At 38.3% G+C, this 72,089-nt stretch overlaps 1 pseudogene; it reads left to right on the forward strand.

Annotated features, from left to right (window-relative positions):
- The first annotated feature begins 20,132 nt into the window (after positions 1 to 20,132).
- On the forward strand, positions 20,133 to 51,204 carry LOC149145364 (putative methyltransferase At1g29790; annotated as a pseudogene).
- Positions 51,205 to 72,089: the final 20,885 nt, after the last annotated feature.

Below are 72,089 nucleotides of genomic sequence, written 5' to 3' on the forward strand. Positions count from 1 at the left end.
TAGAGGTAATCACTCAAGACCCATCCGATCAAATTGATCTTCAGGTGGAGGAAATTCCTCCTCTAGACATTTTCTACAGCCCAAAGCATAGAGCCGTTGTAAGGCGCTCGAGGAAAAGGCGAAGGCTTGATCAACCTTCTATTTTGCCTGAGCAAACAATCACGGGCAATGTGGTCTGGAAGGGAGAATTGGATCCCTCTGAAGATCTGACAAAGCTATTGCAATTTGCGGGAGCTTATTCAGCGGCAACTATTGACAAAGCATCCGAAGTAAGTCTTCTTTTGAAGACTAAAGAGCATGAGATATACGCATTACAAGCAGAAGTGATAGAGGCAAGGAATAAGGCAGCACAGGCAGAGGAACAATTGCTGGCCCAACAACAAGAGAATCATTTGTTAACCCAGCAAATTGAACAACTGAGGATAGACCAAAGTGACATTCAGAAAGCAAAAGAATTGTCAGAGGCATTATCCCAGTTGAAGGCATCGAATGAGCTGATGATACAAGCTAAAGACGAGCAAATAATTCAGCTATCAGCTCAACTTGAAGGTATTAAGAACGCCAAGAGTATCAATGATTTCAGAGCAGAGGCAACTCGAATAAACAGCGCACTGATATCTCAAATCAGGATCTTATGCCAACAACTTGTTGAAGCTGAGTCACTGTGTGAAACATCTACAGCAGTGTGTCAACAAATCGAGAAAGCCAGAAGTAAGTTGGATCAGGCTGAAGACGATATAACAGAATATATTGAATGGCAAGACTCTCCAGAAGGGCAAGCCGCAAATTTCTCCCGAATCTGTGTAACATACAAGGACATACTCTTCATGGAATGGAACACACAGATGATGAAAGCAGAAAGAGCAGCCTCCAGATGCAAAATGATTGCCAGTAACATGATCAATCTAGTTAATGATACATTGTATCTGGCAAACATGATTTCACAATGCACACCTGGAAACATAACAACGGCAAATATGCTGGAGCTCAGGAATTACCCTGATCTGGAGAAACAAGGGCGGTTAATTACTGGAGTAAATACCTTGACCGCTGATTCATACTGGCTTTTTCTGATTAAACCACATTCTCAAAGGTCGGCTCTTAATTGTCTAACAGATGCTCTCCGATACCTGATTGCCGATATTCGAGATGCCACATATGATGCACAGCTGACTTCATGCCTCAATACTCCACCAGAAGTAGAGCCAATGCTGGCGATATGTCAGCAAAGGAGTAAAGGCAAAGAGACCTCTGACTGAAACATCGCCGCCGACTGCCGAATCACCAAAATACAAAATGATATTTGCTAATGCCGATTTAGTTGTTTTTCAGATTTAGATATTTAGATATTTTAGATTAGCATAGTATTTATAGATCCTTTCATTGTTTTGGAAAGGGTCGTAAAATTTTGTAAAAGACTTAAAGGCTGAAGTTTGCACTATTGTGCTTCAGTCTATATTCTTTTTTGAAACTCGACCACTGGTTCTTAATTTTACTTGGAAGGCTGTTTTAAGTAAATTGTGCACTATTGTCGTTTGCTTGGAATGCTTTCTGGTCTGAAGGAGGAACCGCGACATAGCGATTAATATATTGGATTGATCAAACAGCTTGCATGGTACTATTATCTGTATCTGTTCTCTTTTCTATTATATGAATTGCTGTGTTATTACTTTTGCTATTGTTGATTACATGTATGCAATATAACAGCAAGTCTGCATTTCATATCACTATTGAATGTTTTGTGATTTGTTATCTCTTTTAATCATGCGCGTAACAATGATATAAATGACTGAGTACAGTAATTCGCTATTATCGCTCTGCATAACTACTTATGCAGAGCAATCTTAAATGATTTAAACATTTATGCTTATTGTTAGTGTCATCTATATGCCTGCCAGTAAGCCTAAATTATCAAACGCTGTATTCAAATGAATCGATAAGTCCCGGGATTAGCTTATAGTTATTATATTTCTTTTGTAGTTTAGTTATTTATTTATTATCACCTTACATCGTAAATCATTCATCCATCCCGTTTACTTATAATCTTTGGGAAACTGGTCCCATTATCCCCAGTCGGAGCCACTATTCCAAACGGAAAAGGAGCTGCACTAAGTTCCGGACCGGGTGGTTTCCCCGATGTTGTTGCAATGAATTTCGGGGCATCAACAGGCCCCCAAGTGGCCCTTTTCTGGGTGACACGTGTCACCACTCATAGGTTGAAACATGACAGGAGTGATATCGTGGTGACATCATCTTGATAGGATGAGCCCGAAATATTTAAAATGGTGTGCAAGAGGTATTACTAGGTGACGGGTGATGGGACATGTTAATAGACATCATAGAGTAGCAACCAATTAGAGAAGTGTGGGAGGACCCCACAGGACAACATCACCCACATGACAAGAGACCAAAAGATTCAATTTTGTGCATTTAGCACCAGCACCAGGCATAAGACACCAAGCCATGAATGTAGAGCAAAAACCAATTATAAAGGGAGTTGAGTGGTTCCCATGGACACGTCAATCCAAAGGTATGACCTTGACAAGTGAATTATGGTGCACACAAACAAAGTGTCGGAACAACAGGAGCTACAGGCTAAGCGCTCGCACAGGGTCCCATGCAACAGTTGGAGGAACATGGGCGTGTTATATAATTAGACATAGAGGATCTTGGAGTGGCTAAGTGCCAACTCCTAGTTTCTTCATGTAGAAGTGGGACCAACGATGTGAAGTTGTTAACATAGGGAATCGATCGTTGTAGGTCTTGACATGGTTAAGTGACTAGTGGCCTAGCTGATGGTCATGGATATTGGTTCTATGGAAGAAAAATAGGTAAGGGAGCCAAAATAAAGGGAACAAAAGAAAAAAGGTGGAATTGTAAGTTTTAACAACAGGTTTGGCAACTTAGCCAAATTAACTACATATAAAAATAACAGATGCACTGCTAAAGCCTGTTAAAGGTTCAGAATGCAGAAGTATACAAAAAAACTCAGCTTAACTAAAAAAGAATGGTTATTGAGGTGGGATAACCTCGAGAACATGTATAGAAGATTGAGATGAATTGGAAAAAGTAAAAAATAACGAAGCATGCATCAATCAAAGAAAATAAAGAGAAGCCAAATATCAAGCCAAATTCTTTATAAGCAGGCTTGATCAAGCAGAATGCACACAATTTGTTTGAGACAAAGCTTCTATTGCAGCAAGGTATTGGTATGGTGAAAGTGATTTTTGAGTGGTGATTGAGATTTAATAGTTTCTGAAAGCAGATGAGGTAGTCATTGATCCTAGTGTGAAAATGGATGAAAGATGGAACAATGAGTATTTAAAGCAAATTGTAGCTTGCTAATTAGGGGTTGGTGCTCCTTCCAGTAGGTGCTGGAGAATAGTTTGGGTCTTAGCTCCATTTAGTTGTAGCTAAAAAATCAGGGATTTGTAGCTTCCTTCTGGTTGTAGCCAGAGAAATTGTAATAACAAGTTGTAGCTTTCCCTATGAATGAATTGAAGAGCAGTTCTGAAAGTTACTTGTTCTTGTGTGTTCCATTGTGATTGTTGATCTTTGTTATGGTTATTTAAGTTATTGCTGAAAGTGATTTTTACTGTCTTATTGTTCTTACACAAAATGAAAAGATTTTTTAAATTGGTAAAATTTCTATGATATTGATTCACCCTTCCTCTCAGTATTGTCCTGGTTTCCAACAAGGCCTATATGTTTGAGCCTAAATCCCTAGGACATGTTTTAAATTTTGTAGGGAAAGTTGAAACTAAAATAATGAACACTATAAGAGTGGTAACTAATAACTATAAAGAACATAATTCTTTCTCTCTTAACCTCACTCAACCAACAAGGTTTACACTTCAACCAATGGAGGAAAGAAGAGAAAAATGATTATGTTTCAATTGTGGAAACAAATATAATAAGGGGAATAAATTCAACGAGAATAAATTATCATACATAGACCATGAAGAGGAAGAATATCAAGAATTTGAACCCTAACAAGATCTATATCTAGAAGAGGCTACTCTAATAATATGTTGTCATGCATTGGTTGGCATCAATATTCCACAAAACCTCAAGATAGAAAGATATATTAGAAAGGAAAAGGTAAAAATGTTGATTGATTCTAGTAATACCCATAACCAGGGAAAATTTTAGGGGCTAATATTCGCAGATCGGCTAATTTTCCATGCTTTTTTCCAAAAAAAGAAATCGTCAATTCCCATTTTTTCCTAAAAATGATTTGCCCAAATTTTATAAGAAAAAAATATTTTACCTTAAAAATTACCAAAAATTTATAGAGACTATATAAAATCTTTAGAAGTTTGAATATTTTACTAAAATATCACCAAACATTTTATAGTTTGCATATTATGGATTAGTAAGATTCGCCAAGATTTTAATCTTTAAAATAATTTCCATCCTTAAAATTTTCCCTAGCCATAACTTCATTAATTGCAAATTAACAAAACTTCTCAATTTATTTGTATGTACGTCACCATAATTTCAAGTAATGATCGTGTTCCTTTTGGAGCATAGACATTCTGTTAGGTTCCTATACCAATAGGTGTCATTTTTCATGATTGACTGGGAAGTGCCAAATATGTTCATCATTTCCATGCTGCAAAGGTTCCATATTTCAAAAGAGACAGAGAAAATTAAAAAATGTAAAGAGGGTATGCCCTAAAAGAATTATCAAAGGGCAAAAAGAGTAAATTGGTCAGAAAAAATAATAGAAATGAACCCCAAAGAAAGACCAGGAAAGTGGCCAGTCAAAATGCCACTGCTACCTTATTTGCAAGTCCATAATGTGCAAGTATTGTTGTTTTCACACTTGATGGGTGGCCCAACACTGAAAACTGGACCATGCCATGTTTAAATTGTTGTTGTAGAATAGAGAAAAAGTGCCTGTCCAAACAGCTTAAGCTTGGCAGATGAGTAGCTAGGTAGAGAAATGAAGGAGCCCAACTGCTTAATCTGGGCCCTTGGAAGAGATAAGGGTACATTTAGATAGGAGGGCAGTCAAAATAAAAGAAGATAACCAGGGTCTCCAAGTCTAAGTGCACCCATTCAAAAGGATGAAAAAATGTTAGGTGTATTAGGCTGGGTAGGTAGTTTGAGGTTGCAGAAGCAAGGTTTTGATCACCTCATATATTGTCAATCAGAGCTCCTCTCATCAATGACAGAAGTGGCAAAGCAGTTGTTTTGATGGAAGAACTTTGGAAGAATGTCTACTTCCCCTTCTATTCCCCCATAAATCACTCACTAACATCCCCTTGAGGACCTTGGGATCTTCCCAACCAGTCCTGTTATCACTCAATTTTTGTAAAATACTAAGTCAAGCTTTGACTTTCTTCAATGAAGCGAAGCCACATTCCTGGTGTAAAAATCCTTTCTCCACATTCCATTCACTTCTTATGTCTAAGTTTCATTTTGTAAACTTAGCTTCATGCCCCTACACTTTCACTTCACAAGGTCATATTAATTCCTACCTCTATTATCTAGCTCCCTAGATCATTTCCTTATCCCCTATTATACAAAAAATTATATAAAAACCTAAAAATAATACATATTCCCATCCCCTGGCACTATAGCCCTATAACATCAGTTTGGGGAAATGCTAAGTTCATTTGGGGCTTGGCATTATCCTTTCCCTGTTCAAACCTGGGATTGATTTAGCATTTGGTTAAATTAATAACCACTGACGCCCACTTACAAACCCATAAAACCCATATTACCCAAAGTCTAAACAATCGCAACATTGTATAAATATTTGAATATTCGGGCGGGTTCCGTATGTTAACAGCCCACCAGCTCACAGTTCCGTCCACCATCGGATCGGGCCCTCCCCATCCGACGACTCTCACCGATTTCGGAGCCGCCCCGATGTCCAACAGTTAGCTTCCGATAGCCTAGCGGTTTCTCCGCCGTACAAAAGATGCGTGCCTCCATGCAATTGTATCGGAGCCCCTCTGACACTTACCGCTCTCGTACAGAAGGCGGTCCGATAAAACTGCAAACCGCCTTTTGTCGTGTGCCACGTCATCTCACTGGCATCATTGCCACATCACCCTGCCGTAATGCCATGTCATCCGCCACCTGTCCTCCGCTGATGTCACTGCCACATCACCCTGCTGTACCCAGGACCCACTGATGACATCATGCTGATGTCATCACAGAAAAGGTGCAAAGGGCGAGAATCGCATCAAAGAATGCCTGAATCAAGAAATATAGGCACTTTTCGATGCACGATTAGCGCCTAGCGCTAATCGCGCATCGCAAAAAAAATTACTCAAAAAGGAGAGCTTCCTATTTGCTTGACTACCTGCAAAACCCAAAAATTCGCAAGAGACAACGCTGGAAACAGAGAACTAAAGAAAAGACAGTAGGCAGAGGGAGTCAAGATATGACTACAACAATTTTATAAAAAGGCCAAGTATGCATACCGAAAGCAAGATAACAAAGCTGTGACTCAACAAAGCACCAGGGCAGCAAGCCCAAAAAACGCAAATTGAAAGCACAGCCTCAGCCAACTCAGTTGATCCCAAAAGTCTAAATTCTCTGATAGAACAGATAGCTAATACCCTAAATATCTACTACATCATTTACTCTTTCATCTACTATTCCTCAAGAGTTGGTAAAGAAGTTATGAGTTATTAACTCATCAGCTAGATATTTTGTAATTCATTTTTTGTATATATACCTCCCCACAGAACATATTTGGGGTTGGTCATTGGTGATTTTCTTTCTAAGACACTGCACTGTAAATTTTCAGACTCTCTAATACAAATGGCTGGGAAAGTTCATGGTCTCTGCACTGTTTGGATGTGAAAGTGATGATCTGTGTTATGCTAAAGAATTCCTGTGTCGTTTAACAGAACAATAAGTTTTCCTAAACCATGTTTTGTCTTTTCATTGTTTACAAAATTCATGTATATGTTTCATAATCTTAGAAACAGAGAAGAAGAATAGCTCAGGACTTGTTTAAATACACCCTCTGCTCAATCCCTGTTTCTAATTATGTTTTCTTCGGAATTGGTCATAAATATGAATTCTTAATTGCTCATGTTTGCACTAATTCTCTCATTACGAATGCTGTTTAGGAACTCTTAATTTCTCCTAGATAATATTCTCACACTTTCCCTCTATCAACATAGTGAAAGATCCTTGACTGCCTTTCATTCCCTGATTTCATGCCATCATATCTCAAATTTCAAGGATTGTTCCATAGATGCCTGTCTGGCTCTGTAGCATCACATTTTCCCATGAAACACCTACAGCAGTACACCACCATTGACTCCATTGCCCAATAGTTTAGACTATTCTGAGACTGCATCCCAGTTCTGCCTGAAATCATCATCCAACCAAATTTAGAACAAAACCCTGCACTTCATATCTAGCCTAACATAACAAAAGACAAAGTTAAATCATAAAGCGAGAGCCCTCTCTGGTTGCAGGATGGCTAGGACCTGCAGCTAAAAGATTGGTTAGTGGTTACCTCGGCCGTATTCCCTTTGAGGAGCTTAGGGAACAACCTGAGTGATAACACATTCCAAAATCCATTCTATTACAAGGCTATTGTTCAATGCATGAAACCAACAAATGATTAGCAAGAAAAACATAAACAAATTAAAAAATCAACTAAATCCAAATAATATCATTAGTTACAATGTAAAAAATAAAGAAAATGAATAAAATGAACAATGGAGGTTGGGAAGCAAGAATTCTCTTTATTGCTTGATGAAAATAGTTACAAAATCATCCCAGAGACACTAAAGGGAGTTGATAGGGAAATGGACCCTATGACTCTCCTAAAGGAAGGTCCTTTTCCCTCTCCTTGCAAGAATGATCTCTCCTCAAAGAAGTCCTATGAGAGGTATCTAATGGTGAGCTCTATTACCAAAAAACAATGCAAGTTTTTTATACAATTTGGAACCCTAAATTTGCTTGGGATTCTCTCTTGTTTTGGTCCCAAATGCAATTATATTTATAGGCCAAATCCAATTCCTTCCCTTGCCTTGGCTCATTAATGAGATTTTATCTTTTAGTGAGCTAGTGGGAGACAAGGGTAGTCCTTTGGAGGCTCCTTAATTCCACTTCAATGGTGTAGTGGCTTGCGATTGACCTACCTGACCTTTTCCTTTCACTTGGTGGATGCTGATTTAATTTGATTTGGCCTACAAACTTCGAAGATGTCACTTTGCATGGATATCAAAGAAACAACCACAATGATCTATGAAAAACTGTTGAGATGTCTTTCTACAATTTTATTTTTTAAATTGAAACATTAGGAACCTTTTTTTTATTCATTTTTGATGTTTCCCAACAATCACTAGTGCATTTACACATTCCATTCTTCAATGTTGGGTGCCCTGGCTAGTGTACTTGGGTGCATAATTTTTTAGTGATAACAATTTCTCCTAGATGTGTGAGGTTAGACGTAAGTGTATAGCTGAAATACATCATGATTTTCTACATGACAATGAGTCCTATTGACTTCTTGGGAGAAAGATCCTCATTTGAAGAGAGAGTAGGGTGTCTTGAAGGAGAGACAATAGAATCCACTATTGATAAAAAAATATTTACAATATATATATGAGGTGGGCATGTCCCATGTTTGTGATCATGATGTTGGCTTGATGGGGCTTGACTTGGGTTCAACGTTAATTGTGCCAACCAACAAAACCCTGCACTGATGGCCCTTTTGGCAACAACCTACGTAGAGCAAGTTGTAGTCTCACCCAAAGCAGTATTGGGGGATGCTAGAACCATGTTTCTACATCAAAAGGCCTATGTGATGGTTTCCTAAAGTTCTTATGGTTTAGATCTACCTTCGCGCATATCTAATCCTTTCGACAGATAACTACTGTAAATCTGTCTAAATGACTTCCAGATCTTCATGAAGGTACTTAGTTGGATTTATTATGCATAAATATTACAGATATACTAGTTTTGCGCAGTAAATAAGAATTAATTCATATTAAACAGATTATAGAGTGAAGAAACGTAAACTTTGCAGAAGTAAATAAAAGGACACAGATGCTTCAATTTTGGCTCCAAATAGTATTAATTAGATAGAAACATTCAGATACAAAATTCTTATCCCTGTACACTCAGCTGCAGGGGCCCACACACTCAACCTGCAGACTTACCAAGGTCTCCACCCGCTCAGCTGCCGAAGCCTTCCCCTTTTGCCTAAGTACAGGAAACATAACTTTCCTACCTTAGCACCTTGCCCTTACTATCATTCTTCAAGTTTTTCATACTCCTAAGACTTGCTATGACTCAACTTTATATAGCCTTTGCTTTAAAATACCATGGTCTGTGAACAATGGGTGGGTCTCAAAACAACTCTATCACCTACCCAACTAAGGGACTAAATCCCATTTGAATTCTACTAGCTTTGCACTCCACTTTCCACATTTCATAGAGACTTTACATTCGCTACAAAAGATAATACAAAATTGACTCAAAACTTAACAAAATTGACCCCAGGGACCCCATCCTAATAGGTCCCCAACACAAATTAGGTGACTCACCCTCGAGTCACTTAGCTGGAGCCTCTAACTTATTGGAGAGGTCACTGAAATCCATCGTTTGTTGGAAATAATACTGAGAGGGGGGTGAATCAGTATTATCTAGCAATTTACCAAATCTTCCTTATTTGATCTTTTGAATTATTCTTGCATATCAGTACCATAAAACAATGAGCATGAATAAAGAAAATAGACAGTCACACCAAAGAACACAAGATGTAAGGTGGAAACCCAATGTGGGAGAAAACCACCTGCTGCAATATGTCTCTATCTTCTTTCAAGAAATTCTTTTTACAATGATTTTGTATTGGTGCAGTCCTTTACCAGCACGCAGGCTGCAACCTGCAGAGAGCTACAACTCTCTCTCGTTTTCCAGTCACTCCTGGAAGGGAGCTACAACCCCCTACTTCTTTTCATGAAGAATCAAATGATCAACAAGTATACAACAGATACAGTCTACTACAGATATCAGATCAATAATTACAGAAACAACCCAGAACACTTTATGAACAGAAATATACAGTCAACAGATCATCTTAAGACAGGGACGCATATTTTCTTTCTGTGGCCTGCGACTGGACGCAGTCTACCTTCTACTGTTCTGCGTGCAGACGCACTGTTCCTCTATGCTTTGCTGCGACCGACGCACCCAGCATAACTATCGCGCCGCGTCTTTCGCTTCAGAGACGCACCCAATAACACAGTCGCGCCGCGTCCTTTGCCTCAGAGACGCACCTGAGCCTTTACTGTACTGCGTCCCGGCGCACTTGCCCTTCACTGAACTTGCGTCCCTTCAGATATAAGAAATATGAGGACTTCAGAACCAACCCAAACTCTCAGATCCACAGATCTGATCATGCGCCATAAAGATCATAGTCCATTAGAAGATTCGCCCTTATAGATCTGGACTAGATCTCACCAAGAGATATTCAACCAAGATGATGCTTAATCCAAATGAATTCCTCTGCTTTATATAGGCAAGCTTCTCCCCAAAACATGGAACAATATCACGAGCCGACACCATAGAAACACAAAACCGTCGGCTAGATACCACACAAGAAACCCCCACGTGCTTTTCTCTGCCTTGAAATGTGTGCACTGGGCGGACGCACCTCCTGAACGGCTGGCCTGCGTCCCTGGACGCGGGTTCTGCATGGTATGCCTGCGGGGACGCACTTGCTGAACATATTTCCTGCGTCCTTCTTGATTTATCACCTGAATGGGTTTGCCATCAAGGACAACACCTGAATCATAATGCCAACAACCTCCCCCTTTGGACTTGATGGCAACCATATAAACTTCAGCTTCATTCTCCCCCTTTGACATCAAGGGCAAAGGGTATGCTCCCCCTATGCTCATGCTTCTCCAGATCTGTAACCAGAAATCCATCATGAAGGAGATAGAGACATATTGCAGCTATTTCCAAGATCTCCTTCTCCATAATGCCAACAATGCATTATGTGCTCCCCCTGAGCCTATACCACCAATAGGAAGATGATCAACAATAGGATGATGCATCAACAACCCCCAGCTTTTGCCTGAGGTATTCAAAAGTGTCCCTGGGCAACGGTTTGGTGAAAATATCAGCAACTTGTTCCTTCGAAGGAACATACTCCAACTTGACCTTCTGTTCAAGTACTTGTTCCCGGAGAAAATGGTACTTGATTGGTATGTGCTTGGTTTTTGAATGCATAACCGGATTCTTTGAGATGCTGATTGCACTTGTGTTGTCACATAAGATAGGGATTGGAGGTGTACAAGTGATTTGATAATCCTGCAAAGTCTGCATCATCCAAAGGAGTTGGGTGCAACAAGATGCAGCAGCAACATATTCTGCTTCAGCTGTAGACAAGGCAATTGAACTCTGTTTCTTGCTGAACCAAGATACCAGTCTGGGACCCATAAAGAACGCACCACCACTTGTGCTTTTCCTGTCATCCACGCTTCCGGCCCAATCTGCATCTGTATAAGCATGAAGAGTGAGATCTGTATCTCTAGGATACCATAAGCCATAATTTTGAGTCCCTTGAAGATATTTGAAAATTCTCTTCACTGCTTGAAGATGAGTCTCCTTTGGATTTGCCTGAAATCTTCCAACTATTCCAACTGCATGCATGATGTCTGGTCGGGTACCTGTTAAATATAGTAAACTTCCAATCATAGATCTGTAGGTTGGTTGATGTACTGCTGCAGACTCATCATTTGCACTGAGACTACATCCTGTGACCATGGGCGTACATACTGGTTTTGCATCTTCCATGCCACATTTCTTCAAAATCTGCTTGAGATACTTGGTTTGAGATAAAAGGATTCCTCCTTCCTTTTGTTGGATTTGCAAACCAAGAAAGTATGTCAGTTCTCCTAGCAAGGACATTTCAAAATCTTTCTGCATGACTGAGGCAAAGCTTTGACTCATAGCTTCTTCATTGCTGCCAAAAATAATGTCATCTACATACACAACAAGTATTAGCAATTTGTCATTTTCAATTTTTATATATAGATTGCTATCTGCTGAACCTTTTGAAAAACCTTGTTGATGAAGATATTTGTCCAACCGGTAGTACCAAGCCCTTGGGGCTTGTTTGAGACCATAGAGAGCCTTTTTCAATCGGCATACAAGATTTGGATCATTTCCAAGAATGAACCCATCTGGCTGTTCAATGTACACTTCTTCTTCCAAGTCTCCATTCAGAAAGGCTGATTTTACGTCCATTTGAAATACTTTGAAATTCTGAGAACTTGAGAGAGCAAGGAACATTCGGATGGCCTCAAGTCTTGCAACAGGAGCAAAAGTTTCTTCAAAGTCTATTCCTTCTTGCTGTGCATACCCTTTACAAACAAGTCTGGCTTTGTTTCTAATTACTTCTCCATTTTCATTCAATTTATTTTTGAAGACCCATTTTGTTCCGATAACATTCTTATCCTTTGGTCTAGGAACCAGCTCCCAAGTGTTGTTCTTTTCGATTTGCTCAAGTTCTTCATCCATTGCTTTCACCCAACATTCATCTTTGCATGCCTCTTTCACATTTTGTGGTTCAGTAGAGGAGAGTAATGCCAAATAACTTGAAGCTTCTGCAATTGTTCTTCTAGTTTGTATACCTGCTTCTTTCTGTCCCATGATCTGAGATTCTGGATGGTTCTTTTGAACATATCTGGATGGAGTCTTTTCTTCTATTCTTGTTCGTTCTTCTGCTTCTTCGTGAGGTTCTTCTTGAGATTGTTCTTGCGGTTCTTCTTCTTCATCATTCTGTCTTTGAGGGTAGCTTTCATCTTCTTCGATGTCTTCACGATGTATTTGCCTAGGAATGTATCCCTTCTCATCAACCACTACATCAATGCTGTCAACAATTCTGCCAAGTCTTTTATTGTAGCATTTGTATGCTTTGCTATGTGGAGAGTAGCCAAGAAGAATACCTTTATCTGCTCTAGGATCAAGTTTGCCAAGCTGCTCCTCAGTATTCTTGATATAGCATTTGCTCCCAAAGATTTTGAAGTGCTTTACCGAAGGCGTTTTACCACTCCAGAGCTCATGAGGAGTTTGAGTGCTGTTCACTCGGACATTTGTTTTGTTGAGAATAATAACCGCAGCATGTGCAGCTTCACCCCAGAAGGTTGCGGGAGTTCCTGATTCATCGAGCATAGCACGAGCCATTTGTTGGATTGTTCTGTTCATTCTTTCAACTACTCCATTTTGCTGAGGAGTTCTAGCTGTAGAGAATTCTCTCCTTATCCCATGTTCATCACAGAAATCGAAAAATTCATTTGAAGTAAATTCCCCACCTCTGTCAGATCTGAGGCACTTAATTTTGTGACCTGATTCATTTTCAACCAAAGCTTTGAAGGATTTGAATTTTTCGAATGCTTCATCTTTGTGCTTCATAAGTCCTAACCAAACAAACCTGGAGAAATCGTCAATAAATAATATCAAGTATTCCTCTCCTCTAGGTGTTCTTTTTCTGAATGGTCCACATACATCTGTATGTACTAGCTCAAGAGGCATGCTGGCTGATCCTTCTTTCTCTGGAAAGTTAGTTCTGGTTTGTTTTCCAAACTGACATGATCTGCATATGGTGTTGTCAGGAATTTTGATATCTGGAAGATCGCGAACTGCCTGATATTTGCAAGCTTTCCTTATTTGTGAGAAGCTTAGATGTCCCAACCTTCGATGCCATAACCAGTGCTCTTCATCCTTGCTTAGATAACATTGTTGTTGTCCTTCATCAAATATGTATAGATTATTTGGAGTTCTTTTTCCTTTGAGAACTGTTTTACCTGTATCAAGATCACGAACAAGACATCCATTTGATCTGAATATAACCTCGGTTCTTTGATCACACATCTGGCTGACACTTAGTAGATTATGCTTCAGTCCATCAACAAACAAAACATTTCCAGCCTTAACATCTTCTTTTAAAGGAGCAATACCTTTTCCTTTTATAGTTGCAGGAGTATCATTTCCAAAAGAGACTTTCTTTCCCTTTTCTAAATTAGAATAAGACTCAAGTTTTTCTTTATCACCTGTCATATGCTTCGAACATCCACTGTCAATGTACCATAGATTTTCTTGTCCTTCTGCATAAAATGCTATCCCACATCTTTCTGTTTGAGGTTCCTTTATTCTCCATGTTTTGGTGCCTGAGGCTTGTTCCTTTTTCTGTTCTTGTACCTTTCTTTCCGGAAACCTGCTTCTGCATTCAAAGTCTTCATGTCCAAAATTATTGCAAATAGAACATTCAACTTCATTTTCAAGAGCTGAAAAGTTGTTATAGGTCCTTTTTGCAATCCCTGTCATACTTCTTTGTTTTTGAGCTTCCCTAGTCATGATTGTTTTATACGCAACACATTGAGCTGCTTTGTGACCAAAGTTATGGCAAGAAAAGCATTGTCCATTGAAGAAGCTTCTGCGATTATTGGATCTACCAGCCAACTGATTGTAATTTCTATTTTCATCTATTCTTGAACCAAATTGAGAAGATTTTACCTGTGGCTGGTTGTGGCTTTTGTTCACCCTTAAGCTGGATTGCCCCTGATAGTTTCTGTTTGACATTTGTCCCTGCTTTACCTGATGATCTTCCTTGTGCTCTTGCTCATTTCTTCTTGCTGCATCAAGATAACTTTTTGAAGTGGATGCTTGAGAAGTTTCTCCATTATAGCCCAAACCTGTCTTATTTAGTGGAGACCGCTGCACACTGATAATCTCATCCAAAGTTTCAGATCCTTTGACAAACTTGAGATTAATAGTTTTTGTTTTCTCAATTTCTTTTCTAAGACCAACAATTTCACCTTCTAATTTTTCAAGATGTTTTTCCTTTTCATCAATTTGGAATTGTAGAGTATCAATAATCATGTTCTTTTCTTCTATACATCTCTTGAGTCTAGTAATTTCATCATAAAGGTTATCCACATCTACAGCATCCTCATAATCATCATCTTCAAATGCCATTAACAGTCTATATTTATTACCTTGTTCATCTTCATCACTGTTTGATAAGCCATCACTATCTTCATGGGTGTAGTAGCTTTTCTTATTTGCACTTTGTTTCTTGTTCCATCTAACTGGTTCCTTTCCTTTATCCTTATAAGAGCATTTTGCAGCATAATGACCTACTCTTCCACAAGCAAAGCATTTGAAAGGTAGCTTACCTCTGAACCTTCCAGAACCTCTTTGAAGATTTCTGACAAAATTTGATTCTTCTTCTTCTTCTTCTGGATCATGGCTTGCTTCATAGTAATCTTCTTTGCCTGATGCTTTAAAAGCAGCCTCCCTTCTGTCTGATGGTCCTCCCTTTCTCATTTCATAAGCAGTTAGAATTCCATGTAGCTGAGACATAGTAAGAACACGGAGATTTTCTTTTTCTTCTATTGCAGATACTTTGGATTCAAACTTGGGGGATAATGATCTTAGAATCTTTTGAACTACTATAGACTCCTTTACTTCTTCACCCAAATTTTTCATACAATTTACAATCTCATCTACCCGAAGAAAATAATTAGCCACACTTTCATCATTATACATCTTGAGAGTCTCATATTGAATCCTGAGAGTTTGAAGTTTAGCTTGTTTTACCTGTTCATCTCCTTCATAGCTTGTGATCATTTTGTCCCATATTTCTTTTGCTGATTTGAAGTGCATTACCTTCATGAATTCTGTTTGGGATATACTTCCTAATAGAGTACTGACTGCTTTTGCATTTGTTTCATACTTCTTTTTCTCAGCTGGATCTGTAGGAGTAGCTGAAGGAAAAGCATAGCCTGTTTCTACAATGTCCCAAACTTCAGTACCAAGAGATTGAAGATATGCAGTAACTCTTACCTTCCAATAATTGAAGTTTGTCCCATCAAAAACTGGTGGCCTGATTGATGCTTCTCTCTTGTAGTTGCTCATGATGAACGATCTACCTTCAAGCGATCAAGCTTTTCTGAAGGACCTGCTCTGATACCAATTGTTGGAAATAATACTGAGAGGGGGGTGAATCAGTATTATCTAGCAATTTACCAAATCTTCCTTATTTGATCTTTTGAATTATTCTTGCATATCAGTACCATAAAACAATGAGCATGAATAAAGAAAATAGACAGTCACACCAAAGAACAAAAGATGTAAGGTGGAAACCCAATGTGGGAGAAAACCACCTGCTGCAATATGTCTCTATCTTCTTTCAAGAAATTCTTTTTACAATGATTTTGTACTGGTGCAGTCCTTTACCAGCACGCAGGCTGCAACCTGCAGAGAGCTACAACTCTCTCTCGTTTTCCAGTCACTCCTGGAAGGGAGCTACAACCCCCTACTTCTTTTCATGAAGAATCAAATGATTAACAAGTATACAACAGATACAGTCTACTACAGATATCAGATCAATAATTACAGAAACAACCCAGAAAACTTTATGAACAGAAATATACAGTCAACAGATCATCTTAAGACAGGGACACATATTTTCTTTCTGTGGCCTGCGACTGGACGCAGTCTACCTTCTGCTGTTCTGCGTGCAGACGCACTGTTCCTCTATGCTTTGCTGCGACCGACGCACCCAGCATAACTATCGCGCCGCGTCTTTCGCTTCAGAGACGCACCCAATAACACAGTCGCGCCGCGTCCTTTGCCTCAAAGACGCACCTGAGCCTTTACTGTACTGCGTCCCGGCGCACTTGCCCTTCACTGAACTTGCGTCCCTTCAGATATAAGAAATATGAGGACTTCAGAACCAACCCAAACTCTCAGATCCACAGATCTGATCATGCGCCATAAAGATCATAGTCCATTAGAAGATTCGCCCTTATAGATCTGGACTAGATCTCACCAAGAGATATTCAACCAAGATGATGCTTAATCCAAATGAATTCCTCTGCTTTATATAGGCAAGCTTCTCCCCAAAACATGGAACAATATCACGAGCCGACACCATAGAAACACAAAACCGTCGGCTAGATACCACACAAGAAACCCCCACGTGCTTTTCTCTGCCTTGAAATGTGTGCACTGGGCGGACGCACCTCCTGAACGGCTGGCCTGCGTCCCTGGACGCGGGTTCTGCATGGTATGCCTGCGGGGACGCACTTGCTGAACATATTTCCTGCGTCCTTCTTGATTTATCACCTGAATGGGTTTGCCATCAAGGACAACACCTGAATCATAATGCCAACATCGTTAACATAGCTATGTCAACAAAACCTTGCACTGTGACCTGCTACACTTCCTCTACTAGCTTTTATGCAATCGCTCCCTCCATCGCGAGGCGCACCGTCCTTTGAGTCTACTAGAGTGTCTTCAATTTTTCCTGGACTAACAGAGTAAGCTAACTTGCTTCCTCTGCCCATGTCTATATTCTGGCCTTTAATACAACCTCTTTCTTTTGCAACTCCTCAATCTGCATTTGAAGTTGTTTTCCTTCTATTAGGCGAGCAAAGCACTGGATTGACACCAAAATGCACATAGTTGCCATGATTTCATCAAACTGTCACTGCAACTCCCTGATATCTATACCAAGTTTCTATAGGGTTGGGTCCTCCTGTAGGTTCGCCCATAGTTCCATTACTTGCTCGAATATTAGTGTGTAGCCTGTGATGATTGCATCCAAAGTGGATATACTTTCTTTGATAGTTGCTTTGCGTTGTTCCTGGACTTCTAGAGGAATTGTTGGATGCAATTTCAACTCGAGCTCTGAGATCTTCATTTGGAAGTAAAATGTTACTCTGCCGACCTCATCCTTCAATTCTTTGACTACGACAGTGAACTTCCAAATCTTTGTTGTTGTTGCTGCATCTTCTAGAATGTGAAGTTCTAGCAGCATCTGACATGCCTATGTAATTTCTGCCTCTGGGCTCTGGCTTCGTGTGACCAATGCTTTGTTTTCCTTCAGTGCCTGAGCCTTTTCTATAAAAATATGTTCATTATTCATCTTGACTTCGTTGACAACTAATAGTGCACACTACTCCCTGATCCTGAGCTCATCTAATACCCCGTCATGAGCACATGGAGGGTATGAATAGGTAGTGTGACTAATTTGACACCCACATAATTTATATGTTCGAGCTGGGCATTTGCTTCATCTGCTTCTACGCACAGTGAACCATTTGGTAAAGGAATAACTTTGAGGTCCATAGTTCTGTCTGTGTCTAGAACCAACTTGCTCGCTTACTATAGGCTCACTTGAATCCAGCTTTCCTATCCCATGCTTGCTTGAATTTGACTTGTTTGAATCTACAACTCATGTAGATCCTTCTGCATGCTCCCCAACATTGGCATGTATTGCTACTCGAACTGTGTCCACAACTATGTCATTGTGTCACGGATCTTGTCTCTGATCTCATCAAAGTCTCCCTTAGTGAGGATCATTAGATCCACATGTGCATGCTTGTTCGATTTCTGCTTTTTCCTGAGTGTGGAAGTCGTCTCCTTGGTCCACTTTTGCGATTTAAAGGGAGTGCTCTACTCCTTACCACCACCTTCTTCCTCCTCGGACCCTTCCTTGTTTGCAATATGTTGAGAGGCAGACTCCTCAACTTCCAGTTTGGCCTCCTTCACAGCGCACTCCTTGACAGTGTCTGCCTTAACAAAAACTTCCTTCTTTTCTTGTGCTGCTTCTTCATGGGTTGCGGCCTGCTCAACATCTTTCTTTTTCGGCACTGATTTCTCTCAAGCAACAACCTGCATAACTTCCCTTTTCTTCTACACTTCTGTGGCCTATGCAGAGGAACTTTCCCTGACCGTGCTGGTTCAAGCGCTAAGATCTGATGGCTACTACTACTCACTTGGCCATTTTCCCATGACTTCTTGTACATTTACGTTAATGACTAGGTATGGAAACTTGTACCATAATTTCTTAGGATATACGTTGTGAAAGTACGCTTTAAAGTTCACGTAGGCCTCCAATTTCCCAAATAATGTTGGTGACAACCTTGGCCTCTAGTTGATCATGGTGCGAAGGTCCATCTCGACCAGCACCTAGAACACTTTTGTCTCCATGACCCTTTCCGGGTCCTTCGTTGCCCATAGCGAAGTGAACTTCGTGGCCTCTGGTATATCATTGTCCTATGGAGGGAATTGGCTATCCTTTGGGAGCCTCCATTCGATGAGGGCACGCAATAACGGCAACCATGCATAATGGAATGCCTTGCCTTCATCCTGTGTTTTGCGACAATTCAACAGAAACTATTTGTAGAGGTAATCCGCCTAGTTATACTACACCCCCTTCGTGCATTGTGTAGCCAAGGAAATAAATGGTGCTAAAACCTCATCCATGTGACACTTTCTCATAATCTTACAAGCCAAAATCTAGTGATGAACTGAACCTCCATATCATTGATGGAACGAATAGAGTATCCACGTGACTTCTTCACTAAGCCATACTCACAGTTCATTTTGTCCGTGATTTGTTTCTCTTGGCTCTTACCTCCAAACTCCTTGGTGGGATCCACCCCTTGGTATGGAAACCTTGTGATATTGCGGATCAGCATATGTGTGATGGGGGTGGGCTCTCCCGGCCAGAGACAACCATCATGCACCAGCGTAAGAAATTGGCATACACACATTGTGTTGATAGTGGTTCAACTAAAGTGTGGTACCCACAACTTATTTAGCAACCCAACTTTTTCAACCCCTACAACCTACTTCATAGTCTCCAGTCACGTGACTCCGGTCAATATTTGTTTGTCTCCAAGTGCAGGAATTTCCCGTGATTAGCTAGATCCCAATCCTCCATTTTAAGGGTGGGAATCCACCCTAACTACACACCTTCAAATGTTACTTTCTTCCGTAATAACAATGTAGAGACCATAAATTTTCTAGAATCTAAATCCTTCAGGACCTTTGCTTTTCCCTTTTGCGAGGGGATATATTCTGGGAGCCTAGTGATAGGCTCGCCTTCACCAACATCCAACTCTTCAACCCCGTCGCAAAGCTCCTCTGCGTCCATGTCCAAGGGTTCATATGGCTGGTTTTATTTTCCATCTTCCCTTTCTACTGAACCTCCATAGGGTTCTTCCTCGGTGACTGCCTCACTGATACAACCCATGGTTTCTTTTGTTTCTCCTTAGCAGTGGATGGTTTAGGCCTAGGCAACCTCGAGGTCGTAGGTACAGACATTGCAGCTTCTATTGTTGATGCAATTCAAGGGTTGCAGTGTCAGAGACAATGACTTCAGAGACAGCGGCTTCAGAGACACCAACTTCAGAGATAGCGATTCTGCGAGATCAATCATTTTCTCAATGAAGAGCTTGCGACTCTACCCAGGCAAGTTTGTGAAATCGCCTGTGACAGAAGTTCCTCCAAATCGTTTTAGACATACAGGGGGGGCATTAAATTTTATGAAAGAAAAGTGTTTGACTGTAGGCCATCATGCCATAGCTATAGGGAATTTCAAATTCAAATCCAACCGTTCCCTCCAATTTCTGCTCATAAATGCATCTTTGGTAGTAGATTGCCAACGATTTGTGCCATAAATGCAACCTACCCATTTCTCCTAGCGGGATTTTCACCATCCAATCAGCTACAGTACATCTAATGAATATTTTTAGAATCCTCTATGCAACACCATCCTCCATGGTGCAACCCTCTTGGTGCAGCTCCTCTTGGTGCACTGTTGGCTTCCCACGCGCAGCCCCCTAACTTCATTTTCCCATTATTCAGGTAGTAGAGTTTATAGTCCCGTACTTCCATGTAGTTGCCTGGAGTACTACGACTATCCTACTATCATGTAGTCATTACACAGGGGCATGATCCCCTTGATATAACTTCAGTTGACTCCCATTGCCTCTTCCCGGAAATATTTCCCCATTCGGCTTCGTGAGCTGAACTTTTCCACCATTTGTAATTTATTTGACTACATAGGGCCCCAACCAGTGCATTTGAACTTCCTAGTGTTATAGACATTTTTGTGCCTTACAGCATTGAGCATGAAATGTCCATAATCTAAGGGATCCAAAGCCCTAAACATGTTGTTCCTACCCCTAGAGGAACAAGGCTAACAAACCACAGCAATTCACAGAAGTTCTCCACCAGAAACTGCTCAAAAACAAGTCAATTCAGGATCAATTCAGTGGCTCCACTAGCTGTTTGCGCTGAATGTCAAAGCCAACACTGGCTACCTGCGCTGAATGTCAAAGGCAACACTGGCTACCTGCGCTGAGCGAGAGTTGACATGTGGCAAGTTCATTCCACGAGGTGTCAAAACCCAGGAAGCTTCCAAAATCTTCCTCAATGACACTTGCCTCAGGGAATTCGACTGGTGATGAGTAAGAGGTTCCAAATCTCCAAGTGGAAGCAAGAACCTCCAAGTGGAATCAAGAACTGACAGAGGGAGAGGACACTAGTCAGATCTCAAGCTGACTCATCCTCTCTCCAAACATCTATATATGGATCTCTCCTTCATGAGATCTAGGGGCTGGAATTTTGTTATTGCAAAGAATTGCTGTTGGTTTGAGATTGGAATCATTGGGTGCTTAATGCTTTGAAGGGGGTGAATATAGGAATTCCATTTACTGGGAAGGAGATGCTGGATTGGAGCCCTCTGGGTTGTATCTCTTCCTGAACCTTGTTATTCATCAATAAAGCTATCTTGGTTTCTCCTATATACTGATGTATTTTTGATGTATGATTGCATTAGTATATTTAGTTTAATTCTAATCCTGAACTAGTTATGAATATGAATCCATGTCTTGTGTAGTGTTCTCTTCTTGTGATATTGCAGAAACCTCTTGAAGCTGGGCGAGCGAGAAGGAAAGTAGCTGGGAACTCTCCAAGAGAAGAGAAACCGGATCGAGGGACAAACGGAAGACACCGGTTAGTCCATCTATCCCTCTTCATTCTTAATTCATAAAGGAAGAATACTAGAATAGCTGTCTCTGTTTGTTGCTAAGGCACTGTCACACCTTAGGTGGATAGGATCGTCCTGCATAGGCATTTTTCCCCACAACAAATTGGCGACTCCACTGGGGAGATTTGTTTAGTCATTTTATTTGTGTTTCTATCATTGTTTGTTCATAGACTCGACAGCAATAATCGAACTGCATCTGCTATTCCCAGATGCAAAGTAGACAGTTGCTGCTTTGATCCAATCACTGGACTTGTCTATGATCTGAACAATGGACTCACAAATGATTTGATGATCCTTTGCGATAGATCTTAGTACTCCCTCAAAGCATCCCTTTGATTGTACCTTGCTTGTTGCTTTTATTTGGCCTGAAACAGTAGATTAAATAGCGATCTGTGAACCAGAACCAGTGAGAAATGAGAGTTTCTCCTTCAGCGCAGACACTGTGAAGGGATTTTGCATTTCAACGCAGGTCCCGTGAAGGCTACCTGCGCTGAATGTCAAAACCCCTGAGTTGAGGTTGCGTTGAACCAGTTTGGCTTTGTGCAGCTGGGGTTCTCTGCTCTATTTTGCCTTGTTTTGATCTCTGATTTTTGCAGCCTGTAACCAACATAGGTACCAGTCTGATAACTCCTTTTCTCTGCTTAAATTCCACCTCCTTTTGTACAAAAAGACTGTGAGTGTTTTTATGTGTTTGTGGCATCATTTGCAGTTTTCCTTTGCATGAGTGAAATAATCATCCTGTAGCCCTTGATTCAGATCTGTCGATTGTGATCTTAGAAGAGAGTTCATTGGCTGTTTACAGTTGATTATACATTTACTTTTGCTTTTGGTTTGAGTTTGTCTCTTTTAAGTGTCAAAACAAGTATTCATTTCGAAAATCGTTAAGTGTTGTAATCTCTTCTACCCTCTCTGATTTCGGAAAAGTAAACTTGTTTGCATTTGTCATTTAAAAGCAAATTTAGAGTTGTACAAAAAGCTTTCTTTGTAAGCATCAATACTAAGAAAGCGGAAAACAAACACCTGCATTGTGCATTTGCATCTTGATAGTTTGCATGTCTGATTTAGGAAAAGTGCATTAGAGTGTGCTGATTGCTCTTTGAGAAAAGATGGTGTCTTTCTTTTCCCTTAGTAGCTAGGATTTTCAAAGTTGAAAAGATATAAAGCTTGCTTATCATCTTTAGACTGCATTTAGGAATTGTATCATACATCTCGTGGTGAACCTCAAAAGGAAAACTTCTAAAAAGATCAACCTAAAATAAATTGAATGAACTTAACAACGCTTTGCAACATAACGCACAACATAGAGGTCTAGGTTAGAGACGTGTTCCGGCGTCGTAAAGCCTGGTGACTGTCGATCTCGTGGATGGTGGGTGATTCCTCCTGAGGGACGATAGCGCCAGTACGGATTGTGCTCCCACGTACCGTCGCGTATATATTGGGAGACCCCTATAGACATAAAACCTTTATCTTTAGGAAGCCGTGTCGGCCGCCCTACTGATCGCAATGCACTGAACACAGCATTCAGGAAGATCGACCGCCCGTACCCTAAAAAGTATTCTGCGGTTTTGCGAAAAGTTTGGCACACCCTCTGCCTAGAACTCCAGAGCAGTTCCTTTTGGCCTTTTTCAGACTCTATAACAGAAAAAGTCCATCCGAGCATTTGTCACTTCGGGCTCGTTAAAACATCGAAGGAGACTAGAGTCATCTTTAGCTTTTTCTCGACTCTTTAAAATTGAAAAAGCAAGTTGTGTCTAAAGTGTCGTTAAAAATTTATTTTAAACGGAACAATCACCCCTATTCCTACGTTGATATTTAGGTTGAAAAAACGGAGCACACCAACCAAGGAATTCCCCTTGGTGGAAATCCTAGTCCCTTCTCCTCTTGGGGAGATGTTGGTGCGCCCCATATGGCCACATTGTCGCTTCCAGGACTGACAATTGGCTTGTCGGTCTGGCTCTTTTCAACCAATGTCGTTCAGAACACCATTGTTCCTGAACAGTCGAGTCAACAGTTAGATCAGACCAGAGTTGCCCACCAGCCTTCCACTTCATCTAATTCTTCCTCTCCTCCTTCCTCTTCGCTTGACGGAACTGGTAAAACAAAAAACCAAGTTCCTAAGGAGAAGAAGGAAAAGAAGAAGAAAGAGAAGAAGAAGAAGGAGCCAAAAGCGACTGGGGGAAAACAAGTGTCGTCTGACAAAATCCACACACAGCACTGACTAGGCCTAAATCGCCATGTGTCATATGCAAGGGAGACCACTTCCACAGAGATTGTCCCTGCATCCCTCGGATACTAAGGGACTGGTCTCCCCGTTTGCACAATTAGGTAGCGTCAACCTCTGATAGCCATGTTGACTGCTCACCGTCAACTAGTGAAAGTGAAGCCACAGGACAGAGAGGGAAAGCTAGATTTCCCTGCAAACTGTGTGAAGGCGACCATGCCATCCACCGTTGTCCCTTCTTAGACGAGGCTAAAATAGTTTTGGAAGATCGCCCAGTTTTACCAGTGCAACTTCCTCCTAGATATCGAAAACTCCTGCCAAGTCCTTCACTAGTTGAGAACCCGGCTGGCCCACCCAGGTGGTCAGCCGAAGCACCTATCATTGAAGATGAACCGTCTGAATCCATACCTGATGAAAGTCAAAAGGTTGAGACGGTAGTTGACCCGGTTTTGCCTTCAAAGGCTCTATCTTCGAATGATACCATCATAGAGGAGAATAAAGACGACACCGTCCAAATTCTCTTCATCAACACAGACTCCGATGAACAAGGGGGCAATTTGCCCATTCCTTTATCGCAGGAAGGAACTTCGTCAGAGTCATACCCGGCCGTCTATTTGGTCCCACCACCAAGCAACCTAGTTGTCTCGTTCGACTGGAACCAACTAGGCAGACCCCGGTTGCCAGCAAGCATACCATTCAGAATTATCGTTCAAATATACAGAATGGTAATGGCTGGCACTATCATTGATGAGGGGGCATCTGTGAGTATCCTTTCCTCTATTGCTTGGAAAGCGCTTGGTTCGCCAGCGCTTTTTCATGAAATGAGAAATCTATCAGGCTTTGATAAAGGAACCAGTCGACCTTTAGGGATCCTCCCCAATGTGCCCATAACATTGAAAGGGAAGACCGTTCAAATGAACGTGATGGTCGTTCAAGGACCCTTGGATTATAACCTACTCCTTGGACGAGACTATATATATTGCATGGGGCCCTCGTCTCCTCACTCTTTAGAGTAATGTGTTTTCCACATGAAGGAAGAGTGGTCAAGCTCGTGGACCAACTTTCATTTCCCGAATCACGCATCGCAAATAGTCATGTACCATCCCTAAATGGTCTCTTCATGCAAGAAGTGTCTCAACCCACGGTCCGTCCTCCTGATGAGCGCGAGTAATCTGGGAGGATATGACTGGAACCCAGGGGGCATGCGTCCTGGTCTGCTTCGGCAGGAAAACTTTGGGTATAGGGTAGGTTTCCGCGGGAGAATATGACTAGTCCGTACCCCGTCCGTCTAGGAAGAGGGGTTGTTCTAGAATAAGATTCTTTTGTCAAAGTTATGTGAGTTGGCGGGCTACGTCGCTCACCTTTGTCTATTTCGGTAGACATTGCCGGGGAAGTGTTTTGTTTGAAAGATTAACGAGACAATCTTTGGGTAACCTGAAAGAGGTAGGCCTCTCTCGGTGAAACGAATGTTTTGATGGAAATGAAGTAGAGGTAACCTTGAAATCGTACTTTATGCCTGGGGGCATGCAAACCTTTTGGAGTGCAAGCAAGGGGCGACTATTTATTTTTTAAATTTTTAGGTCCTCCCTTTAAACCTGTAGGTCTAACCCTTTAAACTCGTAGGATTAGTCGTTTCTGAACTTGCATAACGAAAGGATCCGGGGCAAAGCTTCGTGAGATGAAGCTCCATAAAAAATAGAATCTCAATGAGACACTCTTATCATATGACTGGGTAATCGAGCAGTTTTAGCACACAGTTCATGCTCGTTAAAAAATAAACGCAAGATCCAAGCAGTTTTAGCACATAGTTCATGCTCGTTAAAAAATAAACATAAGACTGAGCAAATGTTTCCACCTGCGTTTAAGCTCGTTAAAAAATGAACTATCCCGGTAAATAACCACTGTGAATGTAATATCATCAGCCATTAAAGCCTTGGTCGTGTTTGCACCGTCACCTCCACTTTTCCATTGGCCGATCATTCACCTCCATATGTTTGTTTACCCATTTTGAGGAACAGCTGCGAAGAGTGATTTCACTAGCCATCCTTGTGACACTGCCGTGATTGGAAAATTCCAACCTGTACCTGGAATCAGCTGCTAACCCGTTTCATCACTCGTTCCTCAAAAGACGAGTCTTCTTTAAGCTCTTTTCATCTGACTCGTAAAATATGAAAAGATTGCCGAGTTTTGGCCTTCCAGCTCGTTAAAGCGACCGGAAGAGCTATCCCTCCTCTAGATTTTAATCTTTTTGGACCTGAGGGATTATTGCACAAAAAGATCGAGCGCTTGTTTTATTCGGCTCGTTAAAACTATTGAAAACTCATCCCTTCTGTATTGTTTTATACTTTTTCGGACTTAAGGGATTAGATGATGAAAAAGGACTTTTGGAGTTAACTTTATGTACCTTTTCAAACTCTCTAAAAATGAAAAGGACCGAGTTATCCTTGTCGTTAGACTCGTTAAAATCATTAAATAGCGACAAACTTGTCTTTAGACGAGAACGAGTTTCACTATCGCTAGGCTCGTTAAAACATAGCGATGGGCTTGCCCGAAGGGTAGGTTATAGAACAAGCATATGTTATCCTCCTCAAGCTTGACAAAAATAAAGAGGTACTGGTCAGCAATGACTGGGGAAAAATTGGGAGAAACTCAAGAAAACTTTGATGGTAGCAAGTCGCTCTTGAACATGACACTTTTCCTCCGTACCACAATCGGGTTGGGTTGTTTCATTCACCGGTCACATCCATGGTCTCGCCATACCATCCATATTTGGGGTAATGCTACCGATCCATTGCATCAGTGTCGCCATATGCTCAAGAGAAGTCGTTCAGAAAAGTCAACCGTGTCCCATCCACTGCCATACATTATCCTTCATCCTTTCATGACCGCCACCCTGAATCATATGTCACAGATCGTTTTCACCTCCATCAAAATCATTAGCTCCATTCCGTGTCACTGATGTGGGATTCATTAAGGCCCTCCTTTGATGGATCACTTCTTGTCGACATCAGCTCATTATCCAAGAATTTGATCTAGGAACAACCCCTTCAGTACTTTGAAGCTTGCATGCCTCAATGGCAAGTTTCTCACTTCCGGCGACAGGTATACATCAATGACCTTCGACCGAAAGATTTTGCGTGATGTTCGATGCTAAGTCCTTTATTCACACCACGTGAATTGTACTGCAGTACCTTGAGGGTCATTATCATTATCGGTGATTCCTCTCGCGCTTGTTAACGGTTTACATCATTGACCGGTAATCAAGCGATGTCTTTCCATGTTCGACTTCAGAACATTTCTCACATGGATCGACTTGTACTTAGAGTGAAGATCGAACGAGTTTGAAGACCCCAGATCTAGTTCCATCCATCCGGGCTGCGATATATATTCAGGAAAGATAAAGACATTGACATGTACATCATTGCAACAGATAATCATCCTACTCAAAGGATGATAATTTCATCAAAATTATCAGTCTACCATCAGACGATTGTCTGTTCTATGTACAGAAAAATGAATTTATAAAGCTGAGCATGGGAATGCCCGCCTCAGCTAGATCATGAAAAGCAGTATGAAAAATAATGTATTGTATTGTATCTTATTATAGGTCTCCTCCCAGCATTGGATGAACTTCGGATCCCCTGATAAAGCATTTCACCCGATAAACGGCCTCATACTTTAGGGGGCAACTGTTATAGACATTTTTGTGCCTTACAACATTGAGCATGAAATGTCCATAATCTAAGGGATCCAAAGCCCTAAACATGTTGTTCCTACCCCTAGAGGAACAAGGCTAACAAACCACAACAATTCACAGAAGTTCTCCACCAGAAACTGCTCAAAAACAAGTCAATTCAGGATCAATTCAGTGGCTCCACTAGCTGTTTGCGCTGAATGTCAAAGCCAACACTAGCTACCTGCGTTGAATGTCAAAGGCAACACTGGCTACCTGCGCTGAGTGAGAGTTGACATGTGGCAAGTTCATTCCACGAGGTGTCAAAACCCAGGAAGCTTCCAAAATCTTCCTCAATGACACTTGCCTCAGGGAATTCGACTGGTGATGAGTAAGAGGTTCCAAATCTCCAAGTGGAAGCAAGAACCTCCAAGTGGAATCAAGAACTGACAGAGGGAGAGGACACTAGTCAGATCTCAAGCTGACTCATCCTCTCTCCAAACATCTATATATGGATCTCTCCTCCATGAGATCTAGGGGCTGGAATTTTGTTATTGCAAAGAATTGTTGTTGGTTTGAGATTGGAATCATTGGGTGCTTAATGCTTTGAAGGGGGTGAAGATAGGAATTCCATTTGCTGGGAAGGAGATGTTGGATTGGAGCCCTCTAGGTTGTATCTCTTCCTGAACCTTGTTATTCATCAATAAAGCTATCTTGGTTTCTCCTATATACTGATGTATTTTTGATGTATGATTGCATTAGTATATTTAGTTTAATTCTAATCCTAAACTAGTTATGAATATGAATCCATGTCTTGTGTAGTGTTCTCTTCTTGTGATCTTGCAGAAACCTCTTGAAGCTGGGCGAGCGAGAAGGCAAGTAGCTGGGAACTCTCCAAGAGAAGAGAAACCGGATCGAGGGACAAACGGAAGACACCGGTTAGTCCATCTATCCCTCTTCATTCTTAATTCATAAAGGAAGAATACTAGAATAGTTGTCTCTGTTTGTTGCTAAGGCACTGTCACACCTTAGGTGGATAGGATCGTCCTGCATAGGCATTTTTCCCCACAACACCTAGGGAACTTCTTGAACTTGCTATCATATAGTAGCATGAAATCATTCACCTTGAAGGTACACAACTTAATATGTCGATCATGTCAGGCCTTCTCGCACCCCTTCTGCACTTGCTGGTGAAATCCTGCTAGAAATCGATCTTCTTCTAATTCCATCAACTATACGAGGCGCTCCTCCACAGTATCATGGTCTGCCATATTAATCAATGCTGCAATTCGCAAGCTCAACACAATATACTCCATAGGAGTCACAACCTCGATCCCATAGACTAGCTTGAACGAAGTTTTTCCTGTTAATTTCTTGCATATCATCCTATATGCCCATAGGACCACTGGTATGCGCACATCCCAGTCGTTTATATGCAAGTTGTAGACCTTCGTCAATTAATTCTCTAAGATTTTATTGGATGCTTCAACCCTATCATTTGGCTCAGGATGATAGGGTACACACTTTGATGATAAACCTGAAATTCTTCAAGCATCACGGCAATAGTTTCATTCAGAAAGTGCATACCCCTCACTCATATGTATCTTAGGAAACCCAAACCTTGTCAAGACATACTCAAATAATAACTTCACGACTGTGGTGGTGTTACAGTCCTTCACTGTTTGTGTTTTTGCCCACTTCGTCAAGTATTCAATCGCAGTAATAATATACGGCACACTAGTCTTTCTCCCTGGGGGCTGTATTGGACCCACACAGTCAATAGCCCATTTGTCAAACACCTGCAATGAAACTTGAGGGTTTAAGGGAAATTCATCCATTCACGATGGCTTTCCCATCCTTTGACATGCATCACATGCCTTGAAATATGCCTTAGAATCCTTATGTAGCATTGGCCACCATAATATTGCACGCAAATTATTCTGCGTGGTTGCTCTACCTAGACAGTGTACTCCTGCCACTCCTCCATGTTCTTCAGAGAGGATACTTGATTGTTCAAACTCCGGAACATATCAGTGCAATATTTCATAAGTGCCCATCCTATATAAGTGTTTCGAAATCACAGAAAAGTTGGTTGCATGGACCACAAAATCCTTTTTTGTTGTGTAGAGTATCCTTCCTGGGTTGTTCTAGTAGTCAAAAAATGGATTATATTAGAAAAAATGATTTTTTGCAACCCGTACAACAAAGAGTTACGCATCCGACAACCCTTCTTCCAAACTAGTTGGTTCTTCACCTGTCTCAATCCAAGATAAATGATATGGTCCCACAGTCAACCATCCAGGATTTATAATCACCTCAATGTTATACTCCTGAAATTGTAATAACCACCTACAAATCTTCCCCCCAACTAGGCTTGTTGACCAGGTACTTGAGAGTGGAGTGATCTGTATACATTTTGAAATGTGCACCCAACAAATAATGTCAAAACTTTTGTAGTGTGTAGACCATCGCCAATCTTCGCGCTTGGTAGTTGAATAGTTCTTCTTGGCCTTTGACAATTTCCTGCTCACGAAGGTTATAGGGTGATCTATCTCACCTTCACCTGGTTGGGTCAATACCACACCCAATGCAATACAAGAGGCATCCACATGCACATGAAATTCTTTCTTCTAGTCAGGAAACACAAAAATAGGCGTAGTCACCATCTTTTCTTTTAACACATCCAAACTGTGCTGACACTCTTCATCCTAGCAGAAGGTCGCGATCTACTTCAGTAATTTCTCCATCAGAGTGATTATCTATGCATAATATTTTATGAACTTTCTATAGTAACTAGTGTGCCCCAATGTTGTGCATAGTTTCTTTACATTCTTCGGAGCTTCTAAATTGACAATCACTACTATCTTCGCAGGATCTATAATTAACCCTTCTTGCAGACCACATGACGTAATAGTATCCCATAAGGAACGCAAAAGATACACTTCTTCAAATTCAAAGAAATTTGGTATCTACGATAAGTATCGAACATGAGGTGCAAATGTGCAACACATTTTACCAACCCAAACATAGTCCAGACATCAAAATATACTTCTAATAATTTATGGGAAAATTCTTTGAACGCTACAATTAAAAATATTGAAAATATCGTGAGCGCATTCTTTAGTCCGAATGGCATCACTTTGTATTGGAGGCATCCCCACTCCATTGTGAAGGTCATCTTGCTGCAATCCTCCAGCACGATCTTAATCTAATGGTACCCTGAGAACCCATCAGTGAATGAATAAGCTTCCTACTATCCAAAATTCTCCAAAAGTTCATCTGTAAATGGTGTTGGAAATGGGTCATGAACGCCTGCATCATTGACCCTCCTTAGGTCTATGCATATTCTAATTTCACCCTGCTACTTCTTGTCTTGAACTACCATAGGGCTCACCCAATCAGATTATTCTACTGGCTCAATAATTCCTGCTTTTAGAATTTTTTATAGCTCTTTTCACACTATTTCCTTATACTTTGGATTCAGCCAGTAAGGTCTCTGTTTCACAGGCGTCACATCAGGATTTAAAGTGATCTTCATCACTCCCATATCCCCTATCATTCCCTTCAAGTCTGAGAACCTGGTAGGAAACAAGTCCTAGTATTCACGCAATAGCTCTATAACTTTATCAACTATATCTTCATCCCAATAATCTCCTATCTTTGCAAACTTAGGCTATGCTTCAGATCCAATGTTTACTTGCCTAGTCTTCAAAGGTTTTGATATATCAGGGTTCTCTGCTTTAAGTCCTTCAAGCTCACGTTGTCTTTCAGTCTCCGAAATATTGATTTTTCACGGATCATCTTCTTCTTCTTCTATAGTCACATTGTAGCATTCCCGTGCATGGCACAGCTGTGTACTCCAATCTGATTGAATCCATTCTATTAGCTCTTCATGTGTTCTAAGGATAGTGGCCTTAATTTCCTAAAGCGCTTCATCAATGCACTCGAATCCATCCTCAAAGCTAAAAGTTAATAAGAAGCTCCCCCTCAAGATGTCTCATTCAGCTACCCCATGGCATAGCTTTGTTTCCAAAGACCAGTTCATTGGGATAGTATCGAGGGTATGACAAAAGATATGCACCCATTCCGGTTGTGGCTCTTCTCCCCAAGCTTTAGTCCACTGTGCCAAATGCTCATGCAAATCATCCTTTCCACTATATTTCTTAGTCATCCAGGTATTAGCGTATCCAAATTTCAACGTCATCATCTGCTTTTATTCCCTTGAGTTAGCAAAGCTTTCCTCATGCGTACCCGACCAACAAGAAAGCGTAGTGTGCAATTCTAGTTCAAGTGCCTAGAATCAGTGTTCCTCGGGAACTTCCCTTTCAAACTCATCTAAAAAGATATTAAAATCATTCAAACCATCATAGTCCAGGATATTTCTTACCCCCGTAGATATGCACCGTAGCGATTTGGTCATCATATTGCAATGTAGCGTAGAGAATTCATGCAACCAATTCTGCCAGTGTTCGTGCTCTTCATCTGAGTCTAAGGTATAGGAGTTGTCTCTATCCCACATGATTCACCTATCTGCAATGGGATTGATCTAATCTTCATCCCGTGCAATTATCTTGTATATCTGATCTAGATCATCATCTTCCACAAACTCACGTACCAGTTCAGTGTAGTGTGCTCCTTCAACAGGGTCTAGTGGCACAATAACCCTGAGCGACTTCTTCTCAAATGTCATCCTTCACTTCTTCAGATTAATCACTGCATCCATGTTGAAGGTCCAATCAATTCCTAGTAGTGCAGGGTAAGGATTATTGCCATCAACTATTTCAATTACCCCTTAGGCAGTCAATGCACTCACTCCTTTCACATCCACCATTACCCCATACAGGCGCCCCATAGAAATGATATTTCACTGATTGGCCATGCATAGCTGTATAGGAGACCATTGTAGTGCGAGTCCTCCCATGCTTTATCATGTTTGCTTAGGTAGTACATTTGCATTAGAACCCAAATGCAGGATGACTTGGTCTATTTCATACTCCCTGATGTGCATGGTTAACCTTTTCTTACGCTTGATCCAGTTCTTGTGTTTACGTAGTTTCCTCACAACGCGTTGTTCTGAAGGAATCTTAATTTTTCCCTACAATTGTAAATCAGCTCTTGGAATCCTTCTACTGCCTTCTGATCCCTCAAAAACTTCATACAAGTTTTTAGAAAAGTGGCTAATAATGAAGGATCCACATCTTGCACTTCATTATTCCCAACTGATTTCCCTTGACTCCTGGATGTAGAAGCTTCAGTAAAATTCTTCTTGGCTTCCATAAAACTTTCTTTAGCTTGGTTGAGGTCAAATTTGACTTCCTTTTCAGTAGCCTTATGCACCCATCCTTTGGTTTCTGGCTACTTTCCCTTGTCTTCTCCTATGGCCATACCATTGTGTGTTACGATATTAATGCTATGATCCTCTTCACGAGGCTCTGCCCTCATCATATGGATATTATACATAGGATATTGTGTCTTTTTCTCCTACATCTTGGCAATCAACACTTAGTAGTATTCTATCACATGATTGAATTGTCTGCAATATTGACAAGATGGATGCATCAGGTTTTGACAGTTGTGCACAAAATGTCAAGCTTCACCACAGTTATAACAGATAACTTGTATGGGACCTCTGTCGACCCCTCCTCCTCTTCCTCTTCCATGACCTTGAAATACTCCATGTGCTACACCCATGCTTTGATCTTGAGGCTGATTTTCTGCTTGCATTCGATAGGTAGGGGTCCTTTCCATCATCAATTCATAAATTCAACAATTTCACTCATCGTGTCCAATAGATTTACAAAAGGTACAAAACAGTTGTTGTGGTGTCTGAACAAACTTTTTTAAGAGATGCCAATTATCAATTGTGTGCTTCCCAGCTATCTAGTATATAGTACACCATAATGGGACTCCTGTGCTTGGTCCTGTGATATTTTCAGGCTTCAGAGGCACATGACCTCCTCCAATCAGGTATTTTTGATAAACAGGGAAATGATACTTATCATGTCCCTTATCTTTGCATTTTATACATCATACTTCAGCGTGCATCTCCAGCTGAGTTTCCTTTCCTGTTTTTAAGCTCTGTAACTCCACATGTAGACTTTCCAGTTGCGACTGAATCTGTTGTACTCCAACGTTCGTATCTTGTATTGGTGAGGCTTCCAAATTCATTGCAATCTCCACAATCTCTGCTTGTGTTCCTATCTTCTGTTGCGATAATGGTAATCTTAGGTGAGGAAACAACGAAGCAATGTACTATTCTTTGTGTTGATCATCCATGATGTTCATATTAGCCTGCCGGATTAGGAATTTTAGCCTCTGATCAAAATCCCACAAGGATTCATTTACCCTTTTCTGTATCTCCTTAAACTATGTGGCAAACTGCGCCTAAGACTTAGGCTTCTTAAACTCACTGTTCAACGCTTGTTGAGTATCTGCCAATGTTGTGCCAAGTCTATCTTGACATAAATTGATACACAAAGTTAGCGCCCTATCCTGTAGCGCTGTGACCAGATGCGATTTCTTTAAATTATCATTAGTGATCTACTACATTGTCCACACAACATTTGTAACAAGCCAAAATTACTTGGTGTCTTTGCTCCCTACTCCTTTAAAGATCAGCATCTTCATTACGTTTTCCATGTTGAATGGTTGAGGTGAAGGTGGAGGTGGAGGTGAAGGTGTAGGTGTATGCAGCAGAGGTGGAGGCGGAGGTGGAGTGGATGGATGAGGTATCCTCAGGGTACCTTGAATTACTAACTGTAGCACACTTCTCGGTGTATTCAGAGTAGTTCCTTCATCGTCGCTTGAAGAGGATCCTAATAGCGAACTATATTCAGAGCCCAATTTTCCGTTCCTTCTTAAGGGTTTTCTGCTTCGCGTAGTCCTGAACATCAAGGTAATGGCATAACCCATTTTTCACATAACAACATCTTAATCCAAGTTTTCAGAGATTTTAAATACTTATCTCATGGTCCCTTGAAGGGCCTGTGCTCTGCTTCGCTATAACTGATTGTAATATCAATCACGAGCTTAGTGATGAACCCTCCTACAGTACGATCAATCCAATGATCAACAACCGACATGATATTATTTTCTAAAGCTTCCAAGCACCTCACCAACTTTGGCATCCACACAATAGGACCGTCAAGCCTCCATGTACCATGAATGTTTGCTAATTTAGATAGCCACTCATGCAATTCGTAAGGGAAGAAACACAAAAAGGATTCGGTTTCATCTGTGTACAGGTGTCTATTCAACCATTGTTCCTTCGATAACCATGATTTTCTGTTGTCTTGAGCTACAAACACTTATATCTTCCAATCAAGCCACTTCTCAATTTCTTTCTTAGTAGGGAACCACTTATTCGACATCACACATTCCTCATATAGATCCTGGTCCCTACAACGAAACTATTTATTGGATTCAGGGGACTTGGCCCAAGCTCAATGTTAACTGCACCAACCAACAAACCCCTAAATTACTGGCCCTTTCAGCAACAACCTATGTAGCACAGGTTGCAGTCTCACCCGAAGTAGTATTGGGGGATGCTAGAACCAGGTTTCTGCATCCAGAGGCTTGTGTGATGGTTTCCTAAAGTTCTTACGTCTTAGATCTGCCTTCGCACAGATCTAATCCTTTTGATAGATAACTATTGCAAATCTATGTAAACAACTTCCAGATCTTCGCGAAGATACTTAGTTGGATTTATTATGCATAAATATTATAGATATACCAGTTCCGCATAGTGAATAACCATTAATTCATATTAAATGAATTACAAAGTGAAGATACATAAGCTTTGCAGAAGTAAATAAAAGAACACATATGCTTCAATTTTGGCTCCAAACAGTATTTATTAGATAGAAACATTCAGATACATACTTCTTATCCCTGAACACTCAGCTATAGGGGCCTATGCACTTAGCCTGTAGACTTACCAAGGTCTTCGCGTAACCAGCTGCAAGAGCCTTCCCCTTTCACATAAGTATAGGAAAAAAACATTTCTTGCCTTATCACCTTGCGCTTACTATCATTCTTCAAGTTCTTCATACTCCAACACTCGCTACGACTCAACTTTATATATCCTTTTCTTTAAAATACCATGGGCAGGTGTCAAAAGAACTCTATCACCTACCCAACTAAGGGACTAAATCCCCTTTGACTTCTACTAGCTTTGCACTCCACTTTCCACATTTCATGGAGAATTTACATTCATTACAAAAGATAATACAATTGACTCAAAACTTAACAAAATTGACCCCAGTGACCCCATCCCAACAAGTCTGACAAATATTTTGACAATTAGGATTTATTTGAATATAAGTTGGGCAATCTAAGATAAAGTTATTTTCATCTTCAAACCCCTTACTATTGCACAGGTGACAAAATCTTGTTTCCCATGGCATTTTGGGAGTAGACCAATGCCCAATTTCATTTTTTTGTAGGCTAGCTTGGTGGAACCACCCATGGGGGATTTGAACCGATGAACTATTTTATTTATGAAACCATATTGTATACATTAATTTTTTTCTTATTAATATATTTTTTGTTAAAAACGACAATGGCGAAGAAAAGAGATATGAAAGATTAACCTTGAATCCATATATTATTCACAATGATACAAACTTATACAAGTGTAGTGACCCTTGGTTTCATATTCCAAGTGTCCTCTCAAACTTGCTTTGTTTGTTCAACTTCCACACCAACCCTTAGAGGATTAGGTTTCCAACATTCCCCCCTAATCCGAAGGGGTATGTATGATTCGAAGAAGAGATTTGCAATACAAAAGGTGCAAAAATATGCATGGAAGCACTAGGATGAATGTTCTCTCTGAAATGATAGTATAAGGGGGTGGTTTAATGATGACCACCAACATTGGAATGCTTAGTTCAGTTCCCGAAACTCTTCCAAATCTAGAAAGAAGCTGGAATATTCTGCTAGAGGAAGTGTCCCTAATGCTTTGGAGAGGGAGACCTTCAACTTGGGAAAGGGAGGTATACAACCTGCGGTGATTTAAGGATGACCACTAACTTGGGAATGCTTAATGCAATTCCTCGAAATCTTCCAAAATTGGCAAGAAGTTGAAGTCTTATGCTAGAGGAAGATACCCCAATGCTTTGAAGAGGGATACCTTCAACTTGGAAAAGGGAGGTCTCAACCCCACATAGATGGTTTTAGGCTGACCACCAACCAAGGCATGATCAAGGGCATCTATGTCTCTAGCTATAACTCTGAATCTGGTATGGTAGGTTGTGGCTTTAGCTCGCTTAATGTGGATTTGAAGTTTGTAGATGACTATCACTTCCCCCATGTTAGATATAAGGTGAGATGATGGAGAAAACTCAACTACAAGACTGTTCAATACTTTAGAAAAAGTCCTGACATATGATTGAAATATCTCATTGGCTATTGAAGTCCATTTCCAAGAAGCGATCCATCTAAGATGAATCTTTGTTCTTGCAAGAGGCTTGTTTTTGAAGAATTTGTTTGAATAATGAGTGGTTTGATGACAGTAATCACACAGATGAAGATCAAAACAATGATATTTCATATGGACAACTCGGTCACAATGTTGGAATTTAACATTATGTTGTTTCTGCTATGGAATAGGAGCATAATCTAGAACATATGAAGGTGAATTGTCATGAAGAAATCCATCACTCTGAAACTAGATGGGATTTGGGTAATCTGGAGTATGAAAGGGCACATCATTGTCATATCTAAGACCAATTCTATTTCTGTTAATGACAAGCTATTCCCAAGGTATGATGATGGGTTTGGGAATTACATGTTGAATTTCTTCATCTTTCTGCAAATCTTCTCCTTCATCAGGTAGTAGATCAACATTATTGAATTGCTATTGATGGGAGTCTATCTCAATGTTATGAATTAAAACAAGTTTAGAATGATGACTCCACTGTTATAAGTCTTCTCGTTGTAGTTGTGACTCAAGCTGTAAAAACTCTATCTTCTCTTGTGTATTTTGCAAACATGTTTGAATATAAAAAAGAGTGACTTTGCTGATTTTAAGTGTGCTTTTAGCAGTAGACACAATTGGAGTTCTCAGAAACTCTAATAAATTGTCAATTTCATCCATTTTATCAACAACTCAAATTCAACACATATTCAACACAACAATGAATGTCCAATGGTGAATGATCAACATAAATATAAACCAACCTTGAATTCTTCGTTTTAATAAGCCTCACAACTGGAGCAGGTGACGCGAACTCATTACTTCCTTTTACAAGTCCATATAAAACATTTAGGCATCGAACCATATACATCGTACAAGTGCATTCAAACTATTGGATGCTATACTTAATGTTGCATTCTTAAGCATTCACCAAGCTTCTATATGCTTTCTCGCCACTGGGGAATACTTTAATCACCTTCGAGGAGAGTATTCTATGAATGAAATTCTAGTCGAAAACAAGAGGATTGTACACAAAACACCTTCTCTTTTCATTTTATAAATGTTTATTGCCTAAGAAAGGCCAAAAATTCAGTGTATAAGGCACAAAACTATCATTACAAAGCCATATTTCTCAATCAGGTCACACCTTTAAATATGTGATAATAAATGATCATAGTTTAATCTTTTCTATCAAACACACATGAACTCCAATTTATTGTTGAAGAATATCAAGCATTGTCTTGCAATGCACATAAAAAATGCCTTCACAAAGATCCATCCCCAACTGATTGTCATTCATGGGCTACTTCTTGATTCACTCAGATGTAATCCACTGCATTATGTTCCAAAGGATCCACACAAGTATTCATAAGGAATTTCCACATTGCTACAACTATCTGTGCACAACTCTATGAAAACAAAGAGAGAGGCCAAACCGTGGCCTACGCTCACTTCCAGGAACTGGCAAAACTTATCTTTCCCTTGGTATATTTTAGGAGATCAGTATAAATATCCCTTTCAATCCATGAGATTTTCATCAAACCCATTGTGAATACATGCAAAGACAGGGCTACAGAGAAAACGCTAATCAGGCTTCGTGTTATTGTTGTGCTTCTATATCATGGAAATTATCAATGCAAAGAGACAGATGGTTTGTCTTTAGAATCTAAGGAGAATGATGACAAACTCGATTCCATGTGGAGGTCTAAAATTTCACGCTTGATTCTAAAAGCTAACAAACAAAGAACGAGTAGAGGAAACTCTTTTGAAATAGAGAATGAATAAGGTTTCATCCAATTGACATTATGGAGCCAATTGAATACTCCGTAGTGATGGAGAATTCAAACATGAGTAGTAACAGTATCATAGAGACTAGGTGAGGGGCGTATCTTTTCTTGTTGTAGTGAATGGGAAACATGTTAGTGGCAGGAAAATGACAAAGGCGTTAAGAGAGGGTTTACTGCAATTTCACCAAGAGAGAGGAGTGTTCGTTGGTTTGATGGGTGACACAATGGTACCACATTAATAATTCTTCTAATTCATGGGCAGAGCAGAGTGGGAAAGTCTGTTAGATGGCAACAAAACTGATAGGCAGAGAAATACCACAAAAAGAGTGGCAGGAAACACAGTGCCAACTCTGATACTATGTTAAACATGATAATGGTGAAGACATGAGATATGAAAGACCAACATTGAATCCATATATTATTCACAATGATACATATTTATACAAGTCTAGTGACCCTTGGTTTCATATTCCAAGTGATCTCTTGGACTCCCTTTGACTGTTCATCTTCCACACCAACCCTTGGAGGATTAGGTGTCCAACATTTTTAAATACATATCAATATTATATATTTTATTGATAAAAAAATGTTTTTCTTTGATATTTCAAATACTTCATTGAAATATTTTATTATTATCAATATTAACTATTATTATTAATTTTTCCACTTTCTCTCTATATAAATTTTGTTGGAAATAATACTGAGAGGGGGGGTGAATCAATATTATTAGATCAATAAAACTTTTTCAATGCTCAGAAACATATACGCCACTTCAGTTAAGTGAACCAGCGTGTACACGCTACTGTGTCTAAAGAAAACAACGTATAACCAGAAACTTATAATTCAGTTAGTTTATCTTCAGTTAAGTGCATCAGGTCATTATTCACCATATTAAGAGTAAACAGATGCAGTATAACAGAACAGATCATCACACAAAAGCCACACACATGAACACCATGATATAAGGTGGAAACCCAATGTGGGTGAAAAACCACCTGCTGCAAGTCGTCTCTATCTTTCTTTGATAAGAACTTCAGTTTACAATCTTTTGTACTGGTGCAGCCTTATACCAGTACGCAGGCTACAACCTGCAGAAGGCTTCAACCTTCTCTCGTTCTCCAAACTTCCTTGGAAGGGAGCTCCAACCCCCTTTGCTCTTGTACTAGCTAAGATACTAGTACGTAGGTGCTGGCCTACAATCTTCTTTCCTTCAGGTACCACTTTTCATCAATTTTCAGACTGGATATTCCTGAAGCACAACATTACAATCTGAAGACTATGATTCATTCACAAATCATTGAAGCATAAAACAACCAATACTAGCATCATCAATCTTTGAATCACTGAACCACTGAAACCCTGTCAACACCTATCACCAGAACACAGAGTAGACTACAGAACTCTGTAATATCAGTCAGACCCAACTGCAAACCCAAAAATCATGCTTCAAAAGATATACGCTACTTCAATGAAGGCAACCCGCATATACACGCGGTTTTACCGAAGACAACCTGTGTACAGATCTAAAAATAACTTTTCATAACTTGCAGCTGTACCAGATATCAGTTATACCCAGAATATAACATTGCGTCAGTATGCAGATCTAGAAACACGCATAATCAACCATATAAAGATAGTTCATTTCAAACCATTTGATCCCGATCTCTCCTTAGATCTTGTTCTCCATCAACTGATGAGATCTCTCCTTAGCTCAGATCAAGCAATACATCATCAACCAATAACCTACATACTGGATCTAATACTTCATCAGATATTCAAGACTTTTCGGATACCCTTGCCTAATGATTTCCTTCTCCTTATATAGCCTTAGGCCTTGTTCAATACCAAGAGCCAAAACCATAGAAATCCAATACCATCATCCTCAAAACTAGGGATCGACACGTCCGTCGAGACACCATGGTCCGAAACCATAGGCACAACTTCCAAGGAATAACCGCCACGGACCAAAAAATAAGTTTTCCACATACACGCGCTTTTACTGAAGCCAACCAGCGTGTACACGCGACTTGGGCTTGATGAACCTGCGTATATGAATTTTCTCTTCTTCTTATAGTCTGATCATCAATTCCTTGCTGCTGACCTTCTGCACTATGATTTGTCATCAGTGTGGTTTGCCATCAAGGACAATACTTGTCTCATAATGCCAACAATCTCCCCCTTTGGACTTGATGGCAACCCCAAGATCCTTAGAATTATTCTCCCCCTTTGGCATCAAGGGCAAAGGGCTGTGCTCTGCTGTTGATCTCTCTGCTCTGCTGTGCTGAACATGCTCCCCCTGACTGTAGGCAAGATCTGCAAAAGATGTTCTTCAAACGAACCAAGACTTATACATTATAAAGGACCTTCCTATCACCAAAAGACGCAATGCATGCATCCATACTCCCAACCAAGAGGAGATATAATAGAAATATAATAACCAATAACATTACATCATTCCATCCCAGGCATAGTGGGGAAATCATAGGCCGTTACATGACCTTGACACTATAAAAGAAATATGACATAGAGATAACAAATCTAGACCAAGACTTCTGAAAGACACCAGCGATATCTGATAAGCATCTTTTATATCAGCAGCCAAGATTTCCTTCTGAGCTCCTTCTCCTGAAATTAACAACAGTTGTGTACTCGAACCAAAAGCATTTAAATGCCAACAATGCTTTATGAGACTTTAATCTGCTCCCCCTGAACCTGTGCCTGCTGCTCCCCCTGAACCTGTGCCTGAAGAATTCTGGCATACCCATCTCAGACCTTCTCCGACCAGAGTCTGCCCTTGTTGTTCAGAACTCCATATACGCGACTTCTCCTGCAGAAAACGGCGTATGCACGCGGATATGCTTTCTGCAACACGTGTACACCGTACACGTGACTTTCCCAGCATAAATCGACGTATATACGTGGATATCCCTTACGTAACTTGCATATACCAAATTTTCTGTAGAACAGACAAGCTTCAACAGTAGGATGAAGCATCAACTACTCCTAGCTTTTGTCTGAGATATTCAAAAGTTTCCCTGGGCAGTGGTTTTGTGAGAATATCAGCAACTTGTTCCTTAGAAGGAACATACTCCAACTTGACCTTCTGCTCAAGCACTTGTTCCCGAAGAAAATGGTACTTGATTGGTATGTGCTTGGTCTTTGAGTGCATGACTGGATTCTTTGAAATGCTGATTGCACTTGTATTATCACATAAGATAGAGACTGGTGAAGTGCAAGTGATTTGAAAATCCTGCAAGGTTTGCATCATCCAAAGAATTTGTGTGCAACAAGATGCCGCAGCCACATATTCTGCTTCAGCTGTAGATAAGGCAATCGAACTTTGTTTCTTGCTGAACCAAGATACTAATCTGGAGCCCATAAAGAATGCACCACCACTTGTGCTCTTCCTGTCATCCACGCTTCCGGCCCAATCTGCATCTGTATAAGCATGAAGTGTGAGATCTGTATCTCTAGGATACCATAATCCATAATTTTGTGTCCCTTGAAGATATTTGAAGATTATCTTCACTGCCTGAAGATGAGTCTCCTTTGGATTTGCCTGAAATCTCCCAACTATTCCGACTGCATGCATGATGTCTGGTCGGGTACCTGTCAAATAAAGCAAACTCCCAATCATGGATCTATAAGTTGGTTGATGAACTGCTGCTGATTCATCATTTGCACTGAGGCTGCAACCTGTAACCATGGGTGTACATACTGGCTTTGAATCTTCCATGCCATACTTCTTCAAGATCTGCTTGAGGTACTTGGTTTGAGACAAGAAGATGCCTCCTTCATTTTGTTGGATTTGTAATCCAAGAAAGTATGTCAATTCTCCAAGTAGTGACATTTCGAATTCTTTCTGCATAACCAAGGCAAAGTTTTGACTCATAGTCTCTTCATTGCTACCAAAGATAATATCATCTACATAAACAACAAGTATTAGCAATTTTTTATTTTCAATTTTTATATAGAGATTGATATCTGCTGATCCTTTTGAAAAGCCTTGTTGGTGAAGATATTTGTCCAATCGATAGTACCAAGCCCTTGGAGCTTGTTTGAGACCATAGAGAGCCTTTTTTATTTTTCATACAAGGTTTGGATCATTCCCAAGAATGAAACCATATGGCTGCTCAATATATACTTCTTCTTCTAAGTCTCCATTCAGAAAGGCTGATTTCACGTCCATTTGAAATACCTTGAAGTTTTGAAACCTTGAGAGAGCAAGGAACATTCGGATGGCCTCAAGTCTTGCTACAGGAGCAAAGGTCTCTTCAAAATCTATCCCTTCTTGCTGTGCATACCCTTTACAAACAAGTCTGGCCTTGTTTCTAATTACTTCTCCATTTTCATTCAATTTATTCTTGAAGACCCATTTTGTCCCTATGACATTCTTATCTTTTGGTCTAGGAACCAGTTCCCAAGTGTTGTTCTTTTCGATCTGCTCAAGTTCTTCATCCATTGCTTTGACCCAACATTCATCCTTGCATGCCTCTTCCACATTTTGTGGTTCAGTGGAAGAGAGTAATGCCAAATAGCTTGAAGCTTCTGCAATTCTTCTTCTTGTTTGTATTCCTGCTTCTTTCTGCCCCACAATCTGAGATTCTGGATGATTCTTTTGAACATATCTGGATGGAGTCTTCTCTTCTATTCTTGCTTGCTCTTCTGGTTCTTCTTGAGGTTCTTCTTCTTCATCATTCTGCCTTTGAGTGTAGCCTTCATCTTCTTCAATGTCTTCATGATGAACTTGCCTAGGAATATATCCCTTCTCATCAACCACTACATCAATGCTGTCAACAATTCTGCCAAGTCTTTTATTGTAGCACTTGTATGCTTTGCTATATGGAGAATAACCAAGAAGAATGCCTTCATCTGCTCTTGGTTCAAGTTTGCCAAGTTGCTCATCAGTATTCTTAATATAACATTTGCTCCCAAATATTTTGAAGTGCTTCACCGAAGGAGTCTCACCACTCCAGAGCTCATGAGGTGTTTGAGTGCTGTTTACTTGGACATTTGTTTTATTAAGAATAATAACCGCAGCATGTGCAGCTTCACCCCAGAAAGTTGCGGGAGTACCTGATTCATCAAGCATAGCACGAGCCATTTGTTGGATTGTTCTGTTCATTCTTTCCACCACCCCATTTTGCTGAGGAGTTCTAGCTGTAGAGAATTCTCTTCTTATCCCATGTTCTTCACAGAAATCGAAACATTCGTTTGAGGTAAACTCCCCACCTCTGTTAGATCTGAGGCACTTAATTTTGTGTCCTGATTCATTTTCAACCAAGGCTTTGAAGGATTTGAATTTTTCGAATGCTTCATCTTTGAGCTTCATAAGTCCTAACCAGACAAACCTGGAGAAATCGTCAATGAATAATATCAAGTATTCTTCTCCTTGAGGTGTTCTTTTTCTGAATGGACCACATGTATCTGTATGTACTAGCTCAAGAGGCATGCTAGCTGATCCTTCCTTCTCTGGAAAGTTAGTTCTGGTTTGCTTTCCAAACTGACAAGATTTGCATATAGTGTTGTCTGGAATTTTGATATCTGGAAGACCACGAACTGCCTGATATTTGCATGCTTTCCTTATCTGTGAAAAGCTTAGATGCCCCAACCTTCGATGCCATAGCCAGTGTTCATCATCCTTGCTCAAATAGCATTGTTGTGGTCCTTCTTCAAATATGTATAGATTATTTGGAGTCCTTCTTCCTTTGATCACTGTTTTACCTGTATCAAGATCACGAACACAACATCCATTTGATCTAAATATTACCTCTGTTCCTTGGTCGCACATCTGACTGACACTCAGAAGATTATGCTTCAATAAATCAACATACAAAACATTTCCAGCTTTGACCTTCTCTTTCAATGGAGCCACACCTTTTCCTTTTATGGCTGCAGAGATATCATTTCCAAAGGAAACTTTCTTCCCCTTTTCTAATGCGGTATATGACTCAAGCTTTTCTTTGTCCCCTGTCATATGCTTCGAACATCCGCTGTCAATGTACCATAGACTTTCTTGACCTTCTGCATAAAAGGCTATCCTACATCTTTCTAGTTGTGGTTCCTTTATTCTCCATGTTCTGACATTTGAGTTTTTCTCCTTCTGAATTGTCTTCCGGAACTTGCTCCTACATTCAGAGTCTTCATGACCAAAGTTATTACAAATAGAGCATTCAACTTCATTTTCAAGAACCGAAAAGTTGTTATAAGTCCTTTTCATGGTTTCAGTCATTCTCCCTTGCTTTTGAGTTTCTCTAGTCATGATTGTCTTGTAGGCAACACATTGAGCTTCTTTGTGACCGAAGTTATGGCAAGAAAAGCATTGGCCATTAAAGAAACTTCTGTGATAACCGGATCTATCATCCAACCGATTGTAGCTTCTATTTATTCTTGGAGCAAATTGAGAAGATTTTACCTGTGGCTGATTGTAGCTTCTGTTTGTCCTTAAGGCAGTTTGTCCCCAAATTTCTTGATGGTCTTTATTTGTTCTTGAGGTAAACTGTCCCTGATTCACCTGATTACTTTTATTTGGCCTTTGCTCGCTTCTTCTTGCTGCATCAAGATAACTTTTAGAGGTAGAGGCTTGAGATGTTTCTCCATTATATCCAAGACCTGTCTTGATCAGAGGAGATCGCTGCACATTGATAATCTCATCCAAGGTTTCAGATCCTTTCACAAATTTAAGATTAATAGCTTTTGTTTTCTCAATCTCTTTTCTAAGACCAACAATTTCACCTTCTAGTTTTTCAAGATGTTTTTCCTTTTCATCAATTTGAAATTGCAGAGTATCAATGATTATATTCTTTTCTTCTATACATCTCTTGAGTCTAGTAATTTCATCATAAAGGTTATCCACATCTATAGCATCCATATAATCATCATCTTCAAATGCCATTAACAACTTATATTCATTACCTCGTTCATCTTCATCACTATTCGATAGACCATCACTATCTTCATGAGTGTAGTAACTTTTCTTATTTGCACTCTGTTTCTTGTTCCATCTAGCAGGTTCCTTTCCTTTATCCTTATAAGGACATTTTGCAGCATAATGACCTACTCTTCCACAAGCAAAGCATTTAAAAGGTAACTTACCTCTGAACCTTCCAGAACCCCTTTGAAGATTTCTGACAAAATTTGATTCTTCTTCCTCTTGTTCTGGGACGTGGCTTGCTTCATAATAAGCAGCTTCTCTTCTGTCTGATGGACCTCCCTTTCTCATTTCATAAGCAGTTAGAATTCCATGTAGCTGAGACATAGTAAGAATTCGTAGATTTTCCTTTTCTTCTATTGCAGATACTTTAGATTCAAACTTGGGGGACAATGATCTTAGAACCTTTTCAACCACTATAGCCTCTTTTATTTCTTCACCCAAATTTTTCATACAATTAACGATCGCATCTACCCGAAGAAAATAGTTAGCCACACTTTCATCATTATACATCTTGAGAGTCTCATACTGAATCCTGAGAGTTTGAAGTTTAGCACGCTTTACCTGTTCATCACCTTCATAGCTCGTGACAATTTTGTCCCATATCTCTTTTGCGGATTTGTAGTGCATTACCTTCATGAATTCCGTTTGGGATATACATCCTAATAGGGTACTGACTGCTTTCGCATTTGTTTCATACTTCTTTTTCTCGGCTGCATCTGTAGGAGTAGCTAAAGGAAAAGCGTAGCCTGTTTCTACAATGTCCCAAACTTCTGTACCAAGAGATTGAAGATAGGCAGTAACTCTTACCTTCCAATAATTGAAGTTTGTCCCATCAAAAACCGGTGGCCTGATTGATGCTTCTCTCTCGTAGTTGCTCATGATGAACGATCTACCTTCAAGCGATCAAGCTTCTCTGAAGGACCGGCTCTGATACCAATTGTTGGAAATAATACTGAGAGGGGGGGTGAATCAGTATTATCAGATCAATAAAACTTTTTCAATGCTCAGAAACATATACGCTACTTCAGTTAAGTGAACCAGCGTGTACACGCTACTGTGTCTAAAGAAAACAGCGTATAACCAGAAAACTTATAATTCAGTTAGTTTATCTTCAGTTAAGTGCATCAGGTCATTATTCACCATATTAAGAGTAAACAGATGCAGTATAATAGAACAGATCATCACACAAAAGCCACACACATGAACACCATGATATAAGGTGGAAACCCAATGTGGGTGAAAAACCACCTGCTGCAAGTCGTCTCTATCTTTCTTTGATAAGAACTTCAGTTTACAATCTTTTGTACTGGTGCAGCCTTATACCAGTACGCAGGCTACAACCTGCAGAAGGCTTCAACCTTCTCTCGTTCTCCAAACTTCCTTGGAAGGGAGCTCCAACCCCCTTTGCTCTTGTACTAGCTAAGATACTAGTACGTAGGTGCTGGCCTACAATCTTCTTTCCTTCAGGTACCCCTTTTCATCAATTTTCAGACTGGATATTCCTAAAGCACAACATTACAATCTGAAGACTATGATTCATTCACAAATCATTGAAGCATAAAACAACTAATACTAGCATCATCAATCTTTGAATCACTGAACCACTGAAACCCTGTCAACACCTGTCACCAGAACACAGAGCAGACTACAGAACTCTGTAATATCAGTCAGACCCAACTGCAAACCCAAAAATCATGCTTCAAAAGATATACGCTACTTCAATGAAGGCAACCCGCGTATACACGCGGTTTTACCGAAGACAACCTGCGTACAGATCTAAAAATAACTTTTCATAACTTGCAGCTGTACCAGATATCAGTTATACCCAGAATATAACATTGCGTCAGTATGCAGATCTAGAAACACGCATAATCAACCATATAAAGATAGTTCATTTCAAACCATTTGATCCCGATCTCTCCTTAGATCTTGTTCTCCATCAACCGATGAGATCTCTCCTTAGCTCAGATCAAGCAATACATCATCAACCAATAACCTGCATACTGGATCTAATACTTCATCAGATATTCAAGACTTTTCGGATACCCTTGCCTAATGATTTGCTTCTCCTTATATAGCCTTAGGCCTTGTTCAATACCAAGAGCCAAAACCATAGAAATCCAATACCATCATCCTCAAAACAAGGGATCGACACGTCCGTCGAGACACCATGGTCCGAAACCATAGGCACAACTTCCAAGGAATAACCGCCACGGACCAAAAAATAAGTTTTCCACATACATGCGCTTTTAATGAAGCCAACCAGCGTGTACACGCGACTTGGGCTTGATGAACCTGCGTATATGAATTTTCTCTTCTTCTTATAGTCTGATCATCAATTCCTTGCTGCTAACCTTCTGCACTATGATTTGTCATCAGTGTGGTTTGCCATCAAGGACAATACTTGTCTCATAATGCCAACAAATTTGATATTGAAATAAATTAGTTAATATAAATATTTAAATAGTTTTTTAAAATCATATATTGAAACATTTTAAAAGGTATAATTATACATCTTTAAAAAGTGTGTGTGTGTGTGTATAACTTCTAATTACTTTATTTCTTTTCAAATTTTATATAAAATTATATCATTTGACATGTACATCTAAATATTTTATTTATGGCTAAGAGAGAGTAAAATGTTTTTACCATGTCTTCTTCATACTAGGTTATAATATAAACAACCAACTAGACTAAGACTCTAAGAGTGGAAGTATTGATGTTTAATAATGTCTTTAATTAAAACTAACCAAAGATGTATATTCATTTTTGTTTTTTATTATAGTTGACATTATTTTTAATGTATAAAATATTATATTTTTATTTTAAAAAGGGCATGTGCCAACTCAAGGTTGAGCACAAAAATAATTATACATCTCGCTCATACAAGGATGTAGAATGCACCTTTCGGTGCAATTAAATGGTTGGTAAACACCGATAGAAATCAATCCATAATAAAGAGAAAAACACTTCATGATACATCTCACATTGCTAAGCGTAATCAAGATCCATCTTAAGCCAAATTGATCAAGCACCCAGATGGATCAAATCATCGATAGAAACCAATCCATAATAAAGAGAAAAACACTTCATGATACATATCACATTTCTAAGGGAAATTGAGATCCATCTTAAAGCCAGATCTATCAAGCACCCAGAGGGATAAAATCACAAATATAAATCAATCCATAATAAAGAGAAAAAGACTTCATGATACATATCACATTGCCAAGCCCAACCTAGATCCATCTTAGAGCCGGATCTATTAAGCACCCAAAGGGATCAAATATCTCAAGGTGCAAATCTCTTTTTTGACTGCAAAACTTGAGGAAAGGTTTTCACCTTGGGAGATTTGATCCTCTAAGCACTTGAAATATCTTGAGTTAAGATGACCCTATGCTAGTTTATTATTTCAATATTAAAAATAAATTATGTAATTGTAAAATTATATTTAAATTCCTTTTTTTTGCTATTAAAGTGTAACAATATAAATATGAGAAAAATGTCCTAATGTTATGTAAACATTTTGACTAGGTCAAATTACCAATGGATTTTGGAATCTAGGTTTTGACAACCCATAGTTTTTCCCATGATATTTTTCTCTAATGTAACCTATTTGAAGACATAAATTTTTTAATTTTGAGAATTAAATTTGATAAACACTAACATAGTTCAATCCATAATAAAGAGAAGAAGGTTTTATGATACATGTCACATTTCTAAGACCAACCTAGATCCATCTTAACACTGTATCTATCAAGCACCAAGAGGGATAAAATCTCCCAAAGTGAAAACCTCTATTTTGAGTGGAAAATTTAAGGAAAGGTTTACACCTAAAGGGATCTTATCCCTATTGGTGCTTGATAGATCCAGAGTTAAGATGTAATAATATAAATATGTTTTAAAAAAATGTAATTACATCATAAGGCGTTCCTTCGAGAGGAACTCCCCTCCCATCATGCACCATTGATTTTGGTGTTAGATAATTAAATATCATTTTCCATCAGGTTGAAGACTGATATTAGTCAGTTACAATTTAGAATAGTGATGTATGATGTTGCAGATAATGCAATCCATTCAAATACAAAGGATGGAAATAATCAAATAAAAAAACCCACTGCAACATTCTCAATGCCTCAGATAAATAAATGCTATGTGAAAGAATAACCCTTTAGAAGTATATAGACCTAACAGGAGCTTTAGAGCATCAAAATGAATCTCAAATCCTCCAAAAAATATTGGAAATATTGCTACTGAGCTTTCCCAATTGATACAATTTATGTAAAACCCCAAAAGCATCAATGGGGAAAATGCAGATGATTCATGGCTTCAATGGGGAGAAACCAATAAAGTATCCATGGCCAAGGAGCTCAATGACTTCATCACTGGAAAAAATCTCCTGCTCGGTTGCAACCCCAACTTCGGCTCCAACACCATTTATCTGCCCATCAACCATGCATGTGTTGTTATCAAGGAAGATCTAAAAAAATACATGGATTACAAGCCCGAACACCACTGCCCAAAAGATGAAGTCCTGGCTTAGAGGCTCATCCATAAGGGTTCCAAGACTCTTCCTCTTCAGTGCTGTTATCCTGAAATTACTTCAAATTATTCAAAGTCATTTCCTTTTTCTAAGAGCATGTAGAAAACTGTGGGAAAACACTTCTTGATTCCAGTGTCATCTCGACTATAGATTCTTGCAAGAATTACTCATACATCATACAGAGGAAAAGCCTAAATGTTTTCAATGACTACAAATACTGCTTTGATCTTAAGGGTTGAGAGAAAACTAGGTGGTTAGATAGCCATGGATGTAAAATTGATTACTCCATTGATGAGGCCTTGAAAATTAATAACAATACTATTTGAATTTAGTTGGACATTGGGGGAAGAACTAATACTTTCAGTGTGAGAATGAGGGAGTGAAATGTGACAATTGTTACAAATTCCATGAACTTCAATGGGCCCTTCAAAAGCTTCATTTATTCTAGAGGGTTTTTACCCATGTATATCATTTTTTCTTAGAGGCTTCCATTCTTTGATAATACCTTAGACATTGTTCATTCCATGGATGTCTTGAGCAATTAGATCTTGATAGAGCTATTAGAGTTATCTTGTATGATATCCAAATGATTGTGATGCTAGGAGGGGTGTTTTGGCTTAATCATTTCTTCTGCATTTAAGACCAGTTGAAGATTTATGTGACCATTATTGAGAACCTTGGCTTTAATATGCTAAAATGGTCTATTAGGCATAAGTTGGACAAAGGGCTTGAGCTTAAAGAAATGTACATATCTGCTCTCTTGGAGAAGCCATTGAAGAGGGATTGAGATTAATTAGCAGGAATTTGTAGATGCACATCTAAGTTGAATGAGCTATGACTGATGGATATTTTTAACTTCAAAACAACTAAGCATTTTTGTATGTAATGTCTTCAAGTATTGATTTATGGGAGTAGACTAGCCTTTTGTAGATTAACTAGCTATATCTTCTTTGATATGATTTCCACTTCCAGTTTAAGGTCATTGGATATGAGTTTATTTCAAGTTTCCAAGATTTGTGTTTACACATTTGAGACAAGCCTGCAAGGTCATCATTGAATTTGGCGAGAGTGACCTCTTTAATTTTGCAAAAGGAAAGAAATGGTAGGTTAACTATTTTAATATAGGTTCTTATTTTATAAGTGGTCTTACTTTTGGTTAAAAGAGAATATATTACATAACCTTTTGAGGATCTTTCATAGGACTAGTAGTGATATGAAATCAAAGATAAAATTTTCAAAGGGGGAGCTCTATCAGAATGAAGGTTGTAAGCGTTCTGACATGGTTAGTTTCTTAGTTCTTGCATTTACTGTGTTTCTATTAATTGATATTTTGAAGAAAACATTGTACATTGGTAATTGTTTTTTTATGTTTACATAAGCCTATGAATGTATGAAATTGATATATTTCTCCAATAGCTTGGCACCTCAAACATCTCAAGATAATGTGAAATCTGTGATTCATGTAGTGAAACATAAGAAGCCTAAAACTACATGGCCAAAGCCATTTAGACTGAGGGCTGTGGTAATGAAAAGTTCATTTTGATTGCATTCAAGTTAAGAAAAATGAAATTGTTAAATAAAAAATATAATTTGGAAAATTTTGTTTGGTGTGGAAAACATAAAATTTATATGGGTTTTCTTATAGAAAAGAAGAGTCTTCAAGGATGCAGATGTGACCAAAAAGATCGAGGAATCTATAATTGATAAGGGAAGCTTACTAGTTTTCTCAGTTTCTTCTATTACTAGTGTGAACAGAACAAGGGTATCATTTTCTCTATCAGATTCAAGATATTTTAGGAATGGCTTCAATATATGTTATATTAGGGCTTGATGTTTGTACACTTCATACTTTAATACTTTTGTTGACTCTAGATTTCATATGGTGCCTTCTTGATTGTAGAATAAATTGAAACCCAAGCAGATCGAAGTTCCAAAATCTGTCAAGGAAATACCTATGAGCGATCTTTGTTTCTATTTTTTGACATTACTTTTATTTCATTATCATGACCATAAAGTATTTACAATATTCTTACCATGTGTAGTTGGAAGATAATGAAGAAGTGAAAAATCCTTTAGCCAAGATAGTCCACCATGAAATTAAGATGCCATTCTTTGGACAACCTTTCAAACCTCAAAGGTCTTTCTATACTACATTGTTTAATTCTCTCTTTTATGTTGTAGAAAAACATTCAATTAAATAGACCAGATAAGCTTATTTACTGATGCAATTCATAAAAATGGATGGAATTAAGTATGGGAAATGGGTGGTATTGTTTCTATATGTTATCTTGGAAAAAAATGATGTTGCAATGTACCAGCTAAAGTCAATTTTGAATATATAACTAATTACAATATGGTACATGCATCCAATAAAGCATTAAAAAAGCATATCAAGGGAAGTGAATCACTTACACAATTTAAAGGAGTGCTCATTAGAGTTAATCTAAGCTCTATGGTACAAGCAATTAATTGTAACCAAAATTTTCTACCAAGTTTCTGTTAGACATTTTATACAATTCTATAATTTTTAGATCCCAAAGGTTGAAGGATTTTATAGTTATTCATAGTATTCTGAATTTCATGACCAAATGCCTACAAAAAATTTCACAAGCCCCAAATTTGGATGGTGAAGATAATTCCTATGCTCAAGGGATTAGGTTATAGAAAATATATCCTTCCACAGGACTAGTAGTGATATGAATTCAAAGATAAACTACTCAAAGGGGGAACTATGTCAGGATGAAGGTTGCCCGAGTTCTGGCATGGTTAGTTTCTTAGTTCTTGCATTTACCGTCTTTTTTCTAATTGATATTTGTAAACATTTTACATTCCTAGTTGTGTTTGTATGTTTACATAAGCCTATGAATGTCTAAAATTGATATATTTCTCCAATAGCTTGGCACCTCAAACATATCAAGACAATGAGACGTCTGTGCTTCATGTAGTGAAACATAAGAATCATAAAAATACCTTCCCTAAGCCTTTTGGACTATGGACTACAGTAATGAAAAGTTCATTCTGCTTGCATTCAAGTCAAAAAAAATGAATTTGTTAAATAAAAAATCCAATTTGGAAACTTTTAGTTATTTGGTGTGGAAAACATAGAATTTATATGAGTTTTCTTGTAGGAAAGAAGAGCCGTCAAGGAAGCAAGTGTGACCAAAAATACAGAGGAATCTATAGATGATAAGGGATGCTTACCAATTTTGTCAGTTTCTTCTATTACTAGTGTGAACAAAACAATGGTATGGTTTCCTCTGTCAGATTCAAGATATGTTAGGAATTCTTTCAAGATATGTTCAATTAGGACTTGGTGTTTATGTACTTCATCATGTAAGGTTTTTATTGACTCTAGATTTCATATGGTTTCTTCTCCTTGATTGTAAAATAAAGTGAAACCCAAGTAGATCAAAGTTCCAAAATATTTCAAGGAAATGTTAATTTGGTCGCTCAGGGAAAAATTCCCTCCATTGGACAACCCTACTCATTAAGAAATACCCCTCTTAGCCCTTGTAAGAATTTAATTTGGCTAAAGAAAAACATATTTTAATATGAAAACCCAAATGTGCACAAAAACGACAGGTCGACCCAAAAAGAAATTGGACACCCATGGATGGCTATAAATGCAACTAAAGTGACCCTCATTTGGACATGATCATGAATAACTCTTCTCTCTTTGGTTTGGCTTGCACAGGTTTGACGCAGTTCGCGGAGATTGGTTTGTACACACCCGAAATTGCAGGGTATGAAGCTTGCATGTGTGATTAGGGTTTTTGGTTCTCAGCCACAGGGATGCTACCAGGTATTTTCAGTTGCAATTACAAGCATGCAACCTCATGCGTGTTGTTGGAGGGTTTCAGTCGCACACACATCTCTCTCTCCATGTGGTTGGAACTTAGGGTTATATTTTGATAGTTGACTGTAGTTGGCTACAGATTCCAACAGTTTATGATAGTTGACCATAGGCTTCTCAATCAGGGTTTTAATTATTAACATTTTTGGAGAATTCATCTCTTGGATGCTGCTTAGTTGATTTTTCTAGATAGTTTTATGTTTGAAAATATGGATCATCATAATCTCTCTTTTTTGAAATAATAAATGAAAATATAATAAGAAAATGAATTTGAAAGGGTTTTCCCCCTTGTGGGGTTTTTCCCTGGTCCCTGATCAATCTTGGTGTCTCTATGCGTGAATGATTTTCTTCTATTATTCCTTTAGGTTATGTTGCATTGAAGATTATATTGTTCTTTCTATATAATTTGATATGTTGCTGAATAATGTTGTAAAACTAAATATGACGTTTTGGGGTGAATTTAATATGTAAATGAAGAAATGAAATTATCTAAAGAAAAGAACAATATAACCCTAAGAAAAATTAACAAGGTATCAGAGATGGGTTGAAGAAAAGCCATTGAGATCACCCGTATCAAGACATCATTGATGATAACAAGAGAATATGGAGGATACCTAAAAGAATACTAGGGTTTGAAGGAAACCATAGGCAATCTGGTTATTAGGGTTTGATGGATTTCTTGAGTTGGGGTTTGGAAGAAACCATGGAATATGATAAGGGCTTAAGTTTTGAAAACCTTGCATGTTCAATGAGATTTTATTCTAGAACTTGTGACATATTCAACATAACCCTAGTTGCGCGTGTCTCAATTAGGCCTTTGTTGTTGAAGAATATAATTGGAAATATTAAAAGAAACATTCTTACATGGGTAATGGATTGTAATGACTATTGAAGGCTGGTTCAAGGGGGAACTAATCACCTCTCGTTAAAGATAAGTACTTTTTTATATTTATGTTATTTCTTTGTGACACTATTCTTGTTTTGGTTCTTTCTCATACTTCTTGCATGAATATTTGAGTATATGTATACTTCTAACCTCTAGATGAGATGTGAAAAGCAAATCCTTCTTGAAGGTCATCCAATGTACAGGAAAATAAATCTAGTGTAGGAAGAGTAGAGCAAGAGCTAAAAAAGGAAAGAAGTATCTGAGGAATTCTTTTGAAAGTTTTCAAAGTAGCATTTGGAAATTGCAATATACAAGTGATACAACTTCCAAAGACAAATAAGTATTGAAAACGTATATAAATAATACAAGGTATGTAAGTTGCAATATTAGATGGAAAGATAAGCCCTAAGGTATGACAAGAATATCACCTTCATGTATACATATGAAAGTAAGTTTGATTTATGGTACATGCAATATATTAATATTTGGAAAATATTTTACATTTTAATACATGATAAAATTCATGAACAAGCCAAATACATTGATCTTGATATACGGAAACTTCATAATATTGTTAATGCTTGTGATAAGAATGATGAAAGTGTGTCAATAAGTTTGATACTCATGTTGATCTTGGTAAGGTTTTGTTTAAGCTTAGTAAATATGACAAGTGGTAAAATTGGATTCCTTGACTTGAGGTTGTGTTTATGATCCTTAAAGTATGAAAATTCACTTAAATGACACTAACCCTTGATGAATGTTTGATGTTTATATGTGATGATGAAGCAACTGATGATAACTTGTTATGATATATGTCTGAGAACATGATATAGTTTGTGATATAATTTTTTTTTATAGCATTACAATATTATGATAGATAGGTTCATGTTGTGAATGATGATGATTGAAGAGGCTTCTCATTCAGAGGGAGAAATTCTTCACGAGATTTCAACTCCTAGTATTATTTGAAGAGAAGGAACTTGATTGTTGACGGAATGATTCTATACATGAATAACCATATGATGTTGTTGGAGAAGTTTTGGCAAGCTCTGATTTGTGTAGAGAATGTTTCTCCGAGTCCAAGTCCCATCCATTGGGAGAAAGGCTTAAGGGTGTAGTTATAAGACTCCCAACCACATGGAAGAAGGCCTATGGGTGCGGTTGATCCTGTAGGAAAAATAAAATAAAATATTACACACAAGACTAGAAGTGCACCAGGAGTATGACATACCCATAGACATGGAGCAGATGATGGAGAGTTCTATAAGTAGAAAAAATTATATTGTTTGAAGCAAGCTCCTTGATCCTGGATGTATGAATTGATAGTTACCTGATAAAGATTAGATCCATAGGAAGTAGTGTTGACTCCATTCTCTACTTCAAGGTGGCTCAAGGTATCTCTTTTATTTACGGTTTTATATATTGATGATTTGTTCTTGATAGCTAGTGAGCCTATGATGGTCACGTTGAAGAAGGAGCTATCCTCTGAGTTCAAGATTAGATGAAGGACCTTAGTATGATGCACTACTTTTAGAGATGTGAGACTACATGGATATTATGACGATGACTAGGATGGAAATGTTATTGATAGGAAGAGAACATATGGGTGTTGATTTAGCTTTGGATTTGTGATGATATCTTTGATGCACAGGAAAAAAAAATTTGTTTCTTTAAGCACGACCGAGGGAGAGTATATTACTACTAGCATGGCTAGTTGTGAGGTAGTTTGGATGAGAAAAAATCCTTGTAGTGATGTGTGAGCAGGTCCTAGATACCATTTGACATATTGCAACAACAAGAGTTTGATCTTATTGGCAGAGAATCCCATATATAACTAGGAAAAATATATCATCATTGAGACCTTGTTGCTATATGTGACAAGCTTAGGCTTGTGATTGCTTCCTCCATGAGAGTGAGGATGAATAAGGTATTGTTTTCTGACATGTATTTATTATAACATAATATTTGATTTTGATGTCCTACATGAATGAGAAAATATAAGACTACTGCTCTTGGTGATGTTTGAGGAAACTCTTTAGTGACTTGGTTAACTTGATACCAGATTTGAGCATGTTGATATATTATGATCTACATAGAGAAACATGAATTGATGGATGTGACCCTCCTAAGTAAGGGTCCTGGTTGATCGAGGATACTGAGCTATCTCTTCTCCCCTATCTGAGCTCCTAGGGTAAGGAATTGAGATGTAGGGCTCCTGGGTGTAACAACCCTAGTTAAAAATTCATTTAAAAATATATAAGACCATGATAATGGGACATGTATTCTAAGATGAATGGTGGGAAAAACATCCTAGTTTGGTGTCACTTTGGTTTATTAATGGCTAAGGAAATTGGAAAAGGAAATGACAAAAGCTCTAGAAAGGAAAATGGCACTAATTGGCATTTTATTTATGAAAAAAATGGAAAATAGGAGAAAAGGAAGGTGAAAAGTCACAGGTTGCATGTGAGGAGGAAAATGAAGAAAAATAATGGAAAATTGAAGAGCATAGAGGCCTCATTGATAAAAAGGATTTTGAGGATCAATTGGAAAGCATTTTCTTAGAATTTTGTTAGTTCACTTATGGAGCTCTCGTTCTATTATCTCTCTCTCATACTCTTTGACACTTAGATTTTCTTGGCACACTCTTGGAGGAGTGTTAAATACTTGGGATTAGGAGCAAGAAGGGAAAGAAAAGTAAGAAAGTGAAAGGGGAAAATCAAGGACACTAAGGGTATGGGATAATCGAGGAAATTGAGCTAGCTTTTCCCACCTGTTTAAGCTCCCAGGGTAAGGAATTGATATGTAGGGCTCTTGGGGTTGAGGTATCTCTCCAAAATAGGGTATCACCCCTATCTATTACCCATAGGGTGGAAGATGTAGATCCCCTATCTTAGTCTATGCAGAGTATACCCTAGTTGGCATCAATATTTCCTACCCATCTAGCCAATGGTTGTTGGTTGCTTGAGTTAGGTGAAATCCTAACCATTTATGGAAAGTGGCATCCTACTCAAGCTAGCCATATAAGTTTTCTACAAATGTTGGGAAGATGAACAAATAATAGGATAGGCGTGGTCCTTTCCATTTATGGTAAGTGGTATCCCTCCTATTACCACCAGGCAATGGGATAGGCGCAATCCTTACCTCATAAGGTAAGTGTCATCCCTCCTATAGTGTGTGGTTTCCCAGGTTGTAGCATTGTCTCACCACTGGTAGAGGTTTCCTGGGTTGTAGCAATGGCTCCCCACTGGCAGAGGTTTCCTGAGTCGTAGCATTGTCTCCCCACTAGAAGAGTGTCCTGGGTCATAACATTGGCTCGCTGTTGGAAGAGTTTCCCGGGTCGTAGTAATGGATCCCCACTAGGAGAGATTCCCAGGTAGTAACATTGGCTTCCCGCTCACAGTGATTATGGGTGTTAAAAGTGGCTCCATGATGGATAGAGGGTGGTAGATTGGTCTTCCCTCTGATGTCAAATTCTTCTTCTTTTAGATTCAAGAGTGTTCAGTATATGAGTAGAGTTGCATAGATAAGAAGAGATAAATAGAGATGAGTAGATATGAGTAGGGATGAGCATATATGAGCATGGATGAGCATATATGAGTAGAGATGAGCAAATATATGCATTGACGATGTTTTTTGATGAGATAATTATGATGAGACATGTGTTGCATTTCGTAATTTCTTCCTATATGAGAGGGAGTGTTAATTTGGTAGCTTAGGAACAAATTCCCTCCACTGGACAACCCTCCTCATTAAGAAATACCCCTCGTATCCCTTGGAAGTATTTAATTTGGTTAAGGAAAAATATATTTTAATATGGAAATCCACATGTGCACAAAAAGGATAGGTCAACCCAAAAATAAATTGGATACCCAGGGATGGCTATAAATAAAAGTCAAGTGATCCTCATTTGGACATGATCATCAATCATTCTTATTTCTTTGATTTGGCTCACACTAGTTTGCAGATATTGGTTCGTACACATCTAAAATTGCAAAGCACGTGTGATTATGGTTTTTGGTTCTCGTCCACATGGATGCTATATGGTATTTTCGGTCACAATTGTAGGCATGTAGGCTCAATAGTGCAGTTGTAGGGTTTTAGACACACACATATCTCTCTCTCTCCGTGGTTAAAACTTAGCGTTATATTTTGACAACTGACCACAGTTGACTGTAGGCTTCTGCATTAGGGTTTTAATTATTACATTGTTTGGTTCATCTCTTGGATGTTTTTTAATTGATTTTTTTGGATATTTTTGTGGTTAAAGATATGGATCATTGTAATCTCTCTTTGTTGAAACATTCAATGACAATATAATAAGAAGAATAATTTGAAAGGGTTTTCCCCTTGTAGGGTTTTTCCCTGGTCTTTCACCAATCCTTGTGTCTCTATGTGTGAATTCTTTTCTTCTATTGTTTCTTTATGTTTTGCTACATTGATGATGATATTGTTCTTTATATATAATCGAATATGTTTCTTCATAATGTTGTAAAACTGAAAAATTCTACGATGCTATGGGGTGAATTTAATATGTAAATGAAGGAATGCAATTATCTAAAGTAAAGAAAAATATAACACTATGAAATATTAATAGGCAAGACCTGTGAGCAATCTTTGTTTCTATTTTTTACCTTACTTCTATTCAATTATCATGACTGTAAAGTATTTACAATATTCTCAGCATGTGCAGTTGGAAGATAATGAAGAAGTGAAAAATCCTTTAGTCAAGATAGTACATCATGAAATTAAAGATGCCATTCTTTGGACAACCTTTCAAACCTCAAAGGTCTTTCTATACTGCGCTGTTTAATTCTTTTTTTTTTCTTTTTTTTTTTTTTATGTTGTAGAAAAACATTCAATTAAATAGACAAGATAAGCTAATTTACTAATGTATTCATGAAAATGGATGGAATTAAATATAAGGGGAAATAGGTGGTATTGTTTCTATATGTTATCTTGGAAAACATTGATGTTGTGACATACTTGGTAAAGTCAATTCAGAATATATAATTAACTACAATATGATACATTCATCCAATAAAGTATTAAAAAAATAATATCAAGGGAAGTGAACCATTTCGCAATTTAAAGGAGTGCTAATTAGATTTAGTATGATCTTTATGGCATAGGAAATTTATTGTAACCAAAATTTTCTACGAAGCGTCTGTCAGACATGTTATACAATTATATAATTGTTAGATCCCAAAGGTTGAAGGATTTTGTAGCTATTCCTAGTATTATGAATTTCATAACGTATCACATCACTCTTCATCTATGCTCTTTTTTGATATGCTACCTACTTACAAAGTTTCCTTTGCAACATTTGGTGCAATTGCTAGTAATATAAATATGGAAGAGATGTTGTAATGTTATGTAAACATTTTGGGTTAGTTAAATTAGTAATTATTTTTAGATTCTAGGTTTTAACATCCCATGATTTTTCACATGGTATTCTTCTCTAATTTAAGTTATTTAAAAGAATACAACATTAATTTTGGGAATTAAATTTGAAAAAATAACCTCCTACTAATAATTACATATATTTTTAACCATTAAACTAGCTCAAACTATATTAAACATATTTATATTATTACACTTTAAAAAGAAGAAAAAACATATAAATATCAATTTATAATTAAATAATTTATTTTTAATATAGAAATATTAAACCACCCTAGATCCATTTTAACTCTAGCTATATCAAGCACAAGGAGGATCAAATGTCTCAAGGTGCAAATCTCTTTTTTAAGTGCAAAACTTGAGGAAGGTTTTACACCTTGAGAGATTTGATCACTCTATATGCTTGATAGATCAAGAGTTAAGATGTAATAATATAAATGTTTTTTTTTCTCTATTAATGTGTAATAATATAAATATGGAAGAAATATTGTAATGTTATGAGAACATTTTGACTCAGCCAAGTTACCAGAGGCTTTTGGACTTTGGGTTTTGATAAATCATGGTTTTTCAAACAATATTCCTCTCCAATATAGCTTATTTAAAGGCATCAAATTTTAATTTTGGGAATTAAATTTGAACAAACAACCTCTTATTCATAATTAAATATATTTTTAATCATTAATCTAACTCAAACTATATTAAACATATTTATATTATCACACTTTAATAGAAAACATATTTATATCTATATTATTACACTTGATAGAACTCAAGTTAAGATGGATCTAGGCTGATAAACTAATGAAATATGTATAATGATTTTTGTTTTTTTTTATTATAGATGACATTATTTTTAATGTAGAAAATATCATATTTTTATTTTAAAAGGGATACGTGCCAACTGAAGGTTGAGTGTGGAAATAATTACACATCTCCCTCATACTAGGATGTAGAATGCGTCTCTTGGCACAATTAAACATCGATAGAAATCAATCCATAGTAAAAAACAAAACACTCCATGATACATCTCACATTGCTAATGTTAGAACACATACATGGAATATATAGGATATGAAGAATAATCGTGAGATTCCTTTATTATTCAAAATATATACATTTATAATACATTTTACATGATCGTTGGATTCCATATTCCAAGGTCTCTTGGACTCCCTTTGACTGTTAAACTTTCGCACCTTAAACCTTAGTAGATTAGGTGTCTAACACCCCCCTAATCTGAAGGGGTATATATGAGTCCAAAAAGATAGCTATAATATAAATAAAACAATACATGACATCAATAAGCTGAAGGAGCTCTATAAAATGATGATATAAGGCGGGAGAATGCGAGGTTTCAATGGACGGTGGTTTAAGGAGACCACAAAAACTGGAATTCTTAGTGAAGTTCCTAGAAATATTCCAAATTTGGAAAGAAGCCTAAGACTTATGCTAGAGGAAGTGATCCCTATTTTCTTGAAAAGGGAAAACATTGGGGTCTCAACCTGGAACACTTAGTGCGATTCTTGAAACTCTTCCAAATTTGGCAAGAAGCTGAAGTTTTATGCCAAAGGAAGTGCACAATGATTTGAAGAGGGAGACCTTCAAACTGGAAAAAAGGGAGGTCTATAACCTATGCTGGTTAAAGGAAGGCCACCAACCACAGGAATGCTCAGGGGCTTCTCTATCTTTGGCTACAAGTTTGAATCTAATTATGGTTGTCGCTGGATGTAGGCTTAGGAAGCAGGTTCAGGATGTGGCTCAGGCTCGCTTTATTTATCTTTAAAACTTATAGATGACCATCAATTCCCCCCTGTTAGATACAAGGTGAGAAGATAAAGAAAAATAAACTACAATACCTTTCAAAACTCAAGAACAAATTTTGTGATACGAGAAAAATATCTTCTTGGTTTTTGAAGCTCATTGCCAATAAGCAATCCAACCAAGGTGAATCGTTGTTCTTGTAGGAGGCTTATTTTTGAAGCATCTGTTTGAAGAATGAGTATGTTGACCACAATGCTTACAAATATGAAGATAAAAAAATGATATTTCATATGGCCAACTAAATCAAAATTTTGGCATTATCCAATCCATTGTGAATGTGGAGGAGGAGCAGAAATAGGTGAAGAACTGTCATGAAGAAATCTAGCACTTAAAATTTGATGGGATTTGAGTAGTCTAGATTATGAAAGGATGTGTACTTATCATATCCAAGACTTGTTATTTTCTTGTGGTTGATAAGAACTTCGCAAGGTTTGATGATGGGATTGGGAAATGCAAGTTGAATTTCTGCATTAGCATGCAAATATGTTCTTTCACTGATTTTATTAGTTTCTCAAAGCTGATGGGAGTTTGCCTAAATCTCAAATAATGGATTGTTTTGAACAAAAACAAGTTCAAAATGATGCTTATGCTATTATAACTCATCTTGTTGTAGTTGTGGGTCAAGCTGCAAGAAATCAATCTTCTCTTGTGCATGTTGTAGACAAATTTTAATATTGGAAAGAGTGTCCTTGTTGATGTTTATCATCTCATCTATTGTGGAATGTCTTATACTATTCAAAAACTCTAATGCATCATCAAGTATAGCCATATCTAGAGAGAAATTTTGTTCTTTCCCTTGGTTCATAAGTTGTTGCATACAAATAATAGACTCTTGTGATGACATGGTGCATATAAAACTGATATTACTATGGGTTTGTAGAAGATAAGGTCCTTCCAAATTAGATTGGACTCTTTTCCAAAATTAATGAGAGGCAAACTACAAAACTATTTTATTTTATATATTCATGCATGAGTTCAAAATTATAATACCATGTCTCACTCTCAACATCTGACCTCATTTAATTTCCACTCATTGCAAGAATTAATGCAAGCCTTTAATCAAGATTTGAAAAAATAATTGAGTTTTTTTAAAGAAAGGTGTGAATTCAAGCAATATTCCATCAACAAATATACTCAAATATACCCATAGTTGTCATCATGAGAGAAAAACTATGACCAAGCCAGAAAGAAAATCATGTTCTCGAACTCCAACTCTTGCTACGATGTTGTTCCTTCAATATGTCAACATTCCAAGGCATGATGCACCACAAATACCTCAAAGAAGATGCAAACGAATCCAAGCCAAGATGGTTACGAGCTATATGAATAGGTTGGAGAGTCTCATAGATTAATGTGTCTTTACATATTCTTGAATAAAATTCAAGCTTACAATTTCTTCTCTGTAGTCTTGCACAACAACACAAGAGCACCCAACCACCTTCCGAGCTTTACCCTTTGAGTCATATCACGGAAGCTGCACATGACCAACAATTTCAATCTACTTACAAACTATTGGTCGACCTTTAATTTATTTTGATCAATTAAGGTGAAAAGTCCTTCGAACCTTTGTACACTATAGTATTCACCAGAGAGGATAATATATAATGCTTTTCTTTGGAACTCCCATGGTAAGTGTCAGTTGCAACGCTTATCCAACAATATGCTATGGTAGTTCAACTTCCACATAGCTCAATGACCCTTGCAGTCTTGTAATAGCCTAACCAATATTCGTGGCTTGGATGCCTAGCAGAGAAGGTAACGTGCAACCTCACTATGTTAAGGCTGGCGTAGTCATGGGTTCGCTTGTGTGGTCGAGGTTGAATATCAAGTGCCAGAGATTAACTATTACGTTGATAAGGGCTACATCATTCCATGTACTAGCAGACAATATAGTTCACATTCCATGTAGTAGAAGAAACATTCACATTCAACAATGTATAGGGTGGTTTCCAAATTTATTTTCCACAATGTCCCACACAAAAAACTATGCAGACAACACGCATAAACACAACCAGAGGCATTTACAGTGGTGTGGGTTCTAGTCAATCATGGAGAAGGGTCAACCATGGACAAGCATTAAGCATAATAGAGTAACACATACTGGAGATAATTATGGGTATGACAGTTAGAGGTGATTCCTTGACACCTACAATGAGAGCCTCAAGATTACCATTGCTCTGACAATGTGTAATGAGAATGGAATACTAGTCAAGGAAACTAGTCACAGAATATGCAACATGTCAGGGAGCCCAAAAACGATAGACATGTAGAGGCGTTTTTCTGCAAAGGCGTTTTCTGAAAATGGAAGAGTAGTTACATAAATCCAGGCTCTGCTGTAAAAAAATGCTCTATATAGCATAATATACTGATGGGTTCTCAGAGGTAATATTTTTGAGTAGAAGAGACCAATGCTATGTTTCTCAATGTCCACATCTTTTTGGATTTGACAATAAATAAGCATAGGATTCTGTATTCCAAGGTCTCTTGGACTCTCGTTGACTGTTCAACTTCCACACCTTAACCCTTAACATATTAGGTCTCCAACAACTAAGATCAACTTAGATTGATATTAACTCTAAATCTATCAACCATTAAGGGGATCAAATATCCCAAGATGCAAACCTATGTTTTGATGCAAAACTGGGGAAAAGGTTTGCACCTCGAGATATTTGATCCCTCTCGATGCTTGATAGATTGAGAGTTAAGATGTAACAATTTTTTTTTTCATAGGTACAATGTTGTATATTCCATATGATGAATATATGTATATGGTCAATCCTATCTTTTAGACAATAGACATTGCCTGAATGGTTGGTGGCACTTGGTATGTTGGCATTGATGTCAACCAGACTAACATTGATATCAGAGACAACAAATGTTGGCAGTGAAGAATAGGCTATGATGGTTGGGGAGTCCTCGAATTTGGAGGAGATTACGTTTCAAGATATTAGCTTAGTTTCTCCTAAAAGTGGCATAGTTGGATAGTGCTTGGAAAGAGATTTCCAACAATATATTGAAGTCTACAAATAGGCCTCCTAAGTCACAATTATTGCTAGTCAAAGTAGGGTTGCTCCAAAGTAAGGTGGAAGAGTTAAATGTGGCCTCAGGTCAAAGTGGTGACCAAGTTTGGTAGTGGCCAGAGTTGGAAGAACTACTAACGAAGTTGCTAAAGGAAGCATTAGGTGGACATGGGTTGACAATAGAGTAGAAGGAGCCATTTTGATTGACTCACGTGGATCCCAGCTGATGGAGTTACCCCAACAGATGTACCTTGTTAGTTTGCAAAGGATGCACAAGGTTAAAAGCTAGGATATAAGCTATTTGACCATGGAGGAAAACACATACCTATAAGGATTTGAGCGGTAGGTCCCCACTCCAATAGCTCAGCCTGTTAAGGGCTATCTTAGAGGATATCAAAGCATGGTGAAAAGAAGAATTGGCCCAGAGGAATGTTAAGAAAAGAAGAAACCAATAGGAGAACAGGAAAGGATTTGCGCATACACCACACTACACTTCATCTAGTAAGGCTCATCCCAGTGGATTGCAAAGGGGGATCAAAATGGAAGTGCTGAGAGATAGGAACCAGGCCATGTGGTGACATTCTGATGGTCCTTGATATGGAAGTCTTGTTAGGTGGTTTCCCATACCGTCGATTACATAGATCAACAATGGAGAACCACTTCGAGACCACTTCCCTCAATATCACAAACCATAAGGGAGTGGTGTCAAGGCTTGGTTCTTGAACCTGCTATTTTTTTTTATTAACAAAGGAATTTTTCACAAAACCAAGTATTTAAGGACCCTTTCTCTCTCCTCAAAGCAGACACATGGTAGCATTGGATTGGCCAAGGTGACATCAACATGACATTGGTACAAAGGGACATGTGGCATGTATATTTTTCATTTTTGGTGGCCTAATAGGACAAATCCAAGTGACATGTTTCACCACTCCGAAGATGTCATATGGCAATGATGATGTTAGCATGATGTCATCCCACTGGTTGGAGCCCAATGATGTTTTTAGATGTTGAAGGTGGAAGTGTCAGGCAACAGGAGTCAAGAGACATCAGCATTGATAACCAAGCAGTCAACAACCAATGGAAAATTCATTGGTACATGCCAGTTAGACAACTCATCCAGGATAGTCAAAGCACTGGGCAGATCCCACGAGACATCTAAGTTCTCTAAGAGGAGCCCATAAGTTTACAATGGAGGCACAAATGATACTGCTAGGTTGGACATATACGGGATAAGTGCTGGCATAGGGTTTCGTGCAGAAAATGTGATTGAGGGAATGGAAAGTTTGATGTGTAGCTTAAGCCCTTGGGACTACAGCTCAAAAAGCACCTAGGTCTCAGTCTTGCAATGGTTTCACATGTTATTGCAATAATGGGCCTTCAGGCCAAATACAAAAAAGGGGGGGCTTCCAAGAGGAGTAGGCCAGGGTCTAAGCATCTGTGGTCATGAACAGGTTGGCAATTGTGACTTGAGAATTAGGGTCAATGGCAATGGAAATATCCAATATATATGATTAAAGACCGCAAAGAACCATGACACATAGAGTAATTTATTGGAGTCTCTTGTGAAACAGAGTTATCCATCCCTGAGCTTCATTGCAAGTTATGATGAATTAAATGAAAAAATGGTTGTTGTAGTCTTCTCCTCTAGTCCCATGCGCCTTGAAGAAAAATTCGAAGAAGCCATTAAAATAAAATATTGTTTAGCTATTCTACTAGAAGAAAAACAAGGAACCTATGAGAAACTAGAAGAAGAGAACAAGCATCTAAAATAAGAGTTTTTCAAATTAATGAAGGAAATGATCTAAAAAACATGCAAAGACAATTTTTTGTCTCTGAAAGTCAAATTAGAAGAAGCTAAACGAAAAGAAGAAATTCTTAATGATTTGATCCATGAATGGCAAGAAAATTGTCAGAGTCTCGAGGGATAAGTTGTCTCTCTAACAACGGATCTTGAGAGGTTGGAGATTGAGAAGGGTATACATGAAAAGTTGGCAAAAGGAACAAGAAAGATACATAATATTATGAAGAGTCAAAGGTCTCCAAAAGACAACATACGACTGTGATACTCCATACCACTAGAATACTCTATGGGGAAGATGAAATTTCAAGTCTATAGGATTTGAGGAACCTTAGAGCCATGTAAATATGCATCAATAAAGAATCGTTGAAGACAGAAAGTTAGCAAGCTAGAGAGGATCTCATCACTTGAATAATAATAATTCCAATTTCCCAAAAGAGTCACACCACTGAGAATGAATCAACCAATAATACGATAGAGGTACCTTCATGAAAAAAATCATGAACTATCTAACTTCAGTTACTCTCATTTATTTTATGGCAATTTTTATAAATATCATTTATTTCGACATAAAGTTGTTAATTTTAGAAGGGTCAAAATTGAAAGAGATGAAAATTTCAGATACAACCAGTATCATAATTATAGACCTCAAAACTCCTCCTAGAGATAGAAATCCCTTCTCTCCCCTAATGGATGATGTTTAATGCTTCAAGTGCAATAATTTTGGCACAAGGAAAGTGAATGCAAAAGAAGGTTTTTGTATCCATCTAAATCCCATAACACTTGGCAATCAACATTTCCAAAGGACAAGGTGAATTGGAAACACAATTTTGGAAAGAACATGGAATGTGGACTTGCTCTGTCGACACATAATCAAGAGAACATATGAATTGTAGATAGTGGCTTTTCCAAGCATATGATTGGGGATAAGATAAAATTATTGTCACTAAAGGAAAAATATAGAGGGAACAATGTTACTTTTGGAAACAATGACCCAAAAAGAATTAAGGGTAACGACATAGTCAGTCTAAATGAAAAAACTAAAGCCCAAAATATGCTATATGTAGAAGGTATCAAGCACAACTTGCTTAGTGTAATCTAGATTTGTGATAATGGCTATAATGTGACCTTTCGATCCAAATATTGTGAGATCCAACATGAAAAGAATGGAAAGATGGTGGGAAAGGTAGTAAAAACTCACAATAACATATATGTATTTGATGACTCCGGAGTAATCTGCTATCTGAGAAAAAAAATAAAACCATATTATGGCACATGAGACTTGGTCATATGAATTTTGACAGTTTGATAAGAATGATCAAGCTGGGAGTTGTGCGAGTATTTCTAAGACTACCAAGGCCTGATAATTCAATCTGCAAGTCATGTTAATTTGGTAAGTATACTAGGACTCATTTCAAGAAAAAGGGAATTTTCTTCATCTAAACCACTAGAGCTAATTCACACAGATATATGCAGCCCGACTTAAGAAAAAATCCCAATAGGAGAGAGGTATTTTATGTTTCTTATTGATGATTTCTCCAGGGCCACATGGATCATGCTCTTATAAGAAAAATCAGAAGGACTAAACATTTTAAGAATTTTAAATCTTAGGTAGGAAATGAGAAAGATATAATGATCAAATGTTTATGATCAAACAAAGGAGGAAAATACACCTCAAGAGATTTTAAATAATTTTGTGAAGATCATGGAATTAGGAGGCAATACTCTGTGGCTAGAACTCCACAACAAAATGGAGTAGTTGAGAGAAAGAACAAAACAATCTAGGAGATGTCCAAAGCTATGATGGATGAAGGAGAAGTACCTCACATCTTATAGGGAGAAGCATCACAAGTAACATTGTACCTATCAAACAGAACACAACTCAGGCCTAATAGTGATAAAAGTCCCTATGAGTTGTGGGAGGGAAGTCCTGCATTAGTAAAAAAATGCAAGGTATTTGGGAGAAAATGCTTTGTCAAAAGGAATGATAAAAATCCTGGAAGGATTGATTGATGCGTTGATGAGAGTATATTTCTCGTGTACTCTGCTCAAAGTAAAGGATACAAGTGATAGAACAAAAATACAAAGAGGGTTGAGGACTACATTGATGTAGTAGTAGATGAAATAGCTCCACAATATAAGTCCTCTAAAGGAAACATGAAAGCAGATGGAGAAGATATTTTAGCCATCAGGTCCTCAAACCATGAAGAAATAGAGTCAGATAATGAAGACATAGAAATGAGTTGAACTCCAACTTCCAAAACACCATCCATGTATGTACATAAACAACATCCTAAGAGTCAAATGCTTGGAGATCAACATATTGGTGTTCAGACTAGGAGGAAATTTGTCGGCAGTCCAGTTTGTGCAAATATTTATTTTATATCTTAGGTTGAGCCTAAGAATCTTAGTCAAGAAAGTGAGGAAAAGTCCTGGGTGAGAGTTATGAATGAAGAACTTGACCAAATTGAGAAGAATGACACTTGAGAGCTTGTTCCAAGACCCAAAGAGAAAAAATTCATAGGAACAAAATGGGTCTTAAAAAATAAGCTAAATGAGCAAGGTCAAGTAATAAAAAAGAAAGCTTGACTAGTTTGCAAAGGGTATTCCCAGATAGAGGGGATATATTTTGAGGAAAACTTTGCACCAGTAGATATACTGGAAGTTATAAAAATGTTTATTACCTTTTTGAGTCATAAAAACGTCAAGATATATCAGATGGATGTGAAGAAAATGTTTCTCAATGGATATCTGGAAGAATAAGTTTAGATTGAGTAGCTAGAGGGATTCACACTCACCAAAAATGAAGGGTTTGTGTGCAAACTAGAAAAAGGCCATATATGGATTGAAACAGGCCCCTAGAACCTAGTACATAAGACTAGATTAATACCTTCAACAACAATTATTCAAGAATGGCACTATAGAAATCAATCTATATATAAAATATGAAGATGGTCATCTACTAATTGTGGTAGTGTATGCAAATGACATAATCTTTGGCAGTGATCTGGAACAGTTGGGATGTCAATTTGCAAACTATATGTAGATAGATTTTTAGATGTCCATGATAGTGAAACTTTCCTTTTTCTTGGGATTTGCAAATTTCTCAATCAATAGATGGGTTATTTTCCCCCCAATCCAAATACCTGTGAGAGACTCTGAAGAAATTTAGACTGGAAGATTACAAGCCGGTTAGCACCCCCATGGCCACAAGCTATAATTTATGCAAGGAAGATGAGACACCAATGGTTAATTAGACTATCTACATATCAATGATAGGAATCTTTCTATATCTCACAACATCCAGACCAGATATCATGCAAGCAGTCGACCTCATATCTAGATTTCAAGCCAACGCTTGTGAAAGTCATGTCCTTTCTATCAAAAGGATTTTCAAATATATGCAAGGTATAATTGATCATGGGATATGATATGATAGGAGAATAGAGTTCAAGTTGAGGTCCTATACTAATGTTAATTGGGTAGGTAGTATGGATGACAGGAAGAGCACCTTATATGCAACATTATTCTTGGGAGATTGCTTAGTATCTTGGGTTAGTAAGAAACAAGACTCCATATCTCTACCAATTGCAGAAGCAGAATATATTGTAGTGTTCTCCTCTATTCCTATGCGCCTTAAAGAGAAATGAAGGAGAGCCATTATGTGAGTATAGATAAATATTAATGGAAGAGCTCTTTGATTCATTAGTTTGACTAAGATTTATTTCTTAGTACAAGAAAGCAATCATAAGCCCATTCTCTTCATTAACTCAACTTTCATGTCTGAAAATAGAAGTGACTATAGTAGGGAAGCCATTCATTGAGTACACTTAGACAATGTGGATGATTGTAGAGACTACATCGTTCCTACTGCTACAGAGGAACAAAACAGTGGAGAGCAAATTAGGAAAGTTTTTGCAGATACAGTTTGAGATGTTCATGATAGCAGAATTGTCCTTTTGCTTAGGATTGTAAATTTCTTAATCAATAGTGGGGTATTTATCTCCCAATCCAAATACCTATGAGAATCTCTAAAGAAATTTGGACTGGAAAATTGCAAGTTGGTTAGCACCCCCATGGCTACAAGTTGTAAGTTATGAAAGGAAGATGAGACACCACTAGTTAATCAGACTGTCTACAAATCAATGATAGGAAGCTTTATATATCTCACACCATCTAGACCAGATAACATGAAAGTAGTTGGTTCGGTAGATATTGGTGAGCCTTGGTATTGCACCAAGAGTGTTGCAACTTCAAAATGCTACTCATCTCTATTTATCAACCCGGGGTTCGTACAAACTTCGAGGTGACAATGTTGTATACTCAGTAGATGGAATTCTACCCATGCCACCCTCAATTAGGTCATTTGATCATTAGAGTTCCAAGACCATTCTTCTACTGAATTAGGGAGAATTAACTACTGAAAGTGCAATTCAAAAGCTAAACCTAGTGTAAAAAAGTAAATGATTTTCAAATCCAACTTGTAAAAGATATCCACTTGTAAATGATACTGAATCAATTGATGAAGACCACATAAGAGTTATGCTACCTGCAAAAGGGAAACCACACTAATTGCAATCAACCATATACCTATAAAATTCACTTGAAAACAAAATATATTTTACCAACTCACAATCCAAGATTTCATGCATCATTTATCTACTTCACACTTGCATATTAAGTAATATCCTAATTTTCAAATCTGTGATGAAGAAACTAATGCTATTTTCTCTTGTAGTGAAGGGATAGGAGTGGAGGGAATGGCCTTGGTGGTACCTCTGATCATGGAGTCCAATATGGGGGGTCAACCTACTCCTAAATTAAGATACATTGGAATTACAAGTCAATACAAGGGAGAAACAGGTTGCTACAAGCATGCTACAGGATTCTTATA

This window comes from Pinus tabuliformis, chromosome X (genome assembly GCF_031772625.1).
Source record: "Pinus tabuliformis cultivar Carrire ecotype Pingquan chromosome X, CPIR1, whole genome shotgun sequence".
NCBI classification, from domain to species: Eukaryota; Viridiplantae; Streptophyta; class Pinopsida; order Pinales; family Pinaceae; genus Pinus; species Pinus tabuliformis.